The sequence below is a fragment of the Ictalurus punctatus genome, chromosome 2, assembly GCF_001660625.3.
Source record: "Ictalurus punctatus breed USDA103 chromosome 2, Coco_2.0, whole genome shotgun sequence".
In the NCBI taxonomy this organism is placed as follows: Eukaryota; Metazoa; Chordata; class Actinopteri; order Siluriformes; family Ictaluridae; genus Ictalurus; species Ictalurus punctatus.
Genome location: NC_030417.2, coordinates 24,690,146 through 24,762,234, shown reverse-complemented (window position 1 = coordinate 24,762,234; position 72,089 = coordinate 24,690,146). Strand labels below are relative to the sequence as shown.

General features: G+C 38.2%; 3 protein-coding genes and 1 pseudogene across 6 annotated transcripts in view; all 4 read right to left on the bottom strand.

Annotated features, from left to right (window-relative positions):
* mcrip1 (MAPK regulated corepressor interacting protein 1) overlaps nt 1–843 on the bottom strand; it is a 7,529-nt gene extending 6,686 nt beyond the window's left edge. For all 3 annotated transcript variants that reach the window (XM_053674272.1, XM_053674271.1, XM_017493246.2), the window contains exon 1: nt 697–843. The gene's annotated coding sequence lies outside the window, so the exon portion shown is untranslated. The remainder of the gene's footprint in view (nt 1–696) is intronic.
* Nucleotides 844–3,493: 2,650 nt separating this feature from the next.
* ppp1r27a (protein phosphatase 1, regulatory subunit 27a) lies at nt 3,494–5,893 on the bottom strand. 2 transcript variants are annotated; one of them, XR_001815473.3, is made up of 4 exons: nt 5,101–5,893; nt 4,716–4,866; nt 4,323–4,526; nt 3,494–4,013 (listed from the first exon to the last, which is right to left on the bottom strand). XR_001815473.3 is itself a non-coding variant. In XM_017493232.3 (3 exons), the coding sequence occupies exons 1-3, from the start codon at nt 5,513–5,515 to the stop codon at nt 4,406–4,408; spliced, it is 687 nt and encodes a 228-aa protein (XP_017348721.1). In that variant the 5' UTR covers nt 5,516–5,893; the 3' UTR covers nt 3,494–4,405. The 2 variants fall into 2 exon arrangements, 1 of the variants encoding a protein (XP_017348721.1); XM_017493232.3 differs by having other exon boundaries at nt 3,494–4,526.
* Nucleotides 5,894–18,230: 12,337 nt separating this feature from the next.
* pecam1a (platelet and endothelial cell adhesion molecule 1a) lies at nt 18,231–30,860 on the bottom strand. Its single transcript, XM_017493190.2, has 15 exons — nt 30,711–30,860; nt 30,586–30,609; nt 29,406–29,696; nt 28,050–28,331; nt 27,599–27,859; nt 27,153–27,419; nt 26,613–26,897; nt 25,189–25,470; nt 23,867–24,005; nt 23,692–23,771; nt 21,731–21,784; nt 21,340–21,426; nt 21,141–21,197; nt 20,555–20,574; nt 18,231–18,510 (listed from the first exon to the last, which is right to left on the bottom strand). The coding sequence occupies exons 1-15, from the start codon at nt 30,766–30,768 to the stop codon at nt 18,460–18,462; spliced, it is 2,238 nt and encodes a 745-aa protein (XP_017348679.1). The 5' UTR covers nt 30,769–30,860; the 3' UTR covers nt 18,231–18,459.
* An 11,052-nt stretch (nt 30,861–41,912) lies between these two features.
* Nucleotides 41,913–44,489, bottom strand: LOC128629338 (uncharacterized; annotated as a pseudogene).
* Nucleotides 44,490–72,089: the final 27,600 nt, after the last annotated feature.

The window sequence follows — 72,089 nt, the reverse complement described above, 5'->3', positions numbered from 1 at the left end:
AACAATAACATATTATAATAATCTGACCATTCAAGAAACCTCTACAGAACCCCCCTCATTCCCTTTATCTTCGAGACCCAGACTTGTTCATGTTTGAGTGAATTTACATAATTATCATGTGCTAATAAATATAAATAATGAGGAGAAATTACAAGACACGTTATAATTTGGATTTCATGATGACGTCAGCGTACACATGTTGAGTAAGGGTTGATATGCAAGTGGAATTTCCCTTAACCAGTGAAACCGAAAACAACAACAACAATAATAATAGTGGTATTTTATGTAATAGTGACATTTTATCCAGAAATATCCCAAGACATATTTAAAGGAAATGCATTATATACGCAATACGGTGTGTTTATTGATTGTAGCTAACGAGCTAATTCCTTCTGTGCAGCTAAAGCAAATGATTTCAAGTGTTTAACATTTAAAATATTTAACATCTCAATATGACTTCAACGTCATAAACGTTATGTATAAAACCTAATGGAAGATTATTTTAGCGTTTCTAGCTAATACGTGAATCTCCCTCCTGCATAAACCTGAGTTATAAAATTGCATTTAATAAGCAACACTCATTTCCTCTCGACGCTAACTGGCTATCGAGCATCTCACACAAACAGCACATACATCTCGAAAAAAGAGTGAAGACATCTCAGTGGATGAGTGCAGTTAGAGAAAGCTTCAACAAACCTGTATGCTCCTTCCTTTTCACTTTTTTTGGATAAGAGAAACACAGGCTATCGTCAGCCGCAGTGCTGCTAACAAGTCCAAGCAGCTCCGGGTCGGCAAAACAAAAGGTGGCGCATGCGCGGTACAGAGCTCCGGCGGAAACACTACTCTCTTCAAAATGTCAGACAATCAGAAGGAATTCACAAGCAGCAAACAAGTCAAAGCAAACAACATTTAAAAAGTACAAGTCTAATCCAAAATTAGATCAACACGTTGAAATGAATTAAAGCATACTTTTGAATGCGATTAATTCCAGATATAACTATGTAATGCACTTCATAAAGATGACTAGCATCCAGTTTTGAATAAATTCAGCTATACTCTAAATCAGGAGTTTTCAAATATTTCTGTAGCCCTTTTAGCTATAAAATACGTTTCATAGATCCCATAAGAACTGATTTATTTTAGGAACATAATCTATTCAAATATAAGGATCATTATTCAAATTGGAAAACAAGTCAAAGTAGTGCTCATGGGGGAAAGCTTTGAATATGACTGCCCTAGAGTTTTTTTTTTTTTTTTTTTTTTTTTTTTTTTTTGGTACTCTGGTTGACATTATTTCTGATAACTTTAACTAGACTATAACACAATCACAGACTCTCTGGCTATGCTCCATGGAGCCCTTGGGCATTCCCAGACCCCACTTTGAGAATGATGGGGTTAAACATTTTTCCTCTCTATAATACACATGCTGTCAGCTAATTATCAACACTTAATGAGGGGGAAATGGTAGCAAATAGAGTTGGTACAAGTATACAAATACTAAGGCAGTGGTTGCCAGAAATAGAGTTCAGAACCCTCAGTTTATCTGCATCTGATAATACTGATTCAGGGCTGAATCATAGACAGGACAGGATATGTCCTTTAGGTGGTGTTGTAGACTAGAGGGCTGCTGCTGCTGCTGCTGCAGCTGCTGCTGTCACCACATACCTGGATCCTGTAGAATCCCACATAAAAACTGTGGGACATTTTTACTGTCAAAGACTAAATGTCCTCCCATTCACAAAAATTCAGAACGCTATATCTTATTACAAAATATTTTTAATTTTAAGTGCATTGTCCTTTGTTGTGGAACATTTACATTGGAATATTTTGTACAGCGTATTAAAACCCAATGTGCTGTGCAGTTTTTGCACAGCCCTGCTTGTAATACAAACTATGGAATAGAGGAAACATTACATAGATTATGCATTTTAATCTCGGATGATTCAAGATGATATATGCTTAAGTATATAATATGATTATAAATGGTATTTCTTTTAGGGCAGTTGATATCCAGTAGCCCACACACACAATAATTTGCACACCCACCCTCATTTATCTCATATCAAGCTGGACACTTACAAATGTATTAGGAAATCATTTGTAGGAGCATTTACACAAGACATGTGGTATTCACAAAAATCCTGTTAATTAATTTAAATGTTTGTATCGGTATGGGAGCTCCTGAACATAACTAATGTGACTGTCCATTGATAGGCAAATTGTATAATTGGCATGCAGGAATATACAAACTATATAATTGGTGACAAGATGCTGCCATTTTATATACTTATTCATACTGGTCAAGGTTAAATAGCTTAGTTATTCCAATTGCACACATAATATATAATAAAGAATATACATAAAGAAAACACATAATAAAGAATTGTCGTTTTATATTAAAGTCGTTTTATATTAAAGGCTTTAATTAGATAAATATTAAATATCACAAAAGAAATAATTAAGGAAAGCAAGGCAACAATCAAAAATAGACCAAGACTGGTCATTCAATTAAGACAAAACAAATGCTGCTGTATTAAAGGAGGATGTGTTGGTCTGTGCCAGACACACTGCAGCCAGCATGCTGTGATGGCTCAGCTGGCATTAGGCTACTGGAATATTTGGTGTATGCTGTGTTTGGGAGGGAAAGTGAGGATGAAAGCTGGTTTATAAGTTGAATCTGTTTGCCACAACATCTTCTTTTAAAGCTGTGCAGCACTTCTGAGCCAGCACTAATTTGACTAACAAATCCATCTTGTGCCTTTCCTGCACATGTGCAGGTTTTGTCCAGGTGTTTAGATTTATTGTTACCGGCACATTTCAAAGAGAGATAAGTGATCAATCTAGTATGTCTCAACCTACAATGAGCCATAATCCCTAGTGTGCTGCCGCCATCATCAGGCTTCTTCTTGAATACTTCAGATTTCCTTATGACACATGTCCTCCTGTTTTTTTCTTTCCCCCCCACCTCCAAAACAGTACTGAGGGTATACAGAGTGTACTGGTGCAAGAAAGGCTGAAGAGCACATCATTGCTCTTGCATGACTTTTGGCTGACAATTGCTGTCGTGACAACTAAAAAACAACTAAACATATCAGTTTGTGATGTGTTCAGCGTCCATGATCACTGGATACATCTAGATTTCTTTTTTCTCCATTTTCATGTCGCTTTCTGCTCTCTGTGAGCTTTGCCGTTTATCGAGATTTGTGAGTGTCACTAAATGCAAATCAGCTCTAGCATGAATGTGCTTTGCATTTTGTAGGTCATGGGCATTTATCAACATAATCAATGTGAGTATAAACAAAAATCAGCATTACTAAAATGTTTGGTGGGAATTTTTAGTTTACTGATAAAACCTTTACACTCAAGTTTAGTAAAAGTTTGCTAAATGAGGTCCATAACATATGTATAGTATACTGTATGTACACTAAAGTTCTAAATCCTCTTACTACAACCATTGAAGATATTTGTTTCCATAAACCAAAGAAAATCACAATTAAGTAATAAGGAGCACATTTATTTATGAAAACAGTAAAAAAAGGAGAAAAACATAAGACTTTTCAAGAGAAATTCCACAAGTTTGTAGAAATAGTGCACTCTCTTTTAGCAGTACAGAAAGTATAGTGTTTTGCTAATATACAAATTCCTTCATTAAAATGTTTTCAGTGTTGTCTCTAGCTGCCCTGCAGACAAGAGATCTGTCCTAAACAGTGTACAGGTCAAACATAGGCCAGTAAATATACATTAACCCAGGTTAAGAACTTTAAAGCACTGAAAGAATTGTGTTCTTAGCTACATTTGAGGTATTATGCACAGATCTGTGAACATAACAGCAATTCCTTGTGTGACTTTATATGAGAGTTGTCCTGCTCTAAATTTACAGCATGGACTGGATGACATACTTGGATTGATGAAATGCTACTGCTGGGTTGGCCTTCAGGGTGCAGTGTAATCCGAGCTCCAGAGAAGGTCGCACTGTATTCAGACATTTAGAGGTGATAGTATGTGTGCAGCAACTGCATGGTAGGGAAGGGGGATTAGTAGGACCAAGGTTTTGACGTGCAGATATATGGCAGTACAAAGAAGTATGCAGTATATATATGTATATATATATGTATATATCCTTATATATATATATATATATATATATATATATATATATATATATATATATATATATATATATATATATAAGGAAAGCGGCAAACAATTACAGTATATTCTTATATTGCCTTACACCAAAAAAATGAGAAAGTATCACAAAAGAAAATATCTGAATGTCCTTGTTCCAATAACAATAACCAAAAACAATAACCAGAAATTACTTTTAGAGCTCCATCCCCTTAGACAGAATTGAGTCCAGAGGAACTGTTTCCTTGCTGTTTTTTCGGGTTCCTTATGCTTTCCTTTAGACACAGCCCATTTCAAACAGTTTGACCAGCTCTTTGCAATTGGTGTCAATAAGATCTGCTGGCTTCTCCCCATTTGCATTCTCAGCTTCTGTACTAGCACCTAGAGAAAGTAGATACCTGTGGAGAAGAGTAGAGTACTCAACTAAGGTGTATTTTTCTGATTAAAATAACATTGAGATATTTACCGACATCAGATCATATTTATATGATTATAATATTTTCATTCTGAAATTCCTTTAACATCTGCTACTATTATTGTGTTACATTATGCTACTTTAACACATTTATCTGTACACTTGAACATACCGTGCAATCTCAGGGTAGCCATCGCTGCAGGCCATGTGCAGAGGTGTCCAGCCATCCTCATCTCTTTGATGAACATCAGCTCCATATTTTATCAGAAGCTTCACACACTCCAAGTTCCCTGAGAGAACAGCCTCATGGAGAGCTGCCATGCCTGTTAGGAAGGAAGAGAGAGATGGGAAGATAAATGGCTTGGCTCACACCTTTTCACTCACAGATGTTTCTTGTTCACATTCCATCAGGACAGTACAAAATGAACTCGAATAGACAAGTTCACTCTTCTCAAGTTTGATTTTGTCCATTGATTTAGAACTAATCGATACTGGCAAATAATAATAATAATAATAATAATAATAATAATAATAATAATAATGCAAAGCTTGCTTACCAGAATGGAAGATTGTATCGACTCGCACTTTCCTCGCTCTCATAAAGCGGCCAATCTTTTCCAGATCTCCATGCCGGACATAGTCCTGGAAGATGACATCATTGGTGAAGCGGACAGTCCGATTAGGCTTGCTCGTTGCAACGGGAATCTGCTGTACAGGTGTACCATGTTTGCCGACATGTCCTGAGGGCTTGCTGTAGACAGACGTGTAGGAGGAAGAAGTACTTTTGTAAGCCGGGGTGTAAGCAGGTGGTGTGTAGTAGGTTGGCGTGTACTTTGCTGAGCTGTAGTGAGTCGTGGAGTAGGAGCTTGTGGAATACTGCTTCGGAGTGTAATGGCTAGGGGTGTAGTGTGTTGGGGTGTATGTGCTCTGACGTGTGTACTGAGACACAAGGTTCTGGCAGCTGTACTTCATTACTGCAATAACTACACTTTGGCCTCCCCCGCTGCTCCGAGCTTTGGAGGAGGTGCAGGAGAAATGCAGAAAAAAACCCCCAAAATACTGGCAAGATCCTCAGTATCAAAAGCCTCCTTTCAGTGTTACTCTCTTCAGTGAACTTCCAGCACAGTAGCAGAAATACTTTCCAGTCCTTCTTAAATACCGTATCCTCCTTTGTTACCCTTTTTAGTAGACTTCCAACACTATAAACTTCTTGATAATGCTTCTCAAATGCTTTATTTCCCAAATGTCCAAAAGTCACTTAACTTTCTCTTTCCTCCTTAGTATACTTATGCTTGTGTCTTGTGCTTTCTCATTTTAGGTTCTCCTCTGGCTGTAGAGGCTAAGGTAGAGTCCTTTATAGCTTTTGTCAAGTTATTTTGGGGATGTCGTTCCTTGTATCAAGTGACTTCATGACAGTTGTGAGTGGCCACACCATAGCCAATCCTAGAATGCCGTCACATGTGCAACAACCTTTGACTCTGCTCCCCATAAAGCAATTTCAAAAATTCACCCAATACATGCAGTTTGACATGATGGACCTAAGCCTATATTTGCCAGTAGTATTTTTAAAAATCTCGGTTCAACTTTTCTTGTTGACCGTATGCTGCATGTGAAGGAAATAAAAGTTTTACGGCAGGCAAATGCTTCCTTAGTGTCTGCAGGGGCCATGATCTTTGAAGATCATTTGAAAGTCCCATTAATCATGCCGCTTCGTGCTGGTCAACAGCAGTTAGGTAATGTCACATGTTTTGGAATTAGGGCATAGCATTCAGTATATGGTCTCAGAAGGGTGAGTGAAGCTTGCCCTAAACCCCTTATTTATCTCAAGCAGACAAAAATACTGCATCACATTATGCTGATATTGCTCTAGTGGAATTAATGCAAATGAATCTCCATATCAACTAATTTCCCATGTATCTGAATTAATTTGCATGTCTTGACATGCAAAGTGCATACACATACATAGGCAATACTTTAATGATAGTGGATGGGGCTTTGTAGGTTTTTGTAAGACAGTGTCTACATTTAGAACAAAATGGAACTGTTTATTTACAGTGAAAACTTTTAAATAAGTAATCTAGATCTTGTTGAAGGCTGCAGAAAAGAACCCCCACCAAGACAACACTACATTAGCCCTTTCGAAAAAGCAAGTTTCAACACTCCAGTATGTTCACCTCCTCCACACAACTGCTGCTGAATGTGGCATCAGAGATAACATGTAAATCAAACTTGCTAAATTTAACCATTTCCTCAGTATGGTACAGTATCTTGATAGTCACATGGTGTGGCATGACAAATATGTTTTTTAGATTTCAATTTGTCTGCATAGTGGTCACTGGTGCTATTTGTGTGTCGGTCTGGAGTGATCTAATTTTTATGTGTGTGAGCTGGCTCAGTTATTCAGCTAGGGGCATGTAAGTGAAAAGTAAAAGGCTTCAGGTTCAGTGAAATTACTTTATCTTATTTCCTGACATATTTTCTTGATTAGAGATCATGTCCCAAATATAAAACAAAGTTCATATCAACTATTCCTCACTGTCAACTATTCATATCCACTGTTCTTTGCTTTCAGGCAGATAAATGCAGGCAGAACATATTAATGTATACATATATGTCTATTCAAGCTCAAAACCTGAGTGAAAAGAGAAGGTTCTCCTTCTCATGTAATGCCGTACTTTGACCCCACTCTGAAGTCCAGCCCGATATAGACTGCAGTACTCCTACAGGAAGACAGAGTCTTTGGTGTGTAGCAGAGCTGGTTCAGTCTGGATTTTGAACGGTCTTGGGCTTGGCTCTTAGCCTTTCAAAAGGAGGTGATACCTAGCCAAAGGAAATAGGAAGGACGTACACTAATATGTTGGTCTCTTCCTCAAGGCACATGTGAGCCCGCAGGCAGTAGATTGCATAACTAATATCCACTGTGATGATTTTTTTATGCCTACTAGTTTTATTTTCCTGTACTTCTAGTCACGTAGTATTCAATTTTCCTACTTTCTGCTTTCCCACTTTTCTAAATGGAAAAAAAAAATAAACAAGAATTCTTTTTAAAAATAACTTCTCATGTGGCAGAAACGAGTTAGTAACTGAAGTTATCCTTGGTTAAAACCCCCTGGAGACAACTTACTGTTATAGTCAGGCGTGTAGCGATGCTTGATAGAGCGTCTAGATTTGTCTAGACAAACTGATTTGGCAGCAACTGAAAGTTTGTGACTGTAGGCTGCCTCTTTGACACTTTGCTATATTTCACACTGACTTATATGGCAGTGCGCATACAAGGTTACTGAGCTCCACCTACTGATCAGGCAACAAGATGTTTGATTGGCTGTGAGGGACTGTTTATCTGAGCAGATTGCGTCATCCTTTGATATGATCCAGGATGTTGTGACCTCTGAAACGGTGGGGACACCACCACACATCAGAAATATTAAGCCCCTCAATTTAACACCAGCACACAATTTAAGTGGTACTCTCTGCTTGCTTAAAAGAATTAAGGTCTGACCTTAAGCAACTGACCAGAAAACAAAGTCCTATATCAGGGTGTTCAACTAAAATTTGTGATGGTTTAATTCCATAAACTTCCTTGCTTACAAAGGTGTAACAAAGGTTATATCGTTTCACAATGGCAGTTCATGTTAACCATTTCACAACTCGGAAAAGAGAAGTGTAAGCTTGATTGTTTTTTAATCCCACTCAAAATTTTTCTTTATACATTCTGTTTTCATCAACCTTTTAACTAGTCATTTCACTAATCAGATCAGAAAGGGTAAATCTTCCCTTCCCTTCCCTCTTTGGTGCTCTTTGTAGGTAGTCTTTGGTCCAATGAGCTGCCTTCAGCTAAATAATTTACATAACTGCATGAAATTGAATATGCCTTTTTACAGGAGCCAAGCTGATTCACCTTTAGAAAGCTAGAACTGCTGAACTTTTCCCTCCCATGCATTGATGGGCTCTGGTACAGCAAAATACTTTGCTGAGTCCGCAAATTGACACCCCCTGTTCTGTATGTTACACTTTAATGTTCTGTGATGCATGCTCAGTCCTATTCATTATGTGTTTAAATCCTGAACTGTGTAGTCAGGTAAGAACTGTAGTAGGTGCTTGGGGTCTGGCTGAGGGATGACCTCCAAATCAAGGCTCAAAGACACCAGTAGAGTCAATGCTGAAGGCATTTCTACTTGCAGCCAGAAAGGCTTATCTATGATCCCACACGAGCCAATGTCTCTGAAGGCTCTTATTTTTGTCTAAACGAGGGATTGCTCATAAACTTATATTGAAGTACACTGGAAAGGAAGCATTGTTAAAAGATTGTTGAATAAGGGTAGAATTACCAACACTTGGCCAAAGTTACTAGATCCTTTAAATGCCAGAGCAAACTGACATTCAGTAGGTAGGTCTGGGCACTGCTTGCTTACCAACTGGGGCAGTGGCTGTTGCGTATAGCTTAGCAAGCGTGAATGAGTCTTTACAGGGATGGAGAAATGGAGAGTCAAAAGTGGAATGGAGTTTTGTGAGGGGGTAAAATTACTCTACAGCCAAATGCACTAGGTCCATTTAATGCCAGATCTGCATTTGCAGAATATGATCCAGGCACAAAATTCTCAGAAGAACGCTAGAAGAATACTACATCCATCATTGAGAAATATGGGCATATTATTCTACGGCTTCCACAAGTAAACTCTGCACTTTTGATCGAATTGCTGATCTACTGTGGAAGCCAGAACTGAAATAGATTCTGTGGCTAATTCAGGAACTGTAATCCAGGGGCTGATGGAAGAGGCTAATAATTTTTCTGTAAAGCCTGGATACTGTGCTAGCATGCAAACATTTAACCAAAGCAGCAAATGGAATTTTTTGAGACATGCTATGTTTGTGTTTGGTTGTCTTTGGTTGCAGTGGCACTACATTGCCACATAGTGAGGATGTCACCTTATGCACCCTAGGACCACTGATCTCAACTCGCGACCAAAGAATTCTTTTACGATGTCAGCAAAATCAGGCTGAAAATTGTACATATAAATATGGCTAAGATTTTTGTTTCCTGACCTCTTTTTTAATACTCATAACAGGTCCTAGGCTATGAATGAATACATCCTGAAACATTCTGAAAGCTGACGACATCCTGGATTCATAGCATGATAATTCCAACCAAAATAATACCACAAATCCAATACGTGCTGTGCAACTAAGCTCACTGACTAACTCTGCATGCCTGCAATGTACAGGTTTCAGCCAGTACAAACTGACATTGAGTAGGTAGGTGTGGACACTGCTTGCTAACCAACTGGCCAGACCTAAGTGGTGCGCGGCTGTTGTGTAGCATAGCAATCATGATTGAGAAAAGGAGAGTCTCCACTCCAGTGGAGAGGTAGAATTACTTACACTGGGCCAAAATGTGTTTCAAAAATGTGATAAGTATTTCTGAGAACTGAGCATGTGAGCACATGAAAACTACCAGCTGATGTAAAACATACAGAACTTCACTATGGTAATTAAGTTAATTAAATTATATTTTCGAATATTTGTGCAGTTCCTGATTATTTACACTAATTTTGACCTCACTCTCTATCTAAAATCTTGCCTTGGTACATAAGTAAACATAAGTGTTATTAGACAGGAAAAAGTATCATTCATATTTCGGATATATATCAAATAATCAAATTTGTGTAAACATTACAGATTGTATACATCAGTAAAGATTTTAGACACTTTACTTCAAGTGGTATCTTAGATGACAAATTTATACAACAGTTACATAAGGTTATTGATACTGTTACTCAAATGAAGAATTTGAGTTTGTCTTTCATCAGTGCTGATGGATTGTGTACACAACAAGCGTCCATGCGGTCACAGTCATGCGGCATTAGCTGATAACCTTTGCTTGCATGTCCTGTTAGCATGTCTGCCAAGAGGAGGAAGTAAGTGTAACTGGGCTTCGGGGAAGGCTTAAAGCAACAGATTAATTCAGATCTCATATTTATAGGCATTGTACATTTAACCCTTATATTCTGCCCGGTCCAAATAGCTAATTTAAATTATACTAAATGTTGCATGGTACTAAAATGATTTTCCACCAAGCATTTCCACTATCACGAAAAACTCCCCAAAACTTTTCACAATTCTTAAATTACAGAGAATATGTTGACGTCAAATAAAGTTTGTATTCATTCGAAATAAACACATTAGAAAAATGTTACCATTATTTTGGCACATCTACCATCTACCATCAGGAGAATTCCGAAGCATTAAAAAAAAAGGCGAGGATCCCAAGATTTAAAAAAATGTTGTAGCCACCATACATACATGTGTTCATTCATACATCATACCTAATGGTGATTAACCTAATTTCAGTATCAAACCCTGGAGCTATGAGGCAACAACACTATCCAGTTTACCACCATGCCGCCCTTGTTAATATTTGAGAAGACATACAGTAAGCCTATTTTTGGTAGGACAATCGCCTTCAAGTAATGAACAGAACATGAACATTGAGATTACATTTAAGGATGGCAACATGGGACAGATCAAAAACAATGGACAAATTTAGATCAAGTGTTTTTTATATTTTATTCATTGACTAGTATTACTATGGAAACGGTATAACAGAATTAAGGATAATTTGCTGAAAGAAGAGAAACAGACAGTAAGTCCTATTGTTTTATTCCAAGTGTCTCTTCATGCTTGAAAATGTCAAAGGGCACAGAAAAAAAAGAATGAGAAAAATAAAACCAGTTGATTTTTATAGAATGTATTAGTGAAAGATGAGTATCAGTTTGGTAGACCTTTAATTCTATAATTACATATGGCCTCTCTCCCCCAGTATTATTAGGTTTTATTATTATATGATTACTTTGATCTTCCTTCTTGATGAAACAGAATGACAGTGTAAAGCAGATGCATGTTCAAAAGTGCTCTCATTCACCATCCCAATGGGAGCATTTCAAGAAAAGAAAAGCAGTTATATGAATAGTGAGGAGAGAGAGAGAGAGGGATACCATATGGTGCTGACAGGATATCCTACTGGTATCAGTCTCATTAACAAGACTAGAATGCACTAGCCTCTGAGTTCCTGTTGTTGTCACAAATCTACTCACCAGCTACTTCAGCAAGAGCAGAATATGAAGAATCCTTTAAGCATGAGCTTAGAGACAAGGTCAGAAGATCTGCTATATCTGCTAAGGATACATATAGAAGTTATTATGTGGTCTATTAAGTTTAAGTTGCTTACTATTAGAGCCACTTAAAAAATATAGTGTGTTCATGTGCATGTGGGAGATTAATTAATGGCATTATATCAGGCTGAGTAATTATTATATATATACCAACAGTATAAAGGACCAGATTATGGTTCTTTTTAACACCTGTCTGTTACAAAACAATGACACTGGAGACTCTTTCCCTAAATGTTAAATAAATGTGTCCTTACAGAAAGCATCTCCATATCAATGATTATATGTTTTTTAATCTATGCATTTTTAGACATAGATTATGTATCACATCTGCCATACAAGTCCCAGTGTAAGCTGTTACTATAGAAACAATGGAATATTAGAACATACATTAGTATAAACATGTGATTTCTTTGTGCCTGGCACTACTGTCAGAGATGCTGTTATAGAAAATGAATCAATGACTCAATGAATCAATCAGTGCTGTGGTATAAGTACGGTATGTAATGTAAGGGATGTGGTCTAGGTAAAGATACACTTGAAGCAGTTTACCCCATTTATTATTATTGTTAATTTTTATCCAGTATTTTATTAACTAGTGTTAGATGTGGAGATTTGGTTAGTTGCACACATAATATATAAAATATATTCAACAAAATACACTCAAACTTCACATTATTAGGAACACCTACATTACGGGTCAAAAGTTTAGAAACACTCATTCTTTATTTTATTTTTTCTCTCCACATTTCAGAATAATAAATAAATAAAGTCATCAAAACTCTGGAATAACATGAATGGAACTATGGGAATTATGTTGTGATAAAAAATCCAAAATAAATAAAAAATAATTTTATATTTTAGCATCTTCAATGTAGACACCCTTTTTGCCTAGAATTTTCAGAAATGTATTCTTGGCATTTTCTCAATCAATTTCTTTAGGAATCCCCCTGAGATCCTTTTAAAACAGTATTAAAGGAGTTCCCACCTACGCTGGACACTTATTGGCTGCTTTTCAGAATATTTCGCTCCAAGTCATCCGTTAAAATGTTGTTGTTTTTTTTTTTTTGTAAATAAAATGTTCGTTTTCTAATGGAAGAAATGAATATGTTGGAACAATTATATTTTTGTCTACAACACAGATTTCAAACATTTAATCATACACCTTCAGATAAAAAGATTTTTAAGATAATGGGAAACATTTCAGTCAAGTGTCTCCAAACTTTTGACCGGTAGTATATATAGTTGCTCACTCATGTCATTATATTATTAAGTGGCAGTCACACAATGGATAAAATCAAGCAGATACCAAAAAACATTGCCGGTCTTTTCATAATCTCCAACTCCAGTGAACCTGTGCCCTATGAAGCCTCAGATTCCTCTTCTTGGCTGACAGGAGTAGTCCCTGATGTGGTCTTGCTGCATGTTGTGTGCTCTGAGATGCTTTTCTGCTCACCACGGTTATAAAAAGTGGCTATTTGAGTTTCCACTCAGGCTATAGCCTTCCTGTCAGCTCTGGCCATTTCCCTCTGACCTCTTTAATCAACAAGGCATTTCTGTCCACATTCTGTCTAAACTGTTGCTCACTAGATGTTTTTTTTTTTGCATGACTTTGTAGAAACTTTAGAGACTGTTGAAAAAATCTGATGTTTTTGAAATTGTCAAACCAGTTGTTCTGGTACCAGCAACATACCATGGTCAAAGTCACTGAGATCACAGATTGGCACATTATTGGCTGATCTACTAGTGTTTCTATTGAAGTGACTAGAGAGTGTACATTCACTAATATTAAGAAATTGTTTTCCATCAGATTTAGCAGGCACCATGGAAAATATGTGGTGTAGTAAGTGTGAAGAGCACATCTGAGAAAGTGGAGCTTGTTGTCACAAATCTGAGACCTCATAATGCAGGACAGTCACACACACATACTAGCCCCATAAGGTAAAGTAGAGGGCAACATATTCCCAGAATGCATTTCACAGGGGTCAGTGTGCCAATTTTAGCAGCACAGCCAATAGCAGAACAGGAATCCTGCTTCACATCCATGAGGGCCAGGTTCGAGTTACGAGTCAGTGAGGGAGAGAGAGAGAGAGAGAGAGAGAGAGAGAGAGAGAGCATTTAAAAGCAGTAGTAAAATAGGATGTACATAATGTCCTACCTGCCTAAAATAAGTAGATACAATATATTGTACATGATAGAAAAGCTCACTGCACTTACCATTCTCCTTTAAAGGGATAGTTTATCCCAAAATGAAAATTCCCTCAAGAGTTACATACCCTCATGTCATTCCAAACCCATAAGACTTTTGTTCATCTTCGAAACACAAATGAAGACATTTTTAGAGAAACCTGATAGATTTCTGTCCCTCCATTTACAGTCCAGTAACCAAAACTTTCAAGCTAAAAAAAAATTTCATAAAGGCATTTGTCACGTCGCAGCGAACCAGCGACTACAACTCCCAGAAGGCAATGCAAACTACAAACATGGCCGACGAGGACTACACTTCCCATACACGCACACGCTTGCATTCTCCTGAGTTCTGATCACGGACATCTGCACCCAATCACACACACACACACGCGCGCGCACACACACACAGTATTTAAGTCATGATTAGAGCAATGTTTACTCATGAAGTAATCGCTCAGCAGTCTCCTCTCTGTCGTTGACCAAGCCATTGTTATTGTTTAATATTAACTTGGTTTTCGGATTTAGTGCCTTGTTTCTTGACCACATTTCCCTGCCTAGCCTTGTATTGTCCGTTTGCCTGCTCGTCTGTCTAATGCTTGCCTTACGACTACGCCTTCTGCCTCATCCTCTCTTTTGGAGCCATTCTTGCCTGCGCTTGCTTCCGTCTCAGGTACCATACGTAATAGATTACTTCACCTTATTATGGAAGCAGCAGGCGCCCCGGAATAGTGTCAAGCTATTGATGAACAGAATAAAGCTATAAATGTTCAACAAGATCAGATATCTCACTTAACAGAGCGAGTGGCACTCCTGTCTCAATCCGTGCTCCCCGCCAAATCACCCCCTGTGCACATTCCGCCACCTCCGCCTGTGCATATTCCACTACCGCCGCCTGCGCATTTTCCACCCCTGCCGATGCCGGAGAGATATGCTGGAGAGCCGGAACGATGTAAGGGGTTTCCTGTTACAATGTTCTCTGTTCTTCGCCAGCTACCCAGAAATGCCGGAGACTCCTAAGATCACACACTTTCTGGAGCTCTTAACTGGACGTAACTTGTTATGGGCTACCACAGTGTGGGAGCGAGAGGGCAGCACTATCGCCTTTTTGGAGGATTTTGTTACCCATTTCCGGCACGCCTGTGATCATTCGCCTAACGGATGGGAGACGGGCCAGGAGCTCATGAAAATCACGCAGGGCACATGTGAGGCGGTGGAGTATGCCCTGGAGTTTCATACTATTGCAGTGTGGAGTGGGTGGAACGAACCGGCCCTCAAGACAGCATTCTGCCAGGGGCTGAATCCCGAGCTGGTGAAGGAGTTAGCCTGTCGGGATGAAAAGCTCTCCCTCGATGCGCTCATTGACCTCGCGATTCGGCTGGACCGATTACGCCAGACCAACCACCCCGCGCTGGGTGAGCCCAGGCTCCCCGTGCCAGGAGCCGCAGCAGAGCCCATGCAGCTTGGACAGGCGCGGCTTCGCGAGGAGGAGAGGGAGAGATGTCGCCGAGAGTCCCACTGCTTTTACTGTGGAGAGGACAACCACCTCGTCCGCCAATGCCCTCTCAAAAAGCCACAGCCCTCCAGGGAGAGCAGGGACAGCTGACCCCGACGCCAAATGGTGAGTTCCAACCAAGGACACACAGCTCATGTATTTGTGCTACCTGTCAGGATTTAGCACTCAGGGGTGTCTACTTTGCTCACAGAGCTAATAAACTCAGGAGCTGCTGGCAACTTCAATGACCAGAGAACAGTGCAAGACCTAGACCTTCCTGTTCATCCCCTACACCAGCAACGCCATATCGATTCTATCGATGGGTCTCCCAAAGGTGGTGGGGTCATCTCCCACTGTACAGCACCCCTTGTACTCCAGGTTAGTGCCATCCATAGTGAAACCATATTCCTGTATGTCACTGTCTCTGCCTGGCACCCCGTCATTTTAGGCCTCCCTTGGTTGGAACTCCAGAACACCCAGGTTTCCTGGGCGGACAGACAGATTATCCAGTGGTCGCCATACTGCCTCAGTAATTGCCTGCAATTCCCCGTTGTTCCGATGGCAGCCACATCAGTGGAGAGCCCCACTACATCCGTCCAAGTCACAGTTCATCCCAAATATCATGACCTCATGGAAGTATTCAGCAAGGAGAGGGTGAGCGGATTACCACCGCACCACACCTACAATTGCGCTATCGAGCTCCTTCTGAGAGCCATCCCACCACGCGGTCGAGTGTACCCTCTCTCACAAGCCGAACATCAGGCCATGGAGGAATATATTCAGGAGGCACTCCAACAGAGATATATTAGACCTTCCACGTCTCCCGCCTCAGCCGGTTTCTTTTTGATGGAGAAGAAAGGAGGGGGCCTCAGACCATGCATAGACTACCAGGGCCTAAATCAAATTCCTTTTAAATACCGTTATCCCTTGCCACTAGTACCTGCAGCCCTTGAACAGCTAAGGTCTGCGACCATATTTACCAAGCTTGACTGCCTTAGCGCATACAACCTGGTCCGCATACAGGAGGGGGACGAGTGGAAGATGGCATTCAGTACCACCTCGGGTCACTATGAGTACCTGGTCATGCCTTATGGGCTTGCTAACCAGCCTATTGCGTCAAGACCATCCTTAACTCCAGACGTAGGAGAGGTAAACTGGAGTACCTGGTCGACTGGGAAGACTATGGTCCAGTGGATCAGTGCTGGGTCCCATCTCAGGAGATTCTGGACCCCAACGTGTGCAAGGACTTTCACACTGCTCACCCAACAAGACCTGGACCCTGGAGGAGGGGTAGGCCTAGAAAGGACTCGGCTCCCAGAGTGAGCCCTTTGGTGGGGCTCTGTCATGTTGCAGCGAACCAGCAACTACAACTCCCAGAAGGCAACGCAAACTACAAACATGGCCGACGTGGACTGCACTTCCCATACACGCACACGCTCACATTCTCCTGAGTTCTGATCACAGACACCTGCACCCAATCACACACACACACAGACACACACACACACACAGTATTTAAGTCATGATTAGAGCAATGTTTACTTGCGAACTAAATGCTCAGCAGTCTCGTCTCTGTTGTTGACCAAGCCATTGTTATTGTTTAGGATAAACCTGGTTTTCGGATTTAGTGCCTTGTTTCTTGACCATGATTCCCTGCCTAGCCTGTATTGTCTGTTCGCCTGATCGTCTGATTACTGCCTGTCTTACGACTATGCCTTCTGCCTCATCCTCTCTTTTGGAGCCATTCTTGCCTATGCTTGCTTCCGTCTCAGGTACCATATGTAACAGCATTGTACAGTAATCCCTGTGACTCCAGTGGTTTAATCCCAATCTTATGAAGTGGAACAAATGATTTTTGTGTGCATAAAAAAACTAAAATTAAGTCTTTATTCACAAAATATCTTCACTTCTGCATAGATCAAAGATGCGAGTTCATGAGAAAACCAGGATGCATGCATGTTGGGTTGACACAAGAGCGGACAAAATATGCAAGTCCTCCTCTATGTCAAAATTTGCAGACATCTTTGTTACAAAGACTGTTCTATGTAACTCAGTTTGTGTACAGCATCCCTTTTCCTCTGCTGTAAACAGTGCAGTGCTTCTACACACACCCCTTGCCAATCTAACACTAACTCACTCCATGTTGTATAAGAGACTTTTTGAACACTATGACTTTGCGAAGTATTACGCTCAGTTGCCATAGTCTCTGTCATTTACCAAGCCTTTATTCATAGCTTTATGTTTTATGATTTTGATCTGGTTCTCGTCCTTGTTATTTGAGTAGTGTCTTAGTCTAGTTTATCCTGTTTACTGATTGCCTGACCATTTGCCTGTTTTGACCATGCTATTGTTTCATGATATGGATTTGTCTGCCTATATCGCCTATAATAAAACTCTTATCTGCATTTCCATCCGTCCTCAACTCCATTATGTGACAATATTAATATTAAGCTATCCTTTGTTATCCTGTTGGATACTAGTTACTAGAGATATAATACTAAGTGTAAGGGCAGTGATTTCTCACTTTACTGGCGGGAGCACACACACAAAAAAAGGGTAACATTAACGCATCAATAACTTTTGCTTCTGTAATGACAAAGTAAGGACAGTGTATGACACTGATACATGTAGATAAAACAGTGTTTCAAAATTGGATAACAAGTCATTGTGGTTTTGTCAGAATAGTAGTTTATTATAGTAATTAGAAATTAATTAAGAAACTATGATTACTTGATTAGTTACTGCTAAGTTAGGAAGTACGTAAACATTATTTAAGGAATTGCATATAAACAGAGAACATTCCCTAACTGAATGTGTAAAAGAGATGTGAAGATTTGAGTCTTGATGAAAGCACATCCTTTATTCTCAACTATGTCACATCACAACACAATGATTTGTGCAACCAGTAATTCACACCATATACAGAAATAGCACTATCTGATAAAATGGCATAGAATGTATACAATACACAACAGCAAGGTCTCCTCACTGGCAGGCAGGTGGAGCTGGAGTGGAAGTCGAATAAATTACATATGAATTACATGTAGTGTGTCTCGTGAAGAGGGAGTCTACTCAGGTTTCAGTTCACAGTTGTTAAGTTGAACATACTCCAGACCAATCTGCAGCAGAGATACAGAAATAGCCATATTATTTGAACACTTACTGTGTTATGTGTTATTTTGCTTCATTAGCAAATAGTAGACATTATGATGCAGGACACTATAGCTATATAGTGCAGCATATGATTTAACTGGCAAATAATGAATAGGTATTATTATTATTATTATTATTATTATTATTATTATTATTATTAATATAACCATATTTTGTATTGAGTTTTGATATCTTAAAGGTGCACTGGTCAATATTTTTTATTGTTCTTACTCACTAGCAGTTTGTCTATAGGGGCAGGTGGACTAGAGACTTACCATATATACAGTCATAGGAAAAAGAAACTACACCCTCCTTCAGTTCTTTGTTTTTATTGATCAGGGCCTAAATAACAATTGGGTGGCCATCACCAACTTCTAAAAACAAATAAATAACCTAAGGTGACACTGAAAACCCCCCAAAACACACAAAAAAGAACAACATTCTGCATTGCATTAGTCTAAAAAATAGATATATTGTTGTTGAAACAGTAATCACCTTTATGTAGAGATTAATGATTTGAAAAAACAAACAAACAAACAAAAATGTTGAAATTTTACAGTTAAAAGCTCCATATTTATATCCTATTTAGCGCCATACAGTTATTATTGCGCATAGTGGTCAAAAATAGGAACTACAGCCAGTGTTAATAGAGGCCCATTGGGGCACGAATCACTCTGCCTCATGCTCACACTATGAACATTTTTAGTGGAGGAGCAGAGTACAGGACAGTTAATGACAAGTTTTTTTCTTACCTTTCTCAGAGAATTTCCTTTGGGTAATAATTGCCAGCAATGGTTCATGTTTATACACTCTATAGTCTTGGAACTATGGTCATTTTTCCCACATGCTTTGATAATTTCTACTACAGAATTTTTCATGCACTTAGGTGGATCTGCTGAAATACAGTAATTTGATGGGTCTGCACCCAGACTGCGTTCCAAGAGTTGATGATCCCATTCCTAAGCATTTTGAACCATTCTTGCATAAAAAATTTGGTTATTTGCTGTATCAGATTTTGGTACATTTACAGCAAACTTAAATACTTATATTATATACATGGACTAAGTAAGATGAGCTGACAGAAGATTAACTATAAAGCTACCAATTTAACATAGGTAAACTGCTGTAGACTCTGGGAGACAGAGCTTCATATACACTGGCTTATAGGTGAGTAAACAAAGTAATCAAGGCGTAAACAAATCATTACAATTGTTTAGGTTGTTCTTGTAACTACTAGTACATAGATTCTAGCCAGTGCACCTTATTCTTTCTTTAGTGTGATGGCTTATAACAGACACATTATTCAGTCGGGCCCATAAGAATTTGTTTTCTCATTTGTAAGTCACTTTGGATAAAAGTGTCTGCTAAATGAATAAATGTAAATGTAAATAAATATAAACTATATATACCATTTTTGTAATGTTGCCTCTGTACACCACCACAATGGGTTTGAAATGAAACAATCAAGATGTGACTGAAGTGCAAACTTTCATCTTTAATTCAAGGGGTATAACAAAAATATTGCTATAAATGTTTGGAAATTACAGCCATTTTTTACATAGTCTCTCCATTTTCAAAGCCTCAAAAGTAAATGAACAAACGAACAATAATAAATATAAGTATTATTGTCAGGAAATTGTTGAGGATGCAAGTGCAGGTACTCAATGGTTTTATTGATCATGGCAAACAAGACAAATATGTAATTGCTTATCAGCTAATTGTCCAATTCATTTTGAGCCTGTGAAAATTGAGGGACTCTGTGAAAAATGGCTGTAATTCCTTAAAGGGTAGCGCAATTTTTTTTGTTAAACCCCTTGTATTAAAGCTGAAAGTCCACACTTCAATCACACCTTGATTGCTTCATTTCAAATCCATTGTGGTGGTACACAGAGGCAATATTACAAAACATCTGTGTCACTGTTTTGTGTCATACTTATGGACCTGACTGTACAAAGGCATACACATATGTGTGGTGTGTGTTGATTGGTTTACGTATAGTGCTTCACTTACATCCACATGGGGCGCTTCATCTGCAAAAACAATTGTGAGAGAGTAAGAAGAAAAAAGAGGGTTAAAGGGAAAATAATGAATGATTAATACCACAACCCCACCCACCTTGCTGTTTTCAATCACCTCCTGAGGAAATGGGTGTGAGGCATTTGCTTTGGCCTTGTTGTGCATTAGTTCCACACTAATGAGTGTGTGTATACCTAATCTATTTCCTTTCAGATGCAGCCATTGCTGGATAATAAATCGCTGTTCCCTAAGCCATTATTGTACTAACGCTGTTGTGTTTCATGCACATACCAAAAGAATTAGTGAGTACAAAAACTATTAATCAGCAAAGGAAAAACATCCCTCAATGGTTTATTTTTGCAAAGTGAAACAATGGCAAAGTGTTCTGCCTCAAAGAGACAGGAGGCTCAATAGCCAATTGTGAAAACAGGAAGTAGTCCTACTAACAGGATAGGAAATAACACCTGGTGCCTCCTGCATGCTTGAAAAATGTACTTAAGTCTACAATGCTATCTTGGTTTAAATTGATTAGTTACTTCACAGATTTATAAATGTGTATAATGTCGATATTTGAGCTCACCTTGTTTCATTTCCAGGAAATCATCTTTCACGGTTTCTGTATCATGCATAACAAGCTCTAATGGGACATATGTACAAGCATCATAATGGGGTGTAAAGCACATTCACATGCACATATGAGCATATGAGCAAGCCTTAACAGCTATATTTATATGCCAGTAAACTTTATAATTCATCCTGATCAAACTGCAGCAGCTCACCTCCTCCAGAGTCCACATTCTGAAGGGATGGCTCGTCAACGTTTTGAGACTTCTCAGACTCTTCCTTCTTGCACTCTTCATCAGATTCTATGACATACATATCTTTCATCATTACATAAACACATTACTCATATACAAAATGCCACCAACATTATGGCTAGGATTGAAGGTGTAGCCTTGAATTAACTCATTACACTGCTCAGATAATACGTAATGCTGAGAAATAGCACAATACTAAACTCATATACATCTTCATGTTTTAGTTATTTACCTTTTTTCTTTCTGTGGAAGTTCAATGTTATTGCACTCATTTCTCCATGTCACTGAGAAATATAAATGGTATGTACACTTTTACAGTCTAGATAGATTTTAATTTATATGCAATTTATACCTGAGCTTGATACATGATCATGCCACACATTCCGGCCCATGATACCAGGAGTGGCTGTGAGGGAAAAAAAAACAACATTGTTGTCCCATTGATTACTTTAATCATATCACCACTTTACTAAACTAAAACATATATCTATATATATCTATATCTATATCTATCTATCTATCTATCTATCTATCTATCTATCTATATATATATATATATATATATATATATATATATATATATATATATATATGTAGTGTTAACATATTTATATTACATGAACTCTAAAGTACAACCCCAATTCCAAAAAAAGTTGGGACAGTATTGAAGATGCAAAAAACAAAACAAAACCCAAAAGAGTCATTTGAAAATTCAGTTATTAACACATTTCTTTGTAAATTTTATTTTTGAAAATACATACTCATTTCAAATCTGATGACTGCAACACACTCCAAAAAAGTTGGGACAGTCGACTGTTTACCACTGAGTAACATCACATTTTCTTTTAATAACACTTAAGCGTTTGGGAACTGAAGAAGTTTAGTAAGTGTAATTTTCCCCCATTCATCCATTATGCATTTTTTCAGCTGCGCAACAGTACGGGGCCTTCGCTGTCTTATTTTGCACTTCATAATGCGCCACACATTCTCAATCGGAGACAGGTCAGGACTGCAGACAGGCCATGCTAATAGCCGCACTCTCTGCTTATGCAACCATGCGCTTGTAATCCGGGCAGAATGTGATTTGGCGTTGTCCTGCTCTGGATGGCAGCATATGTTGCTCCAAAATGTGTACATATATTTCTGCATTAATCCCTCACAGATGTGTAAGTTACCCATGCCATGGGCACTGACACACCCCCATACCATGACAGACGCTAGCTTTTAGACCTGATGCTGATAACAGCTTGGATGGACCTTTTCCTCTTTGGCCCGGAGAACGTGACAGCTGTTTTGTCCAAAAGCTATTTGAAATGTTGACTTGTCGGACCACAAAACACGATTCCACTGTGCTACTGTCCATCCCCGATGAGACCGAGCCCAGAGAAGTCGGCAGCGCTTCTGAACAGTGTTGATGTATGGCTTCTGCTTTGCATAGTAAAGCCTTAACTTGCATCTGTGGATGCAGCGGCGAATGGTGTTGACTAAGTATGTTGCATCTGACCATATGTGCTCGTTGAACATCCTATTCTAAAGCCATTGGCATCTTTTGGAAAGGCTTTCCACTTGATTTTGTAATTTTTTTTTTTAACTTTGTAATTTTGAGATTTGTGTCCATTCAGCCACAAGAGCATTAGTGAGATCAGGCACTGATTTTGGGTGAGGAGGCCTGGCATGTAGTCAGCTTTCCAATTCATGCCCAAGGTGTTCAGTGGGGTTGAGGTCAAGGCTATTTGCAGGCCACTAGAGTTCTTCCACTCTAACCTTCCACTCAAACCATTATAAACATTATTCTGTTTTCTAAATTCTAAATTGTTCCACAAATTGTAGATGCAGTTTTTCGTAGATTGGTGAAATTCTGTCCATCTTTTATTCTGAAAGACTCTGCCTCTCTAAGAAACTCTTTTTATACCCAAGCATGTTACTGCCCTGTTGCCAATTAGCCTCCAGCTGTTTCTTTTTATTAACACTTACTTTTCCAACCTTTAGTTGCCCCGTCCCAACTTTTTTGAGACATGTTGCGGCTATCAAATTCAAAATTACCTTATGTTTTTCTTTAAAATGGTACATTTACTCAGTTTAAACATTTGATATGTTTTCTATGTTCTATTGTGAATATCATATGGGTTTATGAAATTTGCAAATCATTGCATTCTGTTTTTATTTACATTTTACACAGCGTCCCAACTTTTTTGGAATTACGGTTGTAAAACAATGATAAATATTGTCCATTTAGAGTGAAACAACCAATGCAACAAGTATCAACAAAGTCTAGTAGACTCTTTATGTATTAATGTAATATGAAAAAGTTACCGTTGCCTGCAGTATTGTCCTCAAAGTCGAGAGTCAGACTCACCCTCATGGGATCTTCGGATTTAGGACGTGCAGGCTTTCTGAAAAAACAAAGAGTGAGTGAGGATTCATTAATTCAGTAATAACAGAATAATAAGAGGAAAAAAATAACAACTGACAACCAGGAAACACCTACACAGATAATTCAACTGCTCTTTTTCTTTTCCGTGGAGTATGTGCTTTCTTGAGGAAAATGACAAGGATGATGACAATAAGCACCAAAAGAAAGATACAGGACACACCACTGAGAATCTTCTTCCAGCCTGCTAAGTTCACTGTAAATGAAATATGAAACATGCACTCAGAACAAGATTACAATTGTATTACTGTGTCCACAGTAGTTACAGAAAGTTGGTTATTTTATATTTTATTAAATGTATTCTGGCCTCATGCCCATGTTCCTTGAATAGTCTCCGGATCCACAGTGACCCTGACCAGAATAATTTAGTTACTGAAGATGAATGAATGAATAAATTAATGAATGTGCATATAGGTATGGTGTCTAATCATATTTTTGTATTGAAATTATATTTCTCCATAAAAAAAACTATATTACATTGATATTATGAAAACACACAATGTACAAATTCATAATACAGATCAGATTCTCATTACACATTTGCTATACTGCAAATCTGATGAATGAATGTGCGATAAAAGGTATTTACAAGCAATTTCTTTTCTGGGTTTCTTCAATGATCACAGATAGAAAACAAAAAATGCTTAATTTGTGCTTCATCCTACCAGGCTTAAAACACTGACTTGAAGATTTTTTATTGCATAATTAAGAAAATCATACGATTTAGAACTCTCATGAATACTAGCATTAATATTAATTACACCATAGCGCATTTGAATGCTCAATTCTGCTTGTCCAGATGGTGATGATAATATTTTTTAACAGCATATTTGACAGTAGTTCCGATTGCAAGATTCGTATTAATACGCTTGTTCGAAATAATTATCGCTTCTATAGTAAGAACATACACAGGGACTTGTATGGTGAATATCAGATTTAAAAAATGTGTGTAATTAATGATAACAATGTTTATTTAGCATTTTGGAAGGAGTCTCCATGGTCAGTGTTTTGTAAAAGGTAAAGTTTTTACTTTATGTTTTCCACCATGGTGAGGGAACAACTGTATAGCTATTATGATGTAATTGATAACAGGAACTAATTTGTTGGATGTTCCACAATATTAAATCTAACAATGAAAAAAAACAAAAACATATGATCTGTCAAACTTTAATTAATAAATAATTGCAGGTTGTAGATTGCTGTGGTATAAGAGAAATAAAACACTTGGACTGCACTGTTATTGGAAAATTATCAACTCCGGGGGTGGTAACAGCCCTCCATGTCATGCGGGGCTGAATCACACCACCGTATCACACCCTGTGATGTTTTATCCCTTAAGAACACATTAATAGTGTAACATAAAGTAGGTGAAGAATAACCTTCGATGTGGACTTGACGACTCTTCTTTGGCTCATTAGCATCATTGTAGGCCTGGCAGTAGTATTGCCCTTCGTCATCACGAGTTATGGACTTGATGATGTGAAATCCTTGTGTTTTGCTAATTCGTGTGCTGTTCAGTGGCTTCACAACTCCATTGCGGTACCAGCTGAAGGTGATGGGAACTGTTCCTTGCTGCACACTACAGTAGAGAATGAGATCCACACCTTCGGTGACCACATAGCCCTTAGTTTTAAGAGTCAATTCTGGTCCAGACACAGTTTCTAGTGGATATATGGAAAAGAGAGAGGGGTGTGATGAAAAATTGAATAAACATGAACCAAACTATTGTTATTACTAACTCTTTCTTTTGATTTTAATATATACTTGAATTTATTTATTTAAGTTTTAAGTTGCTTAAATATTGTTGGTTTTTCTCACAGCCCAAATAAAGCTGGGGTCAGAGAGAAGGTCATGGAGATGACGGTAAGGAGTGGTTTGGAAGTTGTGTGTGTTTATATTTTATTTATTTATTTATTTATTTAAAATCAAAGCATCTCTGCTTTTCATTATATTTCTAATACAAGTAAGCATGCATTATAGGAGTGTAACACAACGATGGTTCTGTATCTGTTTAGTACTCCAAATATCTGTGTCTGTACCTGTATTCAGATTTAAAGTGGGTGTGGCATAAACCAGAAGCTTTTTTAATTAAAAATAAAACCCTACAACTAAGCCTGTGGAAATACTGAAAAACACTGGGAAAAAAAACAGAGATTTAAATGCCAGCATTAGTCTCAAATAGATACAGTATTTTCACAGGGCTGTTGTGCAGTTATTATTAAAACAAACTAAAAGTTTAATTTACACTACAGTGGCCCTGACCAGGCAGTTACTAAGAATGAATAAATGAATTTTTATTATGATGTGCTTATGCTCTAATACTGCACCATGTTGCGTATATTTGCATTGCTTTAACCCCTCTCTGTAATTCCCGCCTTCTTGCACACCAATTGGTCCATTATAAAACGCTTTCAGCAACTATTGGCCAAATTCCTGGCCAAACCAAACAGTTGCTTGACAATAGCAGCAAATGACATGGACATTCAAAAGAATGTTGGAATTTTTTTAAAAAGGTGGGCAGATTGAAACCAATTTATATATGTGATGCTAATAGGGTGTCTCGTTCAGTGCATTACAATTTGCCTTTATAGTAACACTGTTTTGAATGCTATTAAAAAGCTGTTCTTTTTTTGGAAAACCAGAATATGGTCACCCTAATTTAGTAAGATGGTCTTTAATAAGTGTAGTCTTTCTTTATCCAGGCTCAAGCCTGCATGTAAGTAAAAACCTCCTGTTTGCACATCTTTTTTGTTGCTGTGGAATCCAAGATGCCTTTGCATGAGTTCATCATTAAATCACGTACCTATGACTGGTGTGTTGAGAGATGGACTATATTTGCTGTAGTGAGACCCCTGCATCTCAGCCATGCAGGTGAAGCTGTGGCTCTCATTTCTGTGACTGATGGAGGAGATGTTGAATAAAGCACTACGCTGAGGACCAGTCACTGTCATGTGTGCCACTGGCTTCTGGAACTTTAGTAAGGTGTAGGTGATAGGGAGCGTTCCATGTTCACTCTCACAAAGGAGCTGAAACGGCTGCCCTATGATAATCTTTCCAACTGTGCGAAAGACCGGAGCTGAAACAGGCACTGAGCGAGAAGACAAGAAGAATGAAGATATACAAAATCAGAAAAACAGATATATTTACTGTATATCTATTGTATATTAACATAAACATAGACTGACATAGACAGTGGTTCAGTAATGTGTAATAACCGCCATAAATCATTTTCAGTTTTTTAGAATATACCATGTGTATATCTGGATGACATGAAATCATTCATTATTTGAGGCTAAACTCATTATTGAGGACATATATTGAAAAGCTATATATATTTGCTTACCTTTAACATTAATAACCAATGGCATGCTCACTTTGGTGATGCCCTCAGCTGCAGCCTTACAGTAGTAATTTCCACTGTTGGCTGTGCTTGCTGTAGTGTTGAAGACATGTCCGTCAATTAGACGGTTATTGTCTTTGTACAGACTGTACTTCACTTTGGCAGTGATTTGTGTTTGCGAGATATTAAAACTCCTACAGCTCAGGTTGAAGTGTTGTCCCTCAAACACATACTCTGGAGTCATGCTTAGAGTAGGTCTTGAAAACAACTCTAAGTGGTAAAAGAAGTAAGTGTAATTAGTGCTGTAGGTGCCATCAATAACCTGATCCAAGCTGTGCTTGTATCGTAAGATGGCACTGTTTTTGAGGAATTACAACTAAAAGCCGAACCAATCTTTGTGACCTGGTGATATCAGGTATATGACATAGTTACTGCATATGGATAGTTACCTGCTACCTGTAGCTGGGCCTTGGAGATCTTCTGAACATTGCCCTTTTCAGTTTTACATACATATTCTCCAGAGTCATTTGCTGTTACCACAAAGCTGTGACTGAATGTCCGATGGTCTTTATGTAACACAGTGTCTTTGGTCAGGAAAACTTCAAGGCCACTTTGGGAGTAATCTGAAACATTGCAGATTATGTGCACTCGGTCCCCCTCCACAACAACTGCATTAGGAAGAATTCTTATTGACGGTGTTATCTCAAGTTCTGAAAAGAAATTAAGCAAAAATGGAAGTATACAGTGGAATATACTAACATTATCTACATTTAAATGTTGAGAAAGCTCAGTGTTTGAAACTCATTTGCTTGACAGTCATTTGGGAATGACCAGCATGAGAAGATACAGTCTTGCAGCAAAGTCAAATAGCTGAAATGGCTCGAGTTTGTGAGTCTTTACCTTGCAAAAAGATGCTCACAGTGTTGCTGTTGTTGGACCGACCTGCAGTGGGATGCAGCATAAGTATGTAGTTACAGTGAAGGGAGATGTTTCCTGATTCTTGAAAATTTATGTTAATGGTTGCTGAATTGTCTTTGCTATAAATAATCTGGAGATCTTGGTTGTTTTTGTAGAAGTAGACATGCAGACCACCGATCTCCTCTGGTGCACTGCATGTGGCCATAACTTCATCACCCTCAGTCACAATGTTGGGCTGTACTTTTAGCTGTGGGGTCTGCAGGCCTGCATGAGTAAAGAATTTGTGAGACAAACTTATAACCCTTGCATGTATTGTTTGGGTGAAATACAATTTTTTTCCAAAAGTGGAAGAAAACTAAAGTTAGTTTTGATGCTTGATGCTTCATGATGCAACGTGATGCTTTATGCAATTGGCCCCATTTCCCCAATGAACTTATTAAAAATGTAAGATTGTATTTATATTACTAAAATTATGTTCAGGTTTAATTACTCTGTACAGTTTTAACATTTAACAGTAGTTTAACAGTGGACTTGCAGAGAAACTTTGTTTGGGATTTTGGTAATGAATAGTAACATTCATTAATCTGGCAGCCTCCTTTGTGTGCATTAGGGGTGTAACATAATGATACTATCTGTATCTGTTTAGTGCTCAAACTATTCATATCTGCATCTGTATTTCAGTTTGAACCTAAAGTGTGTGTCGGCTAAACTGGAAGGTTTTTTTTTTTTTTTTTTTTGTGGAAAACAGAATCCAGAGATAGAAATGTCAGCACTGTCTGTGAATTCTGGCTCTGACAGTTCCTTCTCACCCAAGTTCATAATTGCTCTCAGCTAGAGATGTGTGCTGGAATCATTTTTAAATCCTGCTCATGCGGTTATTGTTTTTGTTTGTTTGTACCTGCCAAAGTATTTAAAAAAAAAATGAATTTAGGCTTTTCTATTTCGATTTCTGAAAATAGAAATAAAGAAGTAGCCTAAAGTGCCACAACCCTGACCAGGCAGTTGTTATGTAAATGCATAATATCACTTTACTCATGCACTGACCACCTATAACAATATTACCTGTCATAAAGGAACAACACAATAGATACTTTAGTCATAAAGAATATTACATTTGGAGAATGCTATTTTACTGTTTTACTGTATACTGGTATATGGCTATAAATGTCAATAAAGTTCTACTCTACAATTGTCCACATCAACTTTTAGCACTTTTCTATAATATGTTGCACCAAGGCCTTGGAGAACACAATTTCATTCTATTAGTCATGTGTTTAGACTGACAATAAAGGTCTCGTCCACATCTGTTCCACCTATTATTTATCCTACACACTGTACCTGTTACAGTGAGTCTCTGTTTCTCGCTGATCTTCTCCTTTTTGAAGATTTGGACTTGGCAATCGTAAAGGCCTGAGTCGGAAGCCCTGGCTGGGACTAGGCTGTACTCCACCATAGCTTCACTGGTGTTTTTCGAGTAGATCACTCTCCCATCCATCAGGAACTTCAGAGTGTGCATGAGTTGTGAGGAACTGTGGCTGACCTTGACTTCACAGCGGAGGGTCAGTTTGCTGCCTCTCTCCACTGTGGTTCCTGGAAGAAGGGTCAGCTTCACCCAGTCAATGGTGAATGCTGAACATGAAGGTTGAACAAGAATTAAGAAAGCAGGTTATAAAAGATCAGGTTAATTTTTTTCCATCCACTAGGCTTTTCAATTTTAAAAAATATAAATATTTTAATTATGTATTATATTATGTGAATCAGTCAATATTATATACTGTATATGAGTATTGTGTTTTCAATATTCGGAAAATGTACATGTATTTATTGTAGCTTTAAGTGTGTATATGAAGATTTGAAATCTGAAGCAGACAATGTGTCTTTCAAATTCTTATTTTCACTAAAACATGTGTTCCCAAGTTTTGATCCCAAGTTTCCATGTTCTTTTTCATATGCATCTCATTTTTCTCTGCTCCCACTACAATAACAATGAGAGGCATGCTGACAATGTAGGGAGTCCACAGGAAGGCCACTCCAATACTGAAGGAGTTATGAGTTTTAAGCAGAGAAAGTAGGAAGGAACAAAGCAGGCAAGTGTACACCACTCAACTAATGAAAACTCAGGACTTCAATAATACCAAATACCATGTTAATTTCATGCTAAAGAAGCAGGTCTACAGATCCCAAACCACTAAGATAAGCCAACCTTGTGCTTTGGTTATAACGAAGACACTTGCAGTCATCTTTACTTTGAATTTTGTTTTATCGCAGAGTAAAATTAAGACTACACAACATTGCACAGTTCAAATTAAAACTGGAGATGAGACAAGCAGTGTTTAGTTAAGTGTGTTGAAAACCAAATCACAGTAGCCAGAAATCTACACAGCCTAAACTCAATTTGTGTCTGGCTATTGTGATTAATCTCACATAAATATAAGCCAATACATAAAAGCTGTCTTAATGCAAAAAGCATTGCTACAATTTTCCAAGCAAAGAAGAGGAAGGTCCATAGTAAACTTACCTGCCTCTGCCTCACCATCATGCCCTGAAGATGAAAAACAGATAAAGAGCAGAGATGAAAAAGTTAAAAGAAACATTTTATAGAAATATTACTAAGCTGGAGTGTAATGAATTTTAAACACTTACACAGCATTAAAAAACAGGTGAAGACCAGAGTGGGCCAGAATGGCCAGCGCTCCATCATCCCAGGTGTGTTGTGTGACTATGTAGACACACAAGCGAATGTAAGAAGGAGAGTTTTAGGCAGCTGGAGTTGTTCTTTAACCTTTCTTTGTTTTTGCCTTAATCAGGAAGCGAGCGCTACTTCCTCAGGATGTGCGCATTCTGATTGTTTCGCTCGCTTGCCCCCTTAAGTGGACCACCATTCTGACAATGTTTGCACATGTCCTGCTGATTCCTATAATGCAGTTTTGTACTAAAGATATTTAGTCTAGTGGCCTAAATACATTAAATGATTTAGCATGTGAAAAGTGCTGTTGATAACGACAGTATGGTGATACCAGTATTCAGAGATTTATCTAAGATTTAATAAATATAGCTGGGTAACAGCACAGTAATAAGAACTTGGGGCTATGGAAGAAAATTTGGTCCACCTTAGTTTATTGTCTGAGTGAGTTTGTTATCAAGCATCCGATGAATGGGATAAGTCTGGTCACTCTGAAATAAAAAAAAAAGGCCTACCCAAACATGCTAATGAGGCCATTTCACAGTAATAATAATAACAACAATTATAATAATAATCATAATCATAATAATAATAATAATAAAATATTATTATTATTATTGTTTATTTTTTATGATTATTACTTTTTTTTTTTAACAAACTTGTGCTTGCTCTGAGTCATGTAAAGCCAGCCACCACATCTTTTCAAACTGCTGCTCATGCAATGTCACGGGGCAATTAAACAAACTCTGAGGAACTTTCCTCTTCTGCTTACTTGATTGGCTAGATTACATTAGTATAGTTTGACTGAACGTGAAACACTTTTGACAAGAAACACAGTCCATGACACCAGATTTGACTGCTAATAAAAAAAAACCCCTCTAATTTTTGCACTGAACTCAAATACTAAAACAGACCTCACAATCTCGGATGAAGCTCAGTGTTTGTAATCCATAGCCATGCCTTGTTTGGAGACATGGTACATCAATACTTTAGCAATAGCTGGAATGTCTTTGTTGATGCAGACCCATCTCAAATACTTGAAACAGAAACATGTACCTGAAACAAAAAGCCTCAGGCTTGTATTATTCTTTAGGGAGGTGCCAACAACAAACACACATTTTTTTCAAAAGCTGCTGCAATGTTCCAATATAAACACTAGGTGCTGCTCAAGGTTCATGTTGAATATCTACATCTGATGAGTTATCTAACTCTTACATGCAACCTTGCAACAGACAAATTGTTTAAATTAACCCTTGTGTTCTGTTTGCTACTTACAGTTTACAGTTACATTTATATAGCACTTTTCTAGACACTCAAAGCTCTTTACATAGTATGGGGGCTGGGGGGTCTCCTCAACCACCACTAGTGTGTAGCATCCACCTGGATGATGTGACGGCAGCCATAGTGCAACAGTACGCCCACCACACATCAGCTATTAGATACATAGCAGTCTATGGACCGTTCATGGGTCATAATGACTTTGGGCAGCTGAGAGAGAAAATAATATTTGATATGATCAACCCTGAATGCATCTATATATTATGGAACAGTAAAGACACACAAAACATCTTCCCATGCTCCTGACAGCATGTGTCTGTAATCAAGTATGAGTGTGTATAAGACATGGGGGTAATGCAGCATATAGTGATTTCACCTCTTTGATGTATTTTTTGTAAAAAGTAATGACTCAATCATAACCTGTGCCATATAAATATGAAGGACGAGGTTAAAGCAGATGCACCAAAAGTAAATGTATCTTTTTTCATGTTCAAGAAAGAAAACTAGCCAAGTTTATGTATTCCAAGTTTAAAAAGAGTATGGTTTCATAAAAAAACTAAACAAACAACAACAAACAAACAAACAAAAACCACATAGTTTCTAAACAGGGATACAAGGGTTAAGGTAAAGAAAAGATGTGTAGTCAGTAACAAGCAGAAACAAAATAATCTCTTAAACTGTATTCTATAGCTTCCACCGATAAAGCTCACAAAGCTACACTATATGGCCAAAAGTTTGTGAACAACCTGACCAATCACATACATGTGCTTGTTGAACATGCCATTCCAGATTTAGTCCCCCTTTAATGTTATAATATCCTCCACACTTCTGGGAAGGCTTTCCAATAGATGTTGGAGTGTGGCTTTGGGGATTTGCCCATTCAGCTACAAGATCATTAGTGAGGTCAGGCACTGATGTCGGGTGAGGAGGCCTAGGGTGCAGTCTGCATTTCAATCCATCCCAAATGTGTTCAGTGGGGTTGAGGTCAGAGCTCTGTGCAGGCCACTTGAGTTTTTCCACACCAACCAAACCATGGTATGGAGCTTGCTTTGTGCACAAGGCAATTGTCATGTTGGAACATGTTTGAGTTACAGGGAAGCGAAATCTTCTGAGAAATGACTGATTCAACCAGTGAGATAATGAGTATGCCTAAGAAGAGATTAAATGGAGAAGAAGGGATTAAATTCCAAATAAACTCTGCTGTTTTTATAGCTTTGGCCAGAAATGGCCAGACTACTTACAAATCCAGCTCACAGGGATGAGTGCAGAATGGGTCAGCAGTTACTAATCTCACCCTAGCAGACACACCAAGAGGCTTCACAGTAGGAGGAGTAGTGTACATGTCTGCTCTGTCCTCTAGGTCACTGACTGATGAAAGGTTGGCTGTAAAACTATAATTTCTCTTTCATACGAAGCCTTATTTCTGCAAAAGGGGCAATTTAGCCTGCGGTGAAAGCCTGAAATCTAAAGGTCTCAGAGGATGTCACACTGACATGTGACTGTATTCTACAACTATTATTCTATATTAATGTTGATATTAATACAATTATTTACTTGTCCAGATATAATATTGCATGAGAAAAATGATAATGGAAATTATTACTATGTCCTATTTACTGTTTATGTATAAACTGAAGTTCATCATATGCATCAACCCACTGAACTGTGTCAAAGAGATAATCAAATATGACACCATTACACAGCAATAAACTGTAACATGCGTTCACTAGTAAAAGTACAGTGTTTGATTGCTAATGGCAACTTTTAATAATGTATATGATATTAACAACTGATGATCCAAAGGCCAAGTCACATCGGATGCACCACCTGAAGTGTCATGTATAGCGTCATGTCATGTTAAGACCTCTTTCAATTCTACCTTTAAATGTGTTACAGTCCACTCTGAGCTCTGCTTCTTCTTCCTAAACTTGTTCATATATTCTATTATATAATCTTACATAGCAATATGAGTTATAAACTGAGGGAGTGTGTGCACCTGTGTGCAATTAATAAAAGGTATAGTTCACTTGGCATGGCTGACTTGGTTTTCAGAGGTAACTCCCGAACTAGGCTTCTTCTAATATCTCTCTCAAAACAGATCACCTTTAAACCTACTCAAAGCTGATAAGTGAATGCTAGAAATGCCAGCATTCTGAGTTTTTCTCAGTTATGATGGAAACGCATCAGACACATGACCAGTTTGGACAGACTGAGGTCTTGATTCAGTGCTTGATTATGTGTATGTGACATGTCATGAATGAATTTGGGCTAAGACATCAGCTGTCTTGGAATGTAGTAAAATAATGCAATCCTGGAAGGATACATGCTACAGCAAAGTTACTATAAAGCAAAATTCATTTAATCTATGTTGCCAGAAATTGTAGCTAACCAATACACATATACTATATAAAATACTTTAGTACATTATTAAACTCTATCACTACATTAGTACATATATAATAATATATTAAAGTTTATTACTTTATATGCTGTCTTGTGAGGAAATGCACCCTCTAGGGTGCCTATATAGTAGAGAAATATTGAGTTATTACCCACCAGGTGCACCTGTTTTTCCCATCACTGTGTTTAGGAGGTGGTGTTTTTTTTGTTGTTGTTTTTTAAATTATTATTATTTTTAAAAATATTTTTTGCCCCTGCCCATCAGACTGCCTATATCCACCTCTGACTGCACTTTAGCTAGTTCTGCCCATCACACAAAGTCTACCAGTTTCTGAGTATGAAGGTGCATGTAATACCCCCATATCTACTGAAACTGATAATGGAGTCTTTGGGATAGAATTTTGGCATATTAGTAGTAAAACTTACCTGTGGTATATATAAAAGAAATTTGTAAAGGACCCTTTGATTTATACATCATTAATGGAGTTCCCACAATTTCCTGACATGTCTTCATCATTCACGCGTCACGTCACAAAATATGCACTCTATAATGGCTCATGGCATTGTACTGTTGCGTATGCCTCTATTACACTATATTGAATATGAATGATGACACTCAGACATTAAATCACTCTGGATAAAGACCTGGGGACCTAACAACACATTGCATTTACTATTAGCCAGGTACACTATAAATTAATACACACTGCAGTGCAGTGGGTTGGATTGATTGATTGGAACCCTTGAGTGTTTGAGGTGGTGTTGGTGTTGGAGGAGCAGAGCACTGTTCTAGTAAAGGCTCTAACTGAGTCTTCTCCCGCAAACCACAGTGCCAGGAGAACAGTGACCCTTGACTACTGCACTACAGCTATAGCCATAAAAATTTCCCTCACTACTATAACAGTGGCTGTCAGCATGCTGAAAAAGCAGCACAAAAACTAATAGAAATATGGATGGATGAGTCAGTGTGAGCAGGTTAAAGAGCAGATTACCTATTATTCAGCCAAACGCTTCCCCATCAGAGCAACAGAGTATATGTTTCTGTTTCTAGCAACCCTAATATGCTTCTCTTTTTTAAAAAATTAGTTTGTTATATTAGGCTTTATATGATTGAACTACTATTACACTTAGATTTAGTTTTGTACCATGTGCTATAGGCAGAACAGAATAATACTGTCTGTTGTTTTTTGTGATCGGCCTGCGAAACCCAAAATGACAACCTTGTACTAAGCCAGTGACAACCATGACGTAATATTCGCCTCAAGTAAACGAAATTGCATGCCATGTTTTTTTTTTTTTTTTTTTTTACATTTTTTTTTATATATATATTTTTTTTAACACAAGGGAATAGAGAGCATTACATGGACCAGGTTCGGATAATGCTTGTTGAGAGGCTAGAAACACAACATACTGTATATAAACAGAGTGAGATATTGTTTCAACTGTTTTTTTTCTTGTAAATACAGAGACAAACCAGCCATCAAAGACTGCTGTTTTTTTTGTTTTCCCACCATTCTGTGTAAAACTTATAGACTGTTGTGCATGAAAATCCCTGGAGATCAGCAGTTTCTAAAACACCAAACCAACTAATCTGGCACCAATAACCATGACCACATTTCCCCCCCATTCTGATGTTTGATGTGAACATTAACTGAAGCTCTTGACCTTTATTTACATGATGTTATGCGTTGTGATTGAATGAACGTGCAGGTGTATACAGTATTTGTTCCTAATATAGTGGATGGTGGCAATTACTGAGGCCCCTCATTGTATTTATAACATCTAACATTAAACATGTCCCAAATGTGTGTATGCATATACTATATTTGGATGTATTCTCCAAACATGTTAGGAATTGAGGATACAAATATTATAAATAGTCACTATTCCTAGAATTTATATGTCATTTAAAACTAGAAGAATCTAAAGGTATGTCTGAAACATATAAAATGCTGCCTACTTAGGCTGTATTTGAAGGCAGTAAGGCATTAAGCTATGTTTGGATCAAATGTTTGTTTTGAACGCCGCCTTCTGCGGTAACTTCATCTGGCTGATTTTTGAAGTCAGTATGCTTTTATCATTTATTGTTTTACATATCCCATAATTCAATGTTTTAGCCAGGATGTAAAAATAGTGGCAGACACAACAAGGAGAGAGGATGCACTTTATGGACAAATAAGTTATTTGAAATGATTTCTGACTTAAGATTTTATTTGTAGCAAGAATTGTCTGCTGTATTCACAGAATGTATTCTCTTTTCCCCCAGTGTTACTTTATTCCATCTTAGAGACTGTCAGTATCTAAGCAATGTGGTGATGTATGCTACCTTCAAAATCTGTCTCAAACGGTTCCCTTACAGGTACATTCGTTGATATTGAAACACTGTATTATAACAACTGACAACTGACTTATAAGACAGCACAGGCATCACGGCAGCTGCCTTTTGTTTTAGACACATCATGGTTGTGAAAATGTAGATGACTAAATATACATTCTTTTCTTTTATCTAAAAGAGAAAAAAAAATTCTGGGACTTGGACAGCTTTTCTAGCCCCCTGCCTAACATCAATGACAATCATCTGAGACTTCTTTGTATCCTCTCTCTTTAGACTCTTTGCCTTTTAGTCTTTGCCTCTGTCTCTCTCCCTCCATGTTTCCTTATTTTGTTTCCTGTGCTGAGCTGCAGCCACAATGAACTGTGCTTCCACAGTACACAGAACCTATGTTGCAGTAGTCTGTGAATGTTTAAAAAAAACAAAAACATAGAATAATTAAAAATGATTAATAATAACAACATCATAACATTTTATCATTTTAACATTTAATAATATTCACCCACCTTCCACTTTAACAGGAACACTTGTGCAGCTGCCCATTTATGTGGTTATCCAATCAGGCAATCATGTGGCAGTAGAGTGAAGCATAAAATTATGCAGATACAGGTCAAGAGCTTCAGAATGGGGAAAAAATGTGATCTCAGTGACTCTGACCATTATATGGTTGTTGGTGCCAGACAGTGTAGTTAGAATTTTTCAGAAACTGGTGATCTGACAGAAAGGCTACAGTAACTCAAACCTAGATATTCCAAGAATGAGCAGCGGTACGGGTGTTCCTATTAAAGTGGCTGGTGACTGTATGTGGCTTAATTATATTGACACAACTAAAAAATTCTCCTTTGGAAAAAAAAATTCTAAGTATGCATATTTGCCTTTGACCAAGTATGAGTATTCACACATGTACAATCTCTGAAAGATCTGTAGTATACTCACATGCCAACACCACATACATGTAACCACATACTATCAGAAGCAATAAAACTTCTGTTAAAAATGAATAAACTGCTCCCTTAATATTATCTATATACCTTTAAAAAAATAATAATAATAAAAAAAAATAGTAGTATTCAAACTATTGATTACAAAACTGACCTTGACCCTTGTAATCTATTAAACTATTGGCCAATATCAAATCATTTTCAAGATTCTAGAAAAGATTATAGCTAAGCTCATGCTTGCATGGATATCACATACATGAAATCTTTCAGTCATCACATTATTGAGACTGTGCTGGTTAAAGTAGTAAATGATCAATTACTGGTCACTAATCTGGGTTGTGTCTACTTGCTTGTATTACATTGTATTACACCCTGTCCATAATCTGTTTTTACAGTATACTTTTGATTGGAGCATTTTGAACTTGTTACTCACTTTCTACTATGGTGTATACCCTAAATATTTCCACTTCCCACCTTACGTGTTGCTTAAGAAGATAATCTCTCCTCCGTATGGTAGATTTGCACCTTACAAGAGCTGTGTTGTAAACATGAAGACTGTCCTGTGCTTATCTCAGGGTTCTTATTCACAGTATGCTCATACCAAACATTCTTTTTATTATACTTAGTAGTTTGCCCTTCCTCTAATTCAAAATTAAGGAGTTGATGTGATCAGTAATTTATCAGTAGTTAGAGCCACAGTTAGTAGTATTTCTCCGGGCATAGTAGTATTTCTCAAGACTTAGTAATCATTGCAATAGTTTACTATTACTTACTGACCAATTAATTATTATTGTATGGTCTGCATAGTTATTTATAAAATGCAATTTATAAAATAAAACAAAAATTTGCTAGACTTTTTTTAGTCTGGACCGAATTCAGTGTGTGGTTAGCAATTTTTTTTTTGCTTGTTTGAATTATTCTTTTGACTCTACACACCTGAAGTTAAAGGACCGTTTCTTGCTATTTTTTACCACAACAATTTGTTCTAGTCTGCATAAATATTTATTAATTATAAAGCACTATTGTATAGTTACAGAATTCTCCAGCTTTCTTATGTTCTGTCTTATTTCTGTATGTCTGTGTACATATCAAAAACAGTTCTCACAGTTGCATATGCAATCCTGACAAAAGAGGTAGAACAGTCTATACAGTACAGTACAAGTACAGTACATCCATTCACACATGTAAACACTCCCATATGCATAGTAAAGCAGCAGGTTCATGAACAGACACATCTTTGTAAACATGTTTAGAACAACAGTTGTGGTAGAGCAGTTTGTCCACTAATTGTAGGGTTGGCGGTTCGATTCCTGGCCCACATGACTCCACATGCTGAAGTGTCCTTGGGCAAGACACTGAACCCCAAGTTGCTCCCGATAGCAAGTTAGCGCCTTGCATGGCAGCTCTGCTACCATTGTTGTGTGTGTGTGTGTGAATAGGTCAATGAGACCGTGAGTGTAAAGTGGTTTGGAACCGCTAAGGTTAAAAAAGTGCTATATAAGTGCAGACAATTTACCAACAAAAAACTGTGAAAATAATTCCCATGGGTCATTGTACATTATAAGATGATGACAGGATGTTTTTCCTTTACAGACACACCAAATCAGAATATAGTATATCTCTTGGCCAAATACCCCATAAACAGGGGTGTCTGGTATAAATGGACAAAGTCTTGCTAAAAGACATTTATTTTTGACATCCACATTGAATTATTTGCTGTTCTATGAACAGCTGTTCAATCCTTGAATCTGATTGGTCAGATGATATTGATTAATTTTCTATAATATAATGGGTATGAAAGTAGTTCTGATTTATATCAATGCACTCATTCTAAAATGTTATGGTTGCTATAGTAACAATAACAGCAACAACACAACAATAACAGACTTCAATATTTATGGGAAATACCACCATTTTGAGAAATTATATTAGACAATTTTAGAGAGCTCAATTAAAGAAGATATCAGAACGTAGATATCATCACAAAGAAAAAGACTCAAATGGGAAATTAAGGTTTTTAATTACTGGCTTGATGCACAGAGGCTATAGTCATTTGTGTGTACAAATGAAGGCTCAGTAAAATCTGTCTTTAGTTTAAATAGAAACTCCTTTGAAATTAAGGTGGATGAGGACAGGGTGGAGTATATTTGTCTCCTCCATAATGCTAAGAGAGAAAATCATAAATGCCAGCAGACACATACAAATACAATTACTGAGCCTTCATGTTTGCCAAGCTCAATAATCATAACTGCCTAATGAAACGTTCAAAAATATCTATCAAAATGCCCACCGAATATCTACCACTGTCCTTTTAACAAACCTCTGAGTGAGCTGGACTGCATTTCCAGTCGGTGCACTAGAGAGCCAAAGGGTGAGAACTACCTGGGAAAAATTCTTAGCCAATTTAGTGAGAAGGACACTCTGTCACAGTGATACCAACCACTCACCTGGAAGCACTGTTGTCCACCTGTTATCAGATCAGAGACTGGAGTGCTGATAATATCAGTTACAGGCCACAAGTGTGAAAACAGCCTGTGGTGCTACTGGGCACCTTCTGTACAAGAGAGAAAAAGCTGGAGTTGGATGCTTTCCTGAAGGAAACTCCCTTGAAGCAGAGGATCCAAACCACCTATGCAGAATAGTACTCCAGACTCACAGTGCAAAGATGTGAAATTTGTTTCTCAATGTCCAACTTTACCATAAACAGAAATGTACAGTTTAATTATAGCAAGTAAACAAAGAGAGAGAGAGAGAGAGAGAGAGAGAGAGAGAGAGAGAGAGAGAGAGAGAGAGAGAGAGAGAGAGAGAGAGGAAACCACCTGACCACCTGGCTACTATGATCCACAACATTAAATGTAACTTTAAATTAATAAAAATGACCAGGTTTTAATGAATAAAAAAAATGTGTAATTGTTCTCAAATTGCTGTGGTCTAAGCATAATAACATGCTTTTGGCTTTTCTGGAACCAAGTGCAACAGCATTAGCAATGGTCAGACTCATATGAAGAAATGAGGGTCAGGCTTGCAGCCAAGACTGTAGATTCATGCAGCCTATCATTTGTGTCATGTCATTACACAACGTGACCCCATAGATCTGATATTCATCTGGGATGATATTTACCAGCCAAAGTAACTGACATGACAATAATATGTCATCAGCTCTGACTGAGAAGACAGATGTGAATTATGTATTAGTAATATGTAACTTTATTGCTTTTTATTATTATTTGAACAAAATGGTTACAACAATTCTGTTTACAATTATGTTTAACATAAACCCAAGTCCACAAAGAAAAAAATATTATCTTTTCTAAGTGTGTGTTTTATAGTTTGGCCCATATTACTCTTATTATGCCATTGAACAGACATTGAATAAGTACTGCTCAACCTTAGTTGAGCTTAGTTGTAGCTCCATTGGTTGATTTTTTTTACATAGTACCTGCTTTAATATACAAGATGCACTGGTTCGTGAATGATGCAGTGCTGTATTTATATTTCAGCACATTAATGTGATTGAAAGAGTGCTTAAAAAGTTGACCTGTTCATTCAAATTTCATATTTAATTCACATTAAAGGCACAAAAAGTTTGCTATTCTGTCTTCTTTCTCTTTACATGCAGACCTGTGAAGCATTGCATGATAATAGCATGAATAACCAGTTCATATGAATCTGTTTTATTTGACTTCATTGACAATACTTAATGAAATTGAGTTGGTATGACAGTTTCACTGTTTCACATCCTCTTTTCATCTTGTTCATTAAAGCTCATTTTCCCCCTCATAAGCCAGCAAGGATCTGGTGAAGGCTTAAGTTCAAATCGATATGAATGTTGCCTCTGAGATGGCAGTGCTCTTGCATAAAACATCTCTAGGTGACTGGGAAATGGCCTGCTCAGTGTAAGCAAATGGAAAAAGGTCAGAGTTAAAGAGGTATTTTGAGGGATCGCTGAAAGGATCATATGCCCATAGCAGAAACAACTGTTTGCACTAAATCTTGCTTCCTGGAGATGTTTTATATCTATGCTGGATGCTATGTTTTGAATGTGTAATGACAGGAGCTCAATATAGCAAAAGTATATGTATTTTGTTGTAAAATACATCATGAAATGCGCTGGGACACAGCCTCAGTGATGTTCCCGAGGTCATTGGATGTTCATACACCTAATAAAATAAAAATAAAAAACCTCGCTCAGGCGACCCAGACAAGGTTGATCAGACCCCAGCTTGTGTCCCAGTAGCACTGGCCTACAGTTCGCTCCTCCTAATCCAAAGCCACCTAGAGGCCCTCTCCGCAGTCTCCAAGGAGCATTTGATTGCTCTCCTCCTTGCAGCCCCAATGATGCAGAGTAGACTTTAGACTTTACACAATGAACAGCCAGCAAAGCCTCTACACCTCACTTCAGTGGGCTCACAATGTACCTTTTAGCCTCTAAACCAGAACTGCTCCACCAGCTCCTGGTGCTTGGACCATTTCTGTCCATTTGCCTCTACCATAAGGTCCTCCAAGGGAACTGTAAGCTGTATCAGGAGCACCTGTTTTGAAGAGGCTGATGAAAGCACCATGTCTGGCCTCACCGAGGTTGCCATAATGTGGTCTGGAAACTTAAACTGCCTCCCCAAGTCAACTCTTAACCTCCCAGTCCGATGCGAGGGTGAGCAGAACGGCAGCTGATCTAGACTGTGACTGAGGCTTCTCGCCAGCCCTGACAAAAGTGATGTTTCTCTGGTCTGCTTTTTGTTCACCACTGCACTTGAGATGGCTTCTGCAAATGTCTTTAGCACCTGGTCATGCCACCAGCAGTATCTGCCTTCCCCCAAAGCTACTGGGCAGCTGCTGAGGATGTGCTCAGGTGAACCTCTTACGGGGTACAGAGGACATGCTTGAGAATCATTCTTGCCCCAGAAGTGGAGATTTGCTGAGCTAGGTAAGACATCATAAAAACTTGGACCATGATCCGCTGAGGATCTTCCTGCCATATATCAGTCCAGGAGATCTTTTTTCCAGTGCATCCTCCCACCTTGTCCAAGCTCCCCGCTGCTGCATGCCCACCATCCTGCTGGTCTGTTATTCCTCAACACCTGCCTGTACCTCATACAGAACTAGCTGGCATCTGTCCCTACCATGAGCCTTGTCCAAACGAGGTTGTGGGATGGCTCCCAGTCCTGTTGCCACAGCATCCACTAGTGCCCTGTGTCTCAGCCAAGACTCTGCTATCTCCAGCTCTCTACTTCCTGCCAGTCTGAACTATGATGCCTCTTGATAGAGCAGTGCCTGTCTAGTGCGGGGAAACCCTGAATTCTTCATTGAGGGTGCTAATAGGGAACTGAAGTTTGTTGCTCCTTCCATACAGTGCTGTACTGCTTAAGCTACTTGGCAGACCCAGCCATCTGCAGAGGTAGCTGCCAGTCTTCCTTTCCAAGGTCTCCACTGTCAACAAGGTTACCTTGTACACCAGGAATGGCCAAAGGACTCGAGGTAATATACAATACTGGTATGTCCAAGCCTTAAAATTTCCAGGTAGGCCAGAATTGTCCACTGTGGAAAGCCAAGTTTCAAGCACCTTGATGTTGCTCACCTTGATGACCTCAGATTGATGCTGCATCCATGAGGCTACAATCAAAGACCTTGACCACCATATTCATGGCAAGGGCAAAGAGAATACCTGAGATGGTGCACCCAGTTATGGTCCCTTTTTGTAGCCTATGCCAATCTAATGTTATGTTCCCAGATGTGACGTGCAGCCTGAAGTTTACATTTACATTTACATTTATTCATTTAGCAGATGCTTTTATCCAAAGCAACTTACAAATGAGAAAATACAAGCAAAGCGATATATCAAGCAGAGAACATCACAAGTAGTGCTACCATACCAGATCCATTAATTGAGTTCCAGAAGAAGCAAAGTGCGCAGAGTAGAGGTGTAAGTGCCAGAGTAAGGTTTTTTTTTTATGGGTTGGTTAAATGTTCACAGAAGAGTTCACAGAAGTATTTAGCTGTTTTTTGAAAATGGTGAGAGATTCTGCGGTCCAGATTGAGGTTGGAAGTTCATTCCACCACTGAGGAACAGTTACTTTGAATGTTCTTGAAAGGGACCTTGAGCCACGCTGAGTAGGCACTACTAAGTGTTGGTCGTTGAATGATTGCAGATTGCGTGAGGGAATGTAAGCCTTCAGGAGAGAGTTGAGGTAGGAGGGTGCTGTTCCAGACAAGGTCTTGTAGGTGAGCATCAAGGCCTTGAATTTGATGCAGGCGGCTACAGGAAGCCAGTGGAGATAGATGAAGAGGGGTGTGACATGGATTCTCTTGGGCTGGTTGAAGATGAGGTGTGCTGCTGCATTCTGAATCATTAGAAGGGGTTTGAGGGAGCTGGCCGGGAGGTCCGAGAATAGTGAGTTATAGTAAGTTCCCATAATAATTCAGGATAAGGTCCTTGACCTTACTTGGTACATGGTGTCGGTCCAAGATGCTCTCAACTAGCTTATGGGGTATTGAACCGTATGCATTAGCTAGGTCAAGTCAAAGCACAAGTAAGTCTCCCTGATCAGCAGGGTGACAACTCCGGTGTGTTCCAGGCACCTTGAAACTCCAGGAATACCACGTTTCTGTACTGAGTTTTCGATATAGGCATTCTTTAGGAGGTACTCTGTCATCCTTCTTGACAGAACACTGAAGAATATCTTCCCCTCCATGCTGAGAAGTGAGATAGATCTAAACTGCTTCAGCTTTGTTGAGTTCTCTTCCTTGGGTATCCAGACACGGTCCACCTGTCTCCACTGATTTGCTGCCATGCCCTTTCATGTAAAAAAGTACAATTTACTATCATTTGGCAAAAGGTTTATGTATTAGGCAGACACTGGTGCCCCCATTTGGGATCAAAAGCATAGAAATTGCAATTAAATATAACTAAATTAAGTAACTAACCTAACGAATGTCAGAAGATCACAAAGAAGTAGTGATCGCGAAACATTCATTTCTTTTTGTGGGAAAAAAAATTCAGAAGAGGAGAAATGGACCTGAAACACTGGTAAGAATGCTAGTCAATTAGTCTGCTTTCTTTCCTCTGCTTGTTGATGTAATTGAATAGAAAATATTAGGCTTCCAGAGACTGTCTCCCGTCAACGTGCCCTGTGTAAGCTTCATCACTTTAGAATGGACCACAGCCAGAACTAGTATTTATATTAGGAGTGAACCTGACGTGTAATAATAACCAGACTAGAACTCTTGTAACTGGGACATCTGGTGGTCATGCAAGTTACTGCAGTGTGCTATTACTCCCATGAATAAAGATTCTGTTTGGTGTTATTACACCTCCAGATGTCCCAATTCATACACAGTATTAGAAGTTCAGAACATAAAATTGGATTAAGAGCAATAATCAGATTATATAGAAATCATATCAGAATAGATGTAATATCATAATATTAAAATGTGATGCAGCGGTGTAATATCTAGTTCTGTCTCTTATCACTTTATGCATTGGAAACATTTATGTAGTTCTACCACTGAAATTATTTTAATGTTGGTTTCTGTTTATCAGGGACTTTTAGACATGTTTTCCTCTGAGAAAAACAATTTCTGAAATCTTACCCGAAATCCCTCAATCCTCACTCAATGAGTTGGAAGGACATGAAGTTGACCAGATAACAAAAATGCGGACCTCATGGGGATCAGCCACATTCTCGCTCTGTCTCTCCCCTCCACACACCAACTCAATTGCACTTACAGTATATGTGGGTTCTCTCTTTCTCTCAATCTCTCTCTCTCTCAATCTCTCTCTCTTTCTCTTTCTGTCTCTCTCTCTATCTCTTCAAACAGCGACAAGTTATCAAGTAAGAGCACTCTACCAAGAAAGCAAAGAAGACAGAGAGGGCATGAGAGATTGAAAAAAAGGATATTTTTCACTCTTTTCATTTTCAAACTTTATCAAGTGAAGAAACAGGAAGATCAGAGATACAAAATCTCTATCACTATGATCCTTCTATCAGGAGAGTGCAAATCTGTATAGCTTTCTCATTTGCAGTTGAAAGAAAGATAGAGCGAGTGAGAGTGTGTACGTGAGAGAAAACCCACTCCAACTGTGCTTCATCAAATAAAACAATCCAATTTTTGAGACAAGTACATAGTAACAAATAAAATGCCCTTCATAAAAGGCCATCATTAGAGAGGATTGTAAACGGTGTGGATGAGGAGAGGTGTGAAGGTTTAAGAGCCACTTTGCGTGTTACATGACCTTTTTTGAGAGCTATACATGTTGAAGACTGATTACAGTGTCACGTGTACTGTATGTGAAGAGCCCTCTCAGGGCTGAACTAATCACAAGCCCAGACAGGGCACTGTAGCCTGGTGAACAAGTCAGTTCACAAGGCTGTTCATACAGCCCTTGCCAGGGTCAGCAGAAATTATTTTCTTCTCCTGTTCAACACCAGAGAAAGAAAGAAAGAAAAAACCCTTCTCCTTATTTCCTCTCATAAAACAACATTTTTATTTAATGTGAATGCTTAAATATAACACACTCCAGTATGATCAGGTGTATTTCATTTTGGCTTAGGGCATTATGATGCTGTAACTGTAGCTTGCTACTCGTCCCTAAATGCCGCAGTCTGCTGCACTACTATACACCAACCGAGGACAAAGTGAGAAGCAGTCAGGAATATCGAATGATCTAGAAACACTAATTAACGCTATCTATCCCTTTCCTGAGAATATAAATACAAATTTATTTTAATCTGCCTTGCTTTGTGTGTGACATCAAACTGCACAATTATTGCCATTTTGACAACCACAATGAGGATAGACTGCATCACTGTTATTGTGTCTGTGCTTTATTAATAAGATTTATTTTCATTTACACTGAAAAACGACTGCCCTAAAACACTTGACTACATCTTCAACAAGCAGCAGTGCAGCAGATCCTATCCTAGCTAGCTAGCTGCATTACAAGAAACTGGGAAGTTTATTTCAGCAGCATTTATTGCTAACAGTAGCATCAATTCGTGATTTGATAGCTAATATTGACTTACCCTGCCTATAATGATACAACTTTTTCTCCTCCTGATGAAACACCATGCGATCCTTTACGCACTTGGATGTGAAAAGCTGGTATGCTTCTGTGCTCTTAAATGCTTTGATGGACTTCTGAGAACAGGGAGAGTGTATGAGATAAATACAGGGTGTCCCAAAATTCTCCATACATAGGGGACTCTGTATTCCAGCACCACATCGGTTGTGCCTTCATCAATGGATGTTTGTGGACATCCACTTCTCGGTTGGTCTGCAACACTTCCAGCCCGTTTGAATTTATTAATAATTTTGGCAACAGTGTCGTGTGTGATGTGCTTGCCATGTTTTCTGTTAAAGTCCATCACAATCTTGTGACAGTTTCCCGAGCCAGCCATGTGAATGATTTCAATACGTTCTTTTGTCTAAGGCATTTTTAAAGGCTGTCTGGGGAAAAAAAAAACCCTTCATACTCAGTACTGTGTATTCTCTTCTAAAGTAAGGTGATTAATTTTAACCATCTTTCATGTCTAGTAAGGTTGTGCAGATAAGCTAGATATTCAGTCCCAAACATGGTGATGACAACAGAAAAATCATGCCTGAAATGCTTGGATATTTATTCACTTAATTAGCTAACTAGCTTGTCATAGATTTGAGTTAAATTGTGTTAATTGTCACTTTTTAGCCTAATTACTGTATTTTGGTTTTATGGCAAACAAAAGATGGGACTGGAGGAGCACATGGGAGCTTTCTCCACCCTTGCCTCTACTCCCATAGGACTGCTAATAGAGATATGCTGATAGGCAATCAGTTGGGTTTCAGAAGAAGTAATGTCAAAATAGAATCAAAATACAACCCAAAATGGTTCCTTGTGCTGCCTATATTTGTTATCGTTGTTTTGCATTGATTCACCAGACTGTCTGAAGTAAGTTCTTAGTGACTGTGGTTGCAGACACCATGTAGTAGGTTTGTGCATCTTTTTGGAGATTACAGAAGGTCTGCAATGTAGCCAAACACTCATGAAAGAGAGAAATATTCAATTGTTTCGGTTCTTTTCTTTTATGATCATTTCACATGAGTGCACTTCACTGTGGAATAAGTATGAGAGCAGAGGTGTGTGCACGTCTGTTAAAATGTCCTCCCAGAAACTCATCTGCTTCCTTTTTATTCTCCTGCTTTATTCTGGTTTCATGCTCTCTCTCTCCTTGTCTCTCTAGCCACGCTTGAATTGTCAGTCTAGGAAAAATGAGCAGTGAGATTGAATATGACTGAGGACGTATTCAGTCGCTGTCAGCTCCTGAGGTTGCAGCATGCATTACTTAACTCAGAGCTTAAAATGAAATTCCCTTCATGCTGTTTCCATGCTGAGAGTGCATGAAGCAGAGCCGAAAATTCCTGTTCCTCTAAAATACTGTCAAAAAAGGCAGCGGGCCTGACCTTGGTCGTGTGTATGGCTGTCAAAAGCTGACACTTACAATGCCCACTTTTTCTGCTGAACTTTGTTGTTACAGTGGAATTTTAATTAGTATGTAGCTAGGGGATGGTTGTCATGTCAACCTGGTTGAGCATTGTTGCATTTTGTCAGTAAGGACAAAAAGGATTAAAAAAAACAATGCAAACATTTTGGCAGAGAAGGAAGGGTGGAATGTTACCTGTATGTGTGTTTGTGTGTGTGTGTGTGTGTGTGTGTGTGTGTGTGTGTGTGTGTGTGTGTGTGTGTGTGTGTGTATGATTATATGTATATGAGACAGACATCCACTGAGACATGCACACATCGCTGGTCCCTCTCAACCCACCTTTTCCTCTAATGCACACTTCTTTAATAAAATTTTTCCTGTGAGTGGAGTTTTATGGAAGTGTTATGGAAGAGGTGCTTGTCATATGATAACATATGCGTACTTATACATGTGAAAATCTATCTTGTCTGTAAGTGGAAGATGGGGGTGGATATCCACCTCATTTCAAACCTAACCTAACTCTAGACACATCTCACGAACTCATGAAGGCCGTGACAATTATACACTGATCAGCCATAACATTAAAAACACTGACAGGTGACGTGAATAACATTGATTATCTCATCTGTCAAAGGTTGGGATATATTATGCAGCCAGTGAACAGTCAGTTCTTGAAGTTGATGTGTTGGAAGCAGGATAAATGGGCAAGCATAAGTATCTGAGCAACTCTGACAAGGGCCAATTTGTGATGGCTAGACAACTGGGTCAGAGCAACTCCAAAATGCCAGGTCTTGTGGGGTGTTCCCAGTATGGGGTGGTTAGTACCTACCAAACATAATCCAAGGAAGGACAACCAGTGAACCGGAAACAGGGCCATGGGCACCCAAGTCTCACTGATGCACGTGGGGAGTGAAGGCTAGCCCGTCTGGTCTGATTCCCGTCTAGCCCGTCTGATAGCACAAATTGCTGAAAAAGTTCATTCTAGCTATGGTAGAAAGGTGTCAGAATACAGTGAATCACAGCTTGCTGCGTATGGGGCTGTATAGCCGCAGACCATTCAGAATGCCTATCCTGAAACCTGTCTAATGCTGAAAGCACCTACAATGGGCATGTGAGCATCAGAACTTGACCATGGAGCAATGGAAGAAGGTGGCCTGGTCTGATGAATCACATTTTTTTTTCACATCATATGGATAGTCGTGTGCATATGTGTTGCTTACCTGGGGAAGAGATGGCACCAGGATACACTATGGGAAGAAGGCAAACCAGCGGAGGCAGTGTGATGTCTCTCGGACATTCCACAACATTAAATCTAACTATACACCGTTAGAAAGCATGAAGTATATTAAACAACGAAGAATTACAACAAATAACAATAATCCAACATACTGTTTTGTCAATGTCTTTCTCTTTAGCTAAATAAATGGTGAATTCTCTGCAAAAATGATATCTTAAAGGGAAGATTTCTTGAAAAAAAAAAAGTTATCTAATATTTCTCATTTTAAGATTATCACATAATACACCACAGACTCTCTCTAGACATATTCACTCATTTAAAGGTTAAAATTGCCTTATTCTATTGGCAGATAGTTTTGCTTCTAGAAATACAACTGAAATAAGATCAGTTATCTGCCAATACTATAAGAGAATTTCAGCTTGAAATGAATAAAAAAAATATCTAGAAATAGGTTTAATAATCTTCTATTTATTTAAAAGCAAAATATTAGTCAAATTCACCTCTAATCCAGATATTATTACTTGCTAAAATATTATTTTTTGCATCGTTCTCCAGTGAAATTAACATTTTAGTTCTAACATCATCCAAAGACTAGATTTTTGGTTTTATTATATGTGTAAATTTCCACATATTGAATTACATGCCTCATTTATATAAACTAACGTAAATTTTTTACAATCTTGCCTTATTTATTTTCCTATTTACCTGGAAAATGCACACACACACACATACACACACACACGCCACAGACGCACATACACACGCGCAATGCTTAAATGTAACTGCCCTTTTAAACCAGTAATACTGATCTCATAATATCTTTCCACCATAAGCCATGTAGCACTTACTAGTTCAGGAATAAGGAAAAGAATCATGGCTACAGGTTTCATGGATTCTGATGGATTTTATAGCTTGCATCTCCTCTATGAACCTTCTGTAGCTCATATTACTCTTTAAAAATGCTGGAGATCAAAATGAACTTTGTGTAAACCACATGTGTACATTGTTAACGGCTGCAGTGACTGACTTTATAATGCGTACACCCGAGTCCTTTAGATTCTTGTACTGAAGTAAAATGGAGAGAGAAAAATGCAGAGGAGGTTAACAATTCTCAATGCGATGCTTGGCGGAGTCGGTCTAGTAAATTCACACACAAATACACACACAGAGTTTATTGTAATGGCCTGTGTGTGACCTTCTGCACAGAGCCGTGGCTGACTCCAGCGACAAGCCCACAGCATGGGGTGTTAGATGATTTTAAGTTTGAAAAAAGCTTTTCCACAACGAAATCCGCACCTCTTCACACATACATAAAGTCACACTCTCTCTTTCTCGCACTTCAGTTTGATGTATGATTATAATCTCCGAGCTGAGGCGGTTTCACTGCGTCTTTATCTCAGCAGTTCTGGCCCGTAGCCAACACCAAGCCCAAACAGCCTGATGATTTGTGATGCTGCAGTGTTCCACTGCCTTTTTCTTCCCTCCATTTGGCAGAAGGAGCTACTGGAGCTGCAGAGACCGGGGCTGACCCACATCATTATGAAACGGAGATGGATATGAAAGCAGCAAGGACTGTATGTGAGATCATACTCATTATATCATGGCATAATCAGTCGATCATGGCAATCTTATACTATTAGCTACTGATTTTCAGTATTATGTGTGTAAGCTGACTGTTCTGTAAAAGGCAGCCCCTACAGTATTCAGCAATTTTGTGATTGCAGAAATGAATGCAAAATCAAGCAAACTCTGCAATATTCAGTGGAACTTACAATTTTTCAAAATTACTGCCGTTTTTCCACCGATTTAGGCCATGATGCATCATGTGACATCATCACAACACACATTCAGCTAAAGCCCTCTTCAATTCAAATACGTTGAACATGAGTACAGCTAAAAGGGATTCATTTATAAAGAAATGTCACTGCAAAAAAATTTAATGCAAAAAAAGCTAATGTTTTATTTTTTATCTTTTAAATGCAGCTAAATCAAGCATTTTTGGCTATAACAATCACAAAAAACTCAGAAAAATCAGAAAAAAGGATGGATAAATCTAAAATGGCCATCTGGGTGTCCAGTTAGAATATTGTCAATTGACTTTACACCACAAACTGTACTGGTTTTTTGATTTGTTTTGTGGGAGGCGATTTGATCATGCCATCATCAAAAAAAAAGTATTATATTACTATAATTTAATAAACACATTTGTTGTATGTCTGCTGTATCTATCCATGCTGAAAAAGTACCCCAATAACACATCAATTTTAGAAGGAAATAGTCAGTAAAACAAAGCTTTAATTAACAAGGTTAGAAATGAAGGGACTGAGATGACATTGGAAGACAGTCACAACTAAAATGATTCATCATAGCACATGTGGCACAAAACCACACACAGACATGCAATTATTTCATCTACTGCAGGAGACCATGAAAGACAAACTTGAGCAGCTCATATCTGCTGATTTAAAGATTGAATCATCACAGTGATGGATTCCCATGAATCATGGACAGTATGATGCTATTTGGAATCTGGAACAGATCTAGAAAAGGCCAGGCAATGGAAAATTTACAGTGAGCGCCAAGAATATATATATATTAGATCTAGATCACACATTGGCCATATGTGTCTGCTGTTCCTGTGTCACAAAACTAGAAAAAGTTATGTTTACTTGAACTCTTGTGCAAGTGCAAATCAACACACGCTGACCAGAAGATGTTTAGTGACCAATTTGAAATGAATACATTTGCATAAAATTTAAATGAACACAGTTGTATAAAGTTGAACTTCTGCACCACACATGGGGCATGGTTTTTGAACTCACTTTGCATATGCAATTGCAGAACTTCAAACTGATTTAATTGTGAGTGTTATGGATGCGTTGTTTTAAATATTTCTTGTTTCATGTTGGCTTAAGGCCTAAGATTATTCTATTATGAAATGTTTTGCAAGATCATGCATTTTGGTAAAATTTTATTGCTCCACCATCTATGTGTTTCTCAGTCAGTTGTATGGTTTGTGTGTGTGTGTGTGTGTGTGTGTGTGTGTGTGTGTGTGTGTGTGTGTGTGTGTGTGTGTGCAAATTGATTAAGTAATCGTGTTGGGTTCTGCCAGTTATGAAAGCTGATGTCAGTGCAAGTCCCCATTGTAGTTCTACTTCCCAATTATTTTTTAAAGTACTGTGAGAGATCACAGCCAAAGCACACCTGATCCACAAATTCTACTTTCTAACAAAAATGAATGTGAGGGCGTTCTATCATGTGACGGTCAGCACTTTGTAAAAAAAAAAAAAAAAAAAAAAAAAAACAGGAAGAAAGATAAATGGTGTAGTGTGAACCACTCTGTGACTAGTTGGAAGTACGCACAATTAGAAACAGCCTATGAGGGTCTGAGAGGAAAAGTGCTATAGATCATAAGCAAACCGAACCAAAATAGCGTATTGGCTGGGTTTCAAACATCAAATAACAAAATAAGGACAAAAGGACTTGTAAGCTTCTGGCAGCTCTTTTAGTGCTATGACAATACATACATCGTGCAGATACTCCCATTGAGATTGCATATCCATTGGTAATTGTACAATTCAACAATGTGATGTTAGTTGCTTTCACAGAACATAGACAAGATGTGGACAAAAGTTTGGAGTTGCAATGGGTTTTCATTATGATTCACAGAGACCCCTGATCAATAGTTTACTCCATTTTTAAAGGCCAAAACAAGGTGTTATTGGAGAAACTATTCCTCCATTTCTTAAAACACCTATCCTCTACAGTAAGGATTTATAGTGCATTAAGTGTTTGAGTTCAACAACACATGTTCAAGGCTTTCAGAAAGGCTCTCATAAGGTTTTCATAGTAATGAATCCTCCAATGTGCTTAAAGACCACAGACATGTAACCCCTCAGTCAGAGAAGTCCTACAGAATCCACATGTACTTTTGACAGAACTTGAGGCCATCACCTATAGCTATGTCTCAAAAGCTTCACTCAGCTCTAAAACACTTTAATTTTGCTTTAATCTTCCACCAGCTCTCACTTTCCACTCTGTGCTAGTTTTTATGTCTAAGGTTGATTGGCTGGCGTGGGCTGGTGCAATATTAATATTCCTCAATATTTATTCATTTTGAAAAACACTAAAGTGTGAAGAAAACTGCATAAACAGCCGGTAAAATTTCATAGACTTTTGATCCCAGAAACGATGTTTGGCTGTGTCTGATCTGGAAAGCATCCCCCTCCACCATCACACGTTGTGCAAGAAATAAAAAAAATTGACATGTTATGAAAGATGAGCTCCACCCTGATGCTCTTAGGTCTCAGGTGTGACTTCAAAGAGAACATCTCTCACACTTTCATGTTCCTTTCTCACTCTCTCTCTTTTCCCCACTTGACAAGTGCTCTTGCCTGTCCTCCGTGTATGGACTGCAACTGGGGTGATTTCAAAAGAGGAACTGTGTTCAGTCTCTTCTTACCTTTTCTGGCAGTTGGTCATTTTGAAAACTTCACCTGATAAAAACAAAATTGAGGGCAGAATTTTTAAATTAATGTACAAATTAGCTCTTCAGAATAACTTCAGAGAGAATATAGTTCAGTCCTTTGGTTTAGCAGTAAAGAGTCAACCCTTTGAATTCCCAAGTATTTATCTTATATAGCATATTATCCAGTAACTACAGTGTGACTAATAGAAATTGGTATGTAGTTATGAGGGTGATGAGTATAAACCCACCAACGTGTCCTGGAAGTGTAAATGGCTGGTCAAAATCCTTATATATGTATGCTCTCCAGGGATTTGAACACACAACCTAGGGTAAAATCGCAACCACTTTGTCTGACCTTGTAAAGTTCTATCTCCCATTCATTCTTAACCAAGAAAGATCCATATAATAAGGACATATTTTTACATTTTAAATTTGATCAATAATAGAAATCAATATCATATTGTAAACATAGATACATATTCTACATTGTTAAACCAACTCCAACCAACTTGGAATGTCGTTTATATCATGGTCACTGATTGCTTTGAAAGTCTATAACTTCACTGTCAGCCCATTTATCCCTGAGAAGAAACCTGGTACATAAAGCATGAAGAAGCGAAGACAAGACTAATCTACGGCCTGGATTAAGGTATTTTTCCAAAATCATTACCTTCACAATACAAAAGGAATTAAAATGACCCAACCCACTTCTGGAGAAAGAAAAACTAATAACCCTAATATAATTATCTAAGCAAAAGTTACATGGAGCCTAGAATATAATTGAAAGTGTTCCATTTAAGAGAAGCCCTTTAGCTCTCCTCATTATGATTGTTTAATGATCTTCCAGTGTCATTATCATTAGGTCTGTTGCCCAAGTTTGCTTTGTCTGTAATTGCACAGTGTCTTACCTCATGCATTATTTGAGCGTTTTCATGAGCTCTCCTAAAGACCTGTGCATTGATTAAATAATTTGAATTTTACAAAGGCCAACAGCAAGCCTGTTACAGGAAACTGCACAAAAAGCACAAATGTGTTTTAATTATGCTTGCTAATGCCACCATCAAGGTTTTAATGCAACCTTAAAGTGACCTTTATTTTGTCGTTGTTAATTGGTAAGATTTTAAATAGCAATTGCTGCTGCTGTTTCTTATTTTTATACAAGGACAATGTCACAAAGTGATAACAACAATACATTAATGTCCTTAACATCTTCTTAATTGCTCAGATACATGCCAATTATTTGTATTTGTATTTATTTGTATGCAGTTATTGTATTTCACAACATTTTGAGTAAACTTTGTTGTGTGTGAAAATCTCAGGAGATCAGCAGTAATAGTCAAATCATCCAATATAGTGCAACCTTTAAAGTCACTGAGATTTGATTTTTTTTCTCTAAAATTCTGATGTTAGGTGTGAATATTATTTGGAATATTGAATATTATTGAATATATTCAATATTAGAACTAAATATACAGTCCCCTCTGAAAGTATTGGAACAGTAAGGCCAATTATATTGTTTTCGCTATACACTGAAGACATTTGGGTTTGAGATCAAAAGATGAGCATGAGACGATAGATCAGAATTTCAGCTTTTATTTCCTGATGTTTTAAACAACTTAAAACACAGCAACTTTGGTGGCAGAGCACCCAATTTTTAGGTGAGCAAAAGTATATGAACAGATAGTCTTAAAGTAAATTAAAGTAAATAACACTCAATATTTGGTTGCACAATAATTTATTCATGCCATTGAAAATAAAACTGGTGCTTTGTGCTGACAGAAGGAACACAAAGAAATCGCCACATTTTCCCTTTGTGCCACTTGAACCAGCATCTTTAATTTTCTTCTCACATATGGGACCCCTTGAGATTATTTTCAATTGCAGAGCCTTACTTGGTAAAGGCCTTGCTGAACTCAAGTGGGGTAAGCACCCTTTTTTCTTTAAGAAAGGATTACAAGGGCTCATATCCAGTGCTTTAGGAAGACCTGACACTTCTACCAAGTGGCTGCAGACTTTAGCAATTCTGCATTCAAGTCAAGCAGTGAGAGGTGAGGCAGAGGCTCATGTGAAGCAAGGATGAGTGAAACAGAGCCAGAAAAGTACATGCCAGCTTTTCTTATGTTATGAGTTATCAATAAAAGAGGATTCCCCAGGTCTCTCAGTGCAGGGTTCTGGCTTGCAGCAAACAGCGTTTCACCAGTGCAGTAAGCAGATTTGTCAAAACAAATTAAAGACACTGGAACTGGTCCAAGATCTCACACACACACACACACACACACACACACACACACACACACACACACACACACACACACACACACACACACACACACACACACACACACAAAAAAAAAACAACCTTCAGAGAAGTAGTCAGGGATGGAGACAGTTTTAGTTTAACTCTCATTAGTACCAAATGGGATCAGAATCTCCTTGGTGTAGGTCATTCCTTATCCTGTGTTGACTTTTTCAGTTTTGCATGAGATCAAGTTGGAAATAGCAAAAGAAAGTATTAAAGTGCAGAGGGATACATTATTACAGACATATTGCAAAATACTTTACATTTTATACAAGCACTTGTATCAGAATATGGTAAATAATTATCCTATACATCAGAGACTACCATCTCCAGAAAAAAAACAAAAAACATTGATCTTTATAAAAGACAGAATCAAAGTGAATAGGCAAGTCTCTCCTGCCAATAATGCACTGCATACACTCAGGCAAACCACAGTGAGAATGCAGAGAGACTGAATGATGGCTTGTCAGTGGGAGTGAGTCATTAGGCTAATGGTAATTGTAAGTGGCGGTAATAGAGGAATAATGCGTGTAGACCGTCTTGCACTGCATGGCCTTCGGGCATGAGTTATTGACCTATGGAGCAGAGCTGCTAAACTCAGAGCCAAGTGTAGCTTTATGACTGATGTAACAACAAGCTGGTCATTGCAGTTGCTACGCTGTAATGTTCTTTCTCATGCATAATGCAAAGTCCAGAATGCATGCTAAAGCTAGCAGGAATGCAGTGAAAAGAAGAAAGAACAGCACTAGCTGCAGTTTGAGAACTGATATATTATTGCAGGTCTAACCAATTTATAGCTAAGCCGCAGAGGCAGATTTCCAACTAAAAACACACACGCGCACACACACACACACGCACACACACACACACACACACACACACACACACACACACACACACACACACACACACACACACACACCACGTTAAGTATTAAGAAGACTTTCCTTGCCAAACCAGTTAAAACATGTTCTAAAGGGACCCAACTTTCCCTTTGTACTACAGAGATGTAAACATATTTTTTCCCTCTGCATAAGAAAAATATTATTTCTGATTTCTTCTACACAAAAGTACAAAAAAGATATTGTGGTTGCATATGATGACCTGCTTAGAATCTCCCACCTATGAGAAAAAAGGGGTTTGTAAGTTCACTACCTTTAGCAGGACATCAGTTTAATAATACAAAAATGATCTTTTCAATGTGTTAGAGGGTAACACAATTTTTACTGATACTCAGGGCTTGAAATGTTGGGGGGTGGGGGGCACTGAGTCCGGGGAGTGAATTTTAAAGGTGGATGGTGTGCCAGTTCAAACTCGCTACATTTTGTTTTCATTTATCCACTCGAAAGTGTAAGAATATGCACATAAATGCGAGTTCCTCATATAAGCGTAGTGGGGATATTCACTATTGTGGTTGCGTATTGTTGACTTTCCTGTTTGGCCATAATACAGAACCAATCAGACTACCTCAGAGAACCAATCACACCACCTCAGAAAACCAATCAGGCCACCTTGGGTCAGTTAATGGAGTCTTAAGAGTGCAGAAAATCTTAACAGTAACAGTGAATTTAACAGATGCAATAGTAGAAACTCTCATATGGATAAAGCTGCGTGCACATACCTGAAATGGTCCAGGTTTAATCTGTTTTGAACGCCCTTATTATGCTATCATAGCGTGCTTATTATTATATCCACAGTTATGTCAGCCTATATGTTTATTACAAATAGAAACTTGGTCAATAGTTACATAGCTAGACATGAAATGTTTGTAAGTGTTTTAGCTGTCATTTATGCAGATTCCAAGCCACTATGGGCTTTTACAGGACAGTATCACTTTCACTCTTATTTTTGTACTTAGTAAAAAAAAGGCAAGAAAGAGAGAGAACTATATATTATATAAACTATAATATTTACTTTGGACAACCTGGTAGGAGTGAGAGGGCAGATGGTTGTGATATGGAAGATTAGGATGAATGAATGGTGTTTGTTTTGTGTCATACATAATTCAAAGACAAAGCGGTATGATTTTGGGCATTTCACCTTCTACGGTGCACAATATAATTAAAAGATTCAAGGAATCTGGTCAAATCTCGGTGCGTAAAGGGCAAGGCCGAAAACCACTTCTGAATGCGTGTGATCTTAAAAATGTTTTGAGTCTGTAATGGATATCCTGACATGGGCTTGGGAATACTTCGGTAAACCTTTGTCATCAACACCATTCGCCGCTGCATCCACAGATGCAAGTTAAGGCTTTACTTTGCAAAGCAGAAGCTATACATCAACACTGTCCAGACACGCTGCCCACTTCTCTGGGCTCATCTGAGATGGACAGTAGCACAACGGAATTATGTCAACATTTCAAATAGTTTTTGGATAAAAGAGCCGTCATGTTCTCCGGGCCAAAGAGTAAAAAGGACCATCCAAGCTGTTATCAGCGTCAGGTCCAAAAGCCAGCGTCTGTCATGGTATGGGGGTGTGTCAGTGCACATGGCATGGGAATTTGCATATCTGTGAGGGCACAATTAATGCAGAAATATATGTACACATATTGGAGCAAAATATGCTGCCATCCAGAGCAGGACAACACCAAATCACTGCCCGGATTACAAGCGCATGGTTGCGTAAGCAGAGAGTGCGGGTACTAGCATGTCCTGCCTGCAGTCCTGACCTGTTTCCGACTGAGAATGTGTGGCGCATTATGAAGCGCTAAATAAGGTAACAAAGGCCCCGTACAGTTGTGCGACTGAAGAAATGCATAATGGATGAATGCGGAAAATTCTGCTTGCAAAAGTTAAGCAACTGGTGTTTTCAGTTCCCAAATGCTTAAGTGTTATTAAAAGAAAATGTGATGATACACAGTGGTAAATAGTCGACTGTCCGAAGTTTTTTGGAGTGTGTTGCAGTCATCAGATTTGAAATGAGTGTATATATTCAAAAATAAATTAAATTCACAAAGTAAAACTTCAAATAATGTGTTAATAATGTGTTTTCAATATAGTACAGGGTGAATGTAATATATAATTTCAAATGACTCTTTTTTGATTTTCCATACTGTCCCAAATTTTTTGGAATTGGGGTTGTACATCTACATGTGTTAAACAACATACAACATAAAGCCTTTTGTATCAGACCACCCAATTTAGATGAGGAAAAGTATAGGAACAGATCGATTTTGAAGTAAACTAAAGTAAATGATACTTAATATTTGGTTGCATACTGTAGCCCTTGCTTGCAAATATTCAACTTTTGATCTCAAATATAGCGAAAACAATTGAATTGGCCTTGCTGTTCCAATGCTTTTAGAGGGGAATGTATTTCAAGAAACTACATAGTAATGTGCTATTTGGAGATACTTCACACGGACTCATAAAAAAAAAAAAGATGAGTCCTAATACTTGCACTGTTGGAGGTATAGCATCCCATGGAAATCAAAATATCCTCAGTTACACTGGGCTTTTCTTTAAAAAGGTGCCCCCTCTTTCTAACAAAATCTTGTATATTTTGTTCAGCACAGGCTCTCAGCATCCATTCCCTGCAGACACAGTCACCATTTGCCTTTGCTTATATGAGCCTTGAAATGTTTTAGCACAGCCATCATTTCATTTGTGTTTAAACTACTGCAACTGTGTATCCTTCCTAGGGTTTTTAGTCCCTGCTGCAATATTGTCCTGGGACACTACTAAAGAAAAAAAAAAACAGACATTAGCCTCTGAAGCCAGACCTTTAGCTATTGTGGTAATCTTTTTTGAAGTGAAGAATCTTGTTCTGAAAAACTCACTGTGTCACAGTGTTCAAGAGTTTGTTTTGAATTCAATTCAATAAAATTTTTATTTGTAAAGCACTTTTAACAATATACATTGTGTCAAAGCAGCTTTACAGAAACATATGAACACAGGATACAGATTTCAAATGTGTGAATTTATCCGTATTGAGCAAGCTGGTGGCGACGGTGGCAAGGAAAAACTCCCTAAGATGAAATGAGGAAGAAATCTTGAGAGGAACCAGACTCAGAAGGGAACCCATCCTCAACTGGGTAACAACAGATAGTGTGAAAGTAATAGAAAGCTCATTATGGTTTTTATATGAAGTCTGTTTTGTTGAACTGATCCACTGTTCACTAAAGGAGACTTGAGTACAAAATTGTATGTGGCAATTGCAGTCCTAAGGCCATAGCAGCAACCGTATCAGCTAATTTTGTGGCCAGCTAATACCAAAGGTATATACATATGCCAAACAAAAGCAAAACTGAATTCTACATATTTCACTTATATTTCAAAGTTACATGATGTGTATCAAAACATTAATGTTTTCATAACTTTGTTTTCATCATAATGACCTAACATTAGCCCAATTTCACACACATGGGACACATGAAATTCTCAAATTTCATGCTCTTCAATATGTTTACACCAGTGTATTGATCTAAGATGTGGATTTTGAGTATTACACTGAGTTGCATAAAGCCTCAGGCAGTCCTGGCACCAGTAATGACTTTGGCAGTGGGGTCTGGCAGTTGGCATACTGAAACTCACATTCCTTTCTTTTACTGACCAAAAGTGACAGTGCATCCACTATATTTGATTTAAGACATACCTTTCGCTCTTTAACTAATGAAAAATAGGGAACAGTAGGCTAGGCTTCTAGGTTTTGAAATCTTGACACTGCTCACACTACATTACATTTAAATTTACATGAAAGCATCAGGCATTGTTTACTTCACACACGATTTACCAGCAGACTCACAGGTTAGCCATGATGCAAAATACAGCTGTCATGAAAATAATGTCTAAATCATATATAAATCATGCTAAATGATTTATAAACTGGTCATCTGAACTGTGTTTAATTACAATATTCCTCAGGGCATGTTTGGTATAATTTTATCCATATTTCGTGGTCAACAATGTGGTGAAATCATAAATATCATATAGGTTTAGGAAACATGCTGGCATCCCTGGTTTGCATGGGGGACATTTTTTCTTTGATCCTACCAACCCATTCTCAAAAATGTAATCAGTATACAGTTCCATAGGGTGAGCTAATTAGCTGTGAGTCTATCCTGCCATAAAACCCACCGTTTCATTTCCCATTTGGTATCTTGGTCACTATACATTTCAAAGAGGCTCAGGGGGATAAGAGGATATACTTGGGAGAACCAAAGGTTGACTTGTAACATAGGGAGTGGCTTGTAACATCAAGGAGGGGGCTTATAATATCAGAGGCTGCCTTTTGTGCCATTAATGCTTTAACATCACACATCCTATGTCCACGACTCAGATCACCCTTCTTGTAAGTTACAGTTGTCTCTATTTTATGTACAGCTTCTTTTGTGATTTTGTTTAATAAATTAATTTGTTATTTCTATCTTTAAATATTCAGTATTCAATATTCAGAAAGTATGTTGCATTAAAAGTGCATGACATTATTATTAGAAATAGTTTTCTAAGCTAAAGCTGTAGTATGTTAGATACATTAAAATCGACCTCTGACAAGTAAATAGGAAAGGCGTAGCCTTGCACGTCGATATAAACCTCTGAGCTAACAAAAATAATTGTTTGAAGTAGGAAATTCTTTTTATAATGAACATGGACATAGGAACTTCTTTTTATAATGAAAGATTAGCATGAAACTGTTTTAGACTAAATATAAACAGAATGCTGAGTTATTATACTTCCAGCACTAACTAGAAGATTATCTTTTGGAATCAGATAATTAATAAAATGGAGTCAGATAAATAAATCATAAATTAAAACACACATTCAACCTTCCATCTTTGGTCATAGGAGAGCAGTGGGCTAAGTAATTAACTGAATATATTTTAGCCCTACAATATATAGTATTGTGCAATAGTCTTAGTGACCCTATTTCATTAGTACAAAGTCTGATACAGATTTTTTATTTTATGACTTCTACATTATCAAGTCAGTACAGAAAAAAAACCTTTTAGATTCCCAGACATAAGTTTTCTAGCACAAAAAAAGAAAAAATGTTTGTATGTCACATGTTTGTATGCCATTAAAGAAAGCTGCATTTAAGTAAGAGACACCTTTCAGACAATAAACACAATGAAGGCTGCTGGGTTTTGCTGCAAAAATAAGATGCAAGTGCAACAGTCAAAGTCTCCAGAAGAACTGATGCTCGTTCTGCAAGATGCTCAAGAAAACTTACAGCTCATTTCCTTGTAAATCTGCACAAATTGTACCGGAGACTGCTATTTTTATTTTTATTTTTTTTGGCAGACCAAATATACAGTATTTATTTATGTAGAAACATTTAATTTCATTACTTTAAAGGCATCTTGTACATTTTACGTTTATGTGTTATATTGTCACTGTAGCCTAATCTAACTGCACAATAAAGGCTGAACGCCACTCAGCTTCCTGCTGTGAGCACTGTTTGCTTACTGTCTTCATGGCATGCCACAAACTAAAAGATATGATGTATTGCAGCTCTTAGAGAAGAAGTAGGATCATGGGGCAAATGAAATAAAAGACAAGGAACAGAAACCTCCGGTGAGCAAACATAAAGGAGCAGAGACATAATTATGACTAAGGTTAAAATAACCCTAAATGCACAGTAGAATGGCACCTTTATGGTCATTGCCCTTTGCTTTCAAAACATTATAAAAGAAAAAAAACAATTTTGTTTTACTTTGCCTGCATGCATTTTTTTTTTTTTTTTACATGTGCAGTTTTAGTGAGATAAAACACTGTCCTCTTGTTACCCCTTTCACAGTTGCTTTTAGTTTCCATGACACATCAGACAAATAGTGTATCTATCTTCAACTGTATACAAAGCACTACTTGATTATGATGGACACTGCTTCATATCTACATATCCCTGTCTCTGCATTTGCAATGAATGTATCTTGATTTATTTCAAATGCAGCAGTGCTATATGAATGTAGGTGTAACATATGGTTGTGTGGGATGTCTTTATATGAGCTAATCCAGAAAATGGCATCAGTACAGCATGAGTAAAAAAAAAAAAAGGTACTAAGGTATACATAATAATAAAATGGAAAACAGAATAAGTATGATAGGATGAAAAGAGGATTATACGGAAAGACAAAATGCAACTGAATGCTGCACAGGTTTGAAGTAATCACATGATATACACCTTTTGGATGCACCACATAATATTGGCTACAATGATCAAGATGATATCTTAACCCTTAAATGCAGAAATGTTTCGCCAATCATTATTACATATTCGGGTCTTTAGTGATCCTGAAAGTATATCTAACATGGATAGATCTTTAAACTGCCCTAATAATATAAAACTGTCCTAATATTTTATTAACAATTTAAAAATAATAAAATAAAGCATATTTTGTTAAATTTTCACATTTTATTTGTCATCAAACAGATCCAAATTATGCACTAATAATTCAGGCATTAAAATAGACATTTTCATCATTTCACTCCCCATACAAAAATAAAATGTATTACAATATTTTATATTCATTTACAATATTTGATATATTACTCTCAAAATGAAAATTTTCATCATCGTCAAAATCAATATTTTGTTCGCTGACAGCTTCATCATGAGATCCACCATCAGGTGACACTAATATTTGATTAGGTACTTGTTCAGCAGCAAATTGCTGAGCCATGTTACATTTTGCAATGTTTGTTTTATGTCAGAGGTAATTATGATTGATGCATCACATCATTAATGTTTATGATAAATTTCCACCTTGAGGAATAAAGGTGAACTGGACTTTTTGAGATGTGAGAGAATTAAGATTGTTGCACAGAAAAACATACTTACACTATTACATACCTTGGGACCCTATAGACTTTTTACAGTAAATTAATTACAAAACAGATATTATTTTGCACTTTCTTCTTGTTATTGTTGATAGTAAATATATTGAGGAATACTAAGAAGGTGGAGATCTAATTAAAAATTAATTAATGTCGTGGAGGGTAGTGGCTGATATCCTGGGTTCTAACAACCTGAGGTGTGTGTTTAAATGTTAAATGTCAAATTATCTAAGGTGCTGTCATCAACAAAAAAGTAGTGTGTCATCACTAGTGTAGGGGAGGGGCACACAAGGCACAGAGTGCAGATGTGTTTTTGTACAGAGTGTGGTTTTTATTCTAATGTGATGCTGAAAAGCATAATTATTCCACACAACCTAGCAACATAAATTAGAGCTACTAACACTTTGGTTACATTTACAGACCCCCCCCCCCCCCCCAAAAAAAAAAAAAAAACCCACAAAAAAACAAAAAAACAAACAAAAAAAAAACTTCTGCTACATGTGTGATCAAAATGAAGTAATAAAAATGTTGCTGTTGATTAAACTTGCAAATGTGAAAACAGCCAAAAATGAGATTTTGTGTTCTCTGTCAATAATATACTTTGACATCTCTACTTTAAAGGAAAAAAAAACCTCCCATATTTTGCATAACAATGTGGAAATGTTTTTATTTAGATTAATTTCTAACCTTACTTTAGCTGTCTGCCAGATCATACTGGTTAGCCTAATATATTCAGTTTGTAATCAGATATGATCTGTCAAATGTCCTCCATGCACCTACACTCACATCATTATTAGAACAGAAAAGAGCTCTGTATTGATGACAGCAGACAAAGCTTTAAAACATTTAACCTAATAAATAGTCATTACAAAACAGAACTGACTGAATTATTATGAATTAATTATTTCCCCACCCATGTTAACGCAAACAGCCTTGAAAGCCCATGAACAGATAATGATGAAGTGCTGGTTTGTCAAGTGCAAAACTTCAGGTGATGAGACAGAGACTGATAATCACTGATGCTGCTGCTAATCACTGCTAGCTAATTTTGTTTACAGTTAGTCAATAATGTTGTTTTTCCTTAAATAGACTAGGTTATAAATGTAGAAGGTAGAGGTATAATTGTAAAGGAATCAGAACTGTATACATATGTATTTGTATTAACTGTTTGTATTAAATATGTTTTAAATATGTTTATTATAATAAACATATTTCAATTCAGGACAACATGCAATTTTAAACTATATACAGTGGATAGTACACATGCCTGTTACAATTGCAGGTTTTTGTGATGAGATAAATCATGTCAGATATTTTTCCAGCTTTAATGTGGACCAACAAAATTCTAGTGAAAAACAAATAGAAATGTTTTAGGGGGAAAAAAAGGAAAAAAGAAAAAACATACAATAAACTGCTTCCAGAAGTGCGCACACCTTTTCATAACAGGGTATGTGACTGTATTCAGAGTTAACCTATCACATTTAAACTCATGTTAAAATGTAATTATCATACACCTGTCTTCAATGATTCATTGATTCAATGGTTCTGATTAACCCAAAATAATCTGTTCTATAAGATTTTCTTGACATCTTAGGTGCATCTGAATTAAAAGTATAAAAGAAATACTAGAAGAGGTGCAGTCAATAACCTGACCTCTGTGGATGAGTAGTACTCCTGACTAACCTTGAGCTTCCTTTCTCCCTCATTACTGTCCCAGTGTAACAGCTCTTGTTGATGATTTTTTCGGCTGTTATTATATATAATTGAAAATGTGTGATGCCAGTCCTCATATATTGAATCAGAACATAGAAATCTTCACAGCTGTGACTTTTGCACTGGTGGCCATCTGTTCACTTGAACCAGGCCATGAATCGCATATAAGTCTCAATAAAGAGAAATCACTTGAACAGTGAAAATGCTAAGTACAAAAAACTTATTTCGATGATTTGGTGCTGTTCAACAGTTCATGTTATTTCTGCATTGATATAATAAATACAAATTACATATTGGTTTGGAAGGCATGGCTACAAACATGTTGTGTTCTTGGGTTTGTGATCATTAAACCATTTTTGTGTTGATTTTGATGTATGTTTTGGATGATTGTCCTACTAGAAGATCCAACCACAACCCATTTTAAGCTTTCTGGCAGAGGCAGTCAGGTTTTCATTTAATATCTGTTTATATTTGATAGAGTCCATGATGCCATGTATCCTAACAAAATGTCCAGGTCCTCTGGCAGAAAAACAGCCCCAAAACATTAAAGAGCCACCACCATATTTAATCATGGGTATGAGGTGCTTTTCCATATGGCTACCTCTGTGCGCCAGAACCGCCTCTGGTGTTTAATGCCAAAAAGCTCTATTTTGGTTTTTATCTGTCCATAGAACCTGATCCCATTTGAAGTTCAGTAGAGTCTGGCAAACTGAAGACACTTGAGTTTGTTTTTGGATGAGCGTAGAAGCTTTTTTCTTGAAACCCTTCCAAACAACTTGTGGTGATGTAGGTGACTTTGGATTGTAGTTTTGGAGACTTTCTGACCCCAAGACGCAACTTACTTCTGCAATTCTCCAGCTGTGATTGTTTTTTTGTGTGGATAAACCTGTGTTGTGTTTGCAATTGTTTGATATACATGAGAGCAGACTATTTTTGTGAAATTTTTGAACAAAAGGTCAAAAGAAGGGTGCCAATATTAGTGGAGGGCCCTTATTTATATATTTATATATGAATGTATTTCAGGTTATCTTTTAAATCTTTAAGCACAGCTGGCCAGTGATAGATGGACTGACATTCTGTCTACCTGACCTGCTTTTTCTAGAAAGGAAGGGATTTTTGCCAGTGCTTGCATAAAGATTGACTGGTGGATGACACCAACACGTGCCACAGTCAACATCATGAACTAGGCAACAGTGATGGAGGTTGGTGGAATTACTGGACAGATGGTGATGAGGAGAAAAAAGCTTAAGGCTGATTTATGTATGCAGATGAATAAGTCCCTGTGCTGTTAATCCCAGAACAGCAGGTTGCAATCTATCAATTCTTTCTCAGTCTCCCAGCATGAACTACTGCCATGAAGATTATTAGAAAGTCTAGCTGGACATGCCTCTTATTAAGCCATCAAGACAGCCAAACAGTAGTATGGAACAGTCATAAAAGAGCCATTATGTATTTTGGGCCTATACAGTATGCTGCAATACCTCAGCATAATACATTTTGAAGTTCCAGAACAATTAAATGAAATTGCTTTTAACAACCTGTGGGGGTATCAAGTCTATTTCAGCGAGTGCAGGAAGTGACGTTGCTTTTCCTAGAACATATTCAGTTGCCAGTAAACATCTTTCAAAACACTAGGGAAGACCCATACAGAGTGTGGATCTTTTTATGTGACTCGTAGCTTGAGTTAATGACAAGATGTCCAAATGAAAATTAATACCATGTTGTTCAGTTGCTAGATGTTCCAGCAGGACAGGAACAAACTTGCTTTCAGAAATTAACTTGGATTCATTTCCAAAAGACAAAGTACAGCAAAACACTTGGATTGCTTTAGTGAACACAGATGGCTGGGTAGCCACTAACTACAGGATCTGGAAACATTTTTTATCTCTTGTTATATTTGTTACGCCACGGCCAGCAGAGGGCACTGCGGTACGGCCGCTGACTGGTCACGTAACTCTTTTGTTTTCGTTCACTTCCCGCTTGGACACTGAGTTAAGTTTGAGTATGTCTCTGATTTGCCACAGGTGCCCATGTTTTGAGTTAATTAGGTTTGTTAGTTAAACCCCCCGTGTGACGGCGCACATCGCGCAGTATTATAGTTGGTTTGGTTCGTCAAGGAAGTGTAACGGTATATGCTAAGGTGTAGCATGCTAGCGGTCGTAGCTAGGGGACCAGAGTGTGTATAGTCAGTAGAGACCGCGCTCCCTGTGTTTGTTTATCTGTTTATTTGTTTCTTGTTTAAATAATAAAGACTGTGACCTGCACCTGCATCCGCCTCCAGCCTCGTTCCGTAACAGAATACTGCGCCAAAAATGCGGAAGCAGCAGGTCGCTATGAGCGCCGCCGAAGAGGCCAGGATTTGGGCGCTTCTCCGTTCGTCCCTGGAGTTGAGTTCGCGGGGGACATTTCTCAGTGCAAAGCCGAGCTGCGCGCCGCGTCGTCCCTCGCGCCATGTACCCCGTCCCCGCTGCCAAGGAGCGACGCCTTGCAACACAGCCAGCAAAGTAACCTGAGCATCTGGGGCTTTCCACTGCAGGGGAGGTACACCTTGCTGCGCAGTCCAGAGGTGAAAGCTGGCCCAGAAATTTTTTTTGTGGGGGGGGCAATGAGTACAGCAGAGCTCCAGCCTGAGGCCTACGGGGAGGTCTCAGCTGTGGAGCTCTCACCTGAGGTCAACATGGCGATCTCAGAGGGACAGGCTGAGGAGACTGTCCCGCTGCCCTGCACGGCCGAGGAGGCAGCCCCGCCGTCCAGCCCGGCCGAGGAGGCCGTCCCGCTGCCCTGCACAGCCGAGGAGGCCGTCCCGCTGCCCTGCACAGCCGAGGAGGCCGTCCCGCCGCCCAGCCCAGCTGAGGAGGCCGTCCCGCTACCCTGCACGGTCGAGGAAGCTGTCCTGCCGTCCAGCCCAGCGGAGGAGGCCGTCCGGCTACCCTGCACGGCCGAGGAGGCTGTCCCGCAGCCCTGCACGGCCGAGGAGGCCGTCCCGCTGCCCCGCCCGGCTGAGGAGGCCGCCCAGGCCTCCAGTGCCGCCGAGGGTGGCACCCAGAGTTCCAGAGCTGCCGGGGGTGGTGCCCAGCATCCCAGGGGCGGTGTCCTGCGTCCCAGCGCCGCCAGGGGCGGTGCTCTGGCTTTCAACCCCGGTGGGGATGCTGCTCTGCTCCTCTGCTGCCCGACGGAGGCTGCTTCGCTTTCTGTCGCAGCGAAAGACAGTTTGCACAGGGGCCCGGGACCCCGTTGGAGGGGGGTTCTGTTACGCCACGGCCAGCAGAGGGCACTGCGGTACGGCCGCTGACTGGTCACGTGACTCTTTTGTTTTCGTTCACTTCCTGCCCCCCCCCTGTCAAGGAAGTGTAACGGTATATGCTAAGGTGTAGCATGCTAGCGGTCGTAGCTAGGGGACCAGAGTGTGTATAGTCAGTAGAGACTGCGCTCCCTGTTTGTTTATCTGTTTATTTGTTTCTTGTTTTAAATAATAAAGACTGTGACCTGCACCTGCATCCACCTCCAGCCTCGTTCCGTAACAATATTAAGTATTACATACTTAAATGCAGCATTGTTACATGACTATAGTCCTCAACAAATCATATAAAGCTCTAACAGAGATTTAAAACCAGAGGTCAGTGCAAGCTTAATGTCATAGCTGAAACGTATGAATACTCAGCAGTGTAATGCATTAATTTTTGCCAAACAAGAAAGTAAACCATATGGCTAGTTAACTCAATTCTCCTAACTCCTAGATTTTGTATAAACCAAAGCCTGGATGTTTTCCTGCAATAAGGTTCATGATTTCAGTAGTGGATTAACTCTGGTTTATCTCCTGAAGTACATCCCAAGTACTTTGCTCAGCTGGGCAGAATGCTAAACTCTAGCATTTTCTGTAGTGGTCTCAGACTTTTGCATCCCACTGTATACATGCATTTCCTATTCATGCATTTGTACAATTTCATTTCCTATTCAACCTTTTAAACATATTTCTGAACCTCTGAAACCTGATTATTTATTGTTGATGCTACTTATTCATTAATCCCTGTGGCAGGCACAATTAACTTCACAGCAAGGTGCCTCTGTACAGACACACACTTATATTTCACAGCACTATTATGGCTCTTATTACTGCAATACTCCTGCTAATTCTACTCAACCGAGACTGAGATTACATTAAATTTAAATAGAAAATGAGAAATTCTCAAATATCATTAGAAGGCAGTGCATACTGCTAACCTATTTGACTAGGACAAATGTATGTATATATGTATATAAAAAACATTGTTCTCAAAAAGAGGGGGAAAACACTGTGCTTTAATCTGGATATGTCTAAGTTTTCATAAATGAAAAGGAAAGAAAGTGTTTGTGAAACAGTGTCAAAGAGAGATACAAAAAGCCAAACATATACAAATGACTAAACACATAAAACTCAGAAAACATACACACAAAGAGATCATTATAGCAAAACATTACATTACACACATTTGATAGATCCTGGGAATACAACATACAGGCAGCAGTAATAAATTCTCTGGCTTTATAACTAGTGCAGTGTTATAATTCCATACAACTCCACATGTTGAGCTTGGTAGTTAAGGTCAATGGAAGCCTTATTAACATCCATAGAAAAGTAACTAGGGTGAAGGTACTTGGTCCTTGAGGACTGTATTTTGCAAAAATCCAATACCAAACTCAGGAATGATGGTTCACATTTCTAACATGACTCTCCCATACAGATTTCTCCTTTACAACATCAGCAGGATCTGGTCATATCTATGAACTTAGGCCAACCAGGTGTCTGTCATCTTGTGACTCGTCTACATAACCCAATTGCTACGTTTCTTCCACTGGCTTCATGTAGTTGCCTGCATCAGATTTAAAAGCTGATACTTGCCTACAAAAACCAAAATGGACCAGCACCCCCTTACATGAAGGCATTTATCATACCCTGCTCTGCCCCATGTTCTCTTCAAGTTTCTAGCATGACTAGAAGACATGCATTAAGACTCTTCTCTTTCCTGACACCCAGGTGCTGTATTGAACTTCCCCTGGCATCTAGCTGAGTCACTGGCTGTCTTCCAACGATGACTAAAGACCTATCTCTTCACCAAACATTTGTACCTGCATTTACTCAATCTATTAAAAAAAACAACGTTGGTTTGTGTGTTTTCTTTTCATGCACTATTAACCGGTCCAGAAAAGGGTTTTAGCTTGATTCTTATTCTTAGACCTTGATTTAGGGAACTAACATAAGGATATGTTTTTCATACAAACTTCTGTCAGTTATAAGTCTGGATAAGGGAGTCTTTGATGTAAATGTAAAGGTGGGTGTTGCAAAACTTGTTACATTATCTTCAATGAACAGAACAGAAAAGACTGAATTTGTACCTTCAGGCCAACAATGCAGTATGTGTCCTGTATTGAAATTAGCTTGTGATGTTTGTATTCTTGGGATGTTTGGAATTTAAATTAACAAAGTAAAAAGATTAAAAGTTAACAAGTTGACACTCTGTGTGTTTGGATGCATCATAAGTGCTTGTGTGCGTGTGTATGTTGACTTTGAGGAATTTTAATTAGTGTGAGCAATTTTGATTTTCAGTTCAACAAGGTTGTAAGAAAAGCTATGACTGCCAACTACTCACTTATCTGAGTGTGAGTTGATTCTGAATGTCTGAATGTCCACAGTAGTTATTTTCAAGGCATCTATACAGCAGACTGGAGCTGGGTACACAAACCCACACACACACACACACACACACACACACACACACACACACACACACACACACACACACACACACACACACACACACACACACATACATACACACACACACAAATCAATGAGTAAAGAAAGTAGTAAATTGCCAGTAAAACAATTCTATAGATAGTGCTGTGTACAGCAAACAGCCTTGTGTTCTCCTACACTCAGTAAGAAAAAGAAATTCACCAATAAACCAAATACTTTTTCCTCAGAGTATGTAATTCTGCTGTGGAGAGCTATAAAATAAATGAAAGAAAAACATAAAACATAGATATGGGGTTTGGTAAACAATATACTCATGCCCCTTCCCTTAAATTCATTATATACCAACTGTCCTAAATATATAAAGCAAATAATAAATTGATGGACTTGAATAATTCACAAAAATGCATCTAACCATAATGTGCATAAAATGTGTGCAATTGAACATTTGTGATGCACTTTGCATATTAATTTGTATTTTATTATAGCTTTTTCTACATCTGCATGCCCCACAACACAATATTTTACAAGAATGACTGTGCGAGAGAGAGATAGAGAGAGAGAAAGAAATAGTGAAAGAGAAATAATTTTTTTTTTGTTTTGTTTAGAATTTAATAACCCTTTATTACCACTCACGGTATAGTTACATTACAATGTATATATATATATTTATATATATATATATATATATATATATATATATATATATATATA

What these genes read in the sequence shown, in the direction of transcription:
- pecam1a (XM_017493190.2), bottom strand. Translation starts at nt 30,768, where the DNA reads ATGATGGAGCGCTGGCCATTCTGGCCCACTCTGGTCTTCACCTGTTTT. An exon ending in CACCTGTTTTTTAATGCTGT is followed by an intron (nt 30,610 to 30,710) that starts GTAAGTGTTTAA and finishes TTTCATCTTCAG; the next exon opens with GGCATGATGGTGAGGCAGAG. An exon ending in TTTCCTGGAAATGAAACAAG is followed by an intron (nt 20,575 to 21,140) that starts GTGAGCTCAAAT and finishes TTGTTTTTGCAG; the next exon opens with ATGAAGCGCCCCATGTGGAT.
- ppp1r27a (XM_017493232.3), bottom strand. Translation starts at nt 5,515, where the DNA reads ATGAAGTACAGCTGCCAGAACCTTGTGTCTCAGTACACACGTCAGAGC. An exon ending in CGATACAATCTTCCATTCTG is followed by an intron (nt 4,867 to 5,100) that starts GTAAGCAAGCTT and finishes CCTTCCTAACAG; the next exon opens with GCATGGCAGCTCTCCATGAG. An exon ending in GGCTACCCTGAGATTGCACG is followed by an intron (nt 4,527 to 4,715) that starts GTATGTTCAAGT and finishes TCTTCTCCACAG; the next exon opens with GTATCTACTTTCTCTAGGTG.